Source organism: Fundulus heteroclitus, chromosome 11 (assembly GCF_011125445.2).
Source record: "Fundulus heteroclitus isolate FHET01 chromosome 11, MU-UCD_Fhet_4.1, whole genome shotgun sequence".
Taxonomy (NCBI): domain Eukaryota; kingdom Metazoa; phylum Chordata; class Actinopteri; order Cyprinodontiformes; family Fundulidae; genus Fundulus; species Fundulus heteroclitus.
This window is the reverse complement of record NC_046371.1, coordinates 12,090,069-12,162,157: the sequence shown is the minus strand read 5'-3', so window position 1 is coordinate 12,162,157 and position 72,089 is coordinate 12,090,069. Positions and strand designations below refer to the sequence as shown.

Below are 72,089 nucleotides of genomic sequence, written 5' to 3'. Positions count from 1 at the left end.
TTAAGGTATAATTTAATATGAGTTTTAATGTTTTTGCTTAGATGTCTGCCAGCTGTAGACACAATAATTCTCTTGATAACACCATTCGCCAAGGTTCAGTGATTCATAAGTCAGTGTTAAGACACATTGATTACAAAACAAAATGAGTACTGCAGTGCAAAAAGAAAATGTTTCAAACATATTAACAAAGCCCAAATAGTTACTACAGTAAATATATAGATTTATAGCTGTGCAAAATAAAAATGCACTAAAAAACGGTATTAAAGAAAAGATATGCTACTCAACGCTGGAGCATTCTTCCTCAATGACAGAGCCAGATATCACCCCCACTGTGTGTGATGCATAACAACTACTTTTCCAGAGGAGTTTGTATTTCTATTTTTATCCAGTAAAACTGCTGACCTACATGCCCAAAGCCGGTGACGTAGATGTTGTGAGTAGCTGGTCTCTGCCAAGAGGTCAGACACACACAGAACTAAGTGTGTGGAAGCAGAAACATAGACACATGATTACATGAAGCTTATATTGTGATTCAACACATTTCCCAACCTATTAGATAAGTTAAACCTCAAGGCTCTTACTTTCTTTCAAAATAGCCATGTAACAGTTTTTTTTCTCTTCACCAGAGGACAACTACTTGACTAATGTGTGACTCATTTTGGACACATAAAAAGGCAGGATTGATACTATTTACATCGCTGTTGATATTAACGCTGTTGCTGTTGTATGCCTATTACAGGGGATAGTTCTCAAAGTTTAAAAAGTTTAAAAATAAAAAAATAACAATAACCAAATGCTCATATCTGCAGGTAAATCTTCTGCTTATATAGTCTTCGTAGTTAGTTGCGGAAATAAGCTGAACTACAAGCAACTCATCATTTAAACACAGTTGGAGCAGTGCAGTGAATTAGTAAAATCTTCAATTCAGTTTTATTTATATAGCGCCAATTCACAACACGTCATCTCAAGGCACTTTACAAAGTCAAAATTAATCGAATACAGACAACTAATACAAATAGATTGGTCAAAGAGTTTCCTATCTAAGGTAACCCAGCAGATTGGATTGAGTCTTGACAAGCAGTATTCACTCCTCCTGAAAGTGGACAGTCCCTCATACTGAGCATCCATGAAGCAACAGTGGACAGGAAAACTCCCCTTTAACACGGAGGAAAGCCTCCAGCAGAACCTGGCTTAATGTGAGCGGTCATCTGTCACGACCAACTGGGGGTTAGAGAAGACAGAGCAGAGATACCAAAGGCACAGAAGCACATGTTGATCCTGGAATCTTGTCTGTTAGAGAAGGTAATGGCGGATGCTCTGCCCCCTCTAGGATGGTGTCACAGCTAACAGTACCCCAGGTCAGATGTACTTACTCTGAAGAGAAAACAAGACAGAGAGAACATAACGTTACATTTTGAAATAACAACAAATAATGCAAAATTGGAGAACAGTAGGAAAACTCAGGAGAGTGAGAGAAATAGAGCTTGATTCCTCCAGCAGTCTAAGCAGCAGCATAACTACAGCGATAAGCTAAGCCACTCCAACTATAAACTTTACAAAAAATTAGAGTTTTAAGCCTAGTCTTAGAAGTAGACAGGGTGTCTGCCTTACAGACTTATCTGGGAGTTAGTTCCACGGGAGAGGAGCCTGATAATTAAAGGGTCTGCCTCCCAATCTACTTTTAAAGACTTTAAGAACCACCAATAGACCTGCTGTCTGACAAGAAAGTGCTATGTTTGGAACATATGGAGCAATCAGATCTCTGTCATGATTTGGGCTTTTATTTTGTGTTTTTTTTTTTTAACTAATTGCTCATCCCAGCTCCCAGTTACCACTCACTCACCATAATCAGCTCAACCAGCCTCTGACTAAATATCCTCAAGTCATTCCACCTGGCTCACTGCCTACATATACCTGCCTCACTCAACCACTCCCTACCAGAACGTCTCTTCTTGTCTTGCTTCTTGCATGTTCTTTCCCAAAGTGTCCGTGCTCACCCTGCCAACCCTGTTCTCAGCCTGCCCTCGCTGGTTTGCCTTACTAGTACCTGTGTGCATTGTCTGCTTCATGAATTCCTGTGTGGATTCATGCTCACTTTGTCCTCCTTGGGAAACTCATCGGAAGACATCTGGTCAGTCTATCATCTCCTGGTCAGCCTGATTCAGCCACTGTTACCTGATCACTCAGTGTCATCTGTTCATCCTCAAAATAGGAAAATTGTGATCTCTCTTTTGAATTTTCACCAGAACTCTTGCTGCAGTGTTTTGGATCAGCATGGACTAGTTTCTCAGTGTCATTCCTTGACAGAATATTTGTAATTAAAGCAATAACCTGAAGGTGAAAAAAGGAAACCCTAAAAACCTGTTTAATATTGGATTTAAATGACATGTCCAGATCAAAAATAACAGCAAAGTTTTTTTGTTTTGTTTTATTTTATCACCAGAGGCCAATTTAGTGCCACCCAGATTTAAGTGATTAAGAATGGTAAATGTGCCTGTGCTTACCTGTGCTTAATCAAGTTAGACGACACCTAAGCGCTATACATTACATTCAGCCAAATAAACTTCAATAAGTTTTTTTTTTTTAAGTACTGTGGTATAAAGATGATACTTTCTGATGATAAATGCACATACAATCAGTTTGATGAAACATGACAAATTGCACTTTACAAATTGCACTTCACAATTAGAATTTAAATTTCTAGTAGGTCTGACTGGTTCAACTGGTTGACATAGTTGGAATAGAATGCAGTATTATCACATTCCATCTAAAAGACTTTAGTTCTTACACCTTTAGCTCATCACGTCACTATTTTTAGTTTTTTCTTTTTAAAATATGAATTATTGTTTATTACTCCTTTTAAGCTAGGTTTAGGGAGGCCCCAGACACCCAAAGCCGTAGCATTGACTTACAGCCCACGACTCCTAGAGTGACCTCCAGTCAGACAGAACAGAACCTGACCATTTTCAAGCCTAGAGAGATGAAGGCAGGGGAACTACATGAGCAGACGTGCATGTTCGTTTCAAACAAGTTGAAAAGCTATCCGGCTTTTTGCTGGTGGTTCTGAACCATTGTTTCTTCTCCTTTGTTCCTTTTGCTTTTTAAATTAAGGTTCAATCCCCTCTCACAAAGCACCCTTATGATGTAATATTTGATTTAAAGGACCCGAATGAACAACCAGACAGGGAATGTGGTTTAAATGTTTTACTGAAAATCAACAGCTGGGGGAAGTATGGAACGCTGACACGCTAACTCAGGAACCGCCAAAAAGGAGAGTGGAAGGTTAGTGATATAATTACAAAGTGATGGCTTTAATATAGATAAGGAGGGAATCCCTCACGTACTGAATGATGGCATGATCTCCATTCCTCAGTGTGTGGGAGGCTACAACAAGAGGGAAAAAATGTATAAGCCCTGAGGAACATCACAGTGAGCGAGCGGACTCATCCTAGTCAGTCCAGGTTCAGTACTCAGAAAATCTACAAGGCACAGAAGGGCAGGTAGAAGGTGAGAGTCAATATTCAGGTGCAGAATCAAAGACCTGGGAGTAAGATCTTGCGTGGGATCTAAAAGGAGCAAGATGACAGAGAACAAGGCAGGAAAAAAATAGGTCATGAACAGGAAATCATGATGAGAAATTGAAAGAGCTGGAGTGTGGAGGAACAATGTAGCACCCTTTTAAGGACTATGGCAATATTTGATACAGTTTAGTGGAACAAGAGGATGATAAAACACAGATAAAATGCTGCAAGTTCCAATTTCTGTACCATCCGTGTTTAATCTCAAGCGGGATTGGATGTTTCATCCCACTCGAGTTGTGGCGCTCATGCCTTGAGTATTTAAACATTCACATCTTTCAAAAGTGAAATACCACCACATCCCAGCACAAGCATGGGCCGCTCAAACTAGCTGACATTGCAGGGGACACATGCACAATCAAAGTAGATTCTGGATGTAGAAGTTATAGTAGTTACCTTGCCTTGATTGTGGTCAAGACAATTTACCAGGAACGAAAAAACGGTGGACATCTACATCCAAAAAAGCTTTCAATAATCTGCCGCTGTCTGGCTGTCTGAAACAAGAACAAAAGTGCTGAAACCCTGAGTTCCTTTAAATCAAGGTTAAAAAATTTTTTTTTAGATTTGCCTTTGAATGTTAATGAAGTTTGTAGTCCAACGTGTCTTATATCTTAACCTGCTGCTACTATTCCACTGCAATGTGCTTTCCTCTGTATGTTTTCTTTTCTCATCTTCTGTTCATTTACAGCACTTTCAATTGTCTTGTTAGTGAATGTGCTATACAAATAAACTTGCCTTAACTTAAGAGGGCAGCACTAAGACAGTTTTAAGACAAAAGCAGAACTAAATCAGTTCACATAAAAATAAAAATAAAAATACACAGTAACATCACCCTTAGGCCCATTTCATACAGTTTGTTCTGTTAAAAAAGGTTCATTTTGGAATGATTTACGCTTAAAGGCTACACAGCACCTTTTTTACATTTGTTAAAATTTGACACCAATTTTCAGCAGATGGTCTATTTTAGGAGCAAATCTTGCTTATGTAGGTGATTTGAGAATTAGATTGACACAGAAACCACTGTAGCATCTACATGCAGAACTGGTTTTGTGAATTTTGCTTTGGAGTCTCTCTGATACTGCTGCTAAAAAAGTTAGATTGGGGTAGAGGGAAAAAATAGTTATTACAAACTAAGTGGCTTTGATTTAGAATTAAAAACATTAATACAACAGTGTTATTTCCAAATGCGCCTCTATTTTGTAATATGGTTCATAAACAATACACTGTTCTGGCAAATTGTTACTGCTCGACAGAGTACTTAATGTTTGTAGGTGATCATTTTCAGTAAGAGGTAATCAGATCATGTTGGACCATTAACTCTGTTTGTTTTACTAAGTGCTGTAAAGTCTGTTATGTCAGATCAGTCACACTGAAATAAACCATCAGGACTCATGTGTTCACTGTACCACCCACTCATCAGACTACACACCAATAAGCGTGCAGTTATACATCAGTGTCTCTAGCTAGTCTCAGTAGTAATAATGCAGAGTGAGTCTGTTGTGCATGTAGCTTTCTGAACTCTCCCCTCTCCTCTACATCCTCTTTTCATCTATATTCTTCTGATTATATATGTGACCTTATCTTTTGCAATGTCCATGTTGTTTCCTATTCCCGCAATTCAACAAGCTCTAATTTTAGTAAATAAGTCTATTTCTGCTCATACATCCAGATCAGTATTAAATGCATGTTTTATTCATACATTCTAGGTTACATTTTCTCTTCTCTTGATTTCTAAATTGGAGATCCTTGCTCCCACAGAATAGCTTCTTCAACTCTTAACTACTATAAAAGCTCTAATTGCCTGTAATTGTTTTTATCTGGCAATATTTCTAATCTCATGGGCCTTTTCCATTTTACTCCTGCGTATATATTTTCCATAACATCCATTTTATTGCATAACCTCACTAAAGGATTTTTGTACCCACTTCATTTCCATTATGTAAACACTAGGGGAGAGGGCAACCTTTCTTCTGGAGCTCAAATCACGTCCGAATTTAAGAGCTGCTTCTACCCAATTCCTATGTGGCGCTTGTCTGATTGATGCCATTCACTTTGTAGGTGGAGAGGGAGGTGTTTTCAGTAACCTAAAAATAGGATGCTAGAGTACGATCAGTTTGGTCACACCTAATTTCTCAATGGTGCAAAAATCTGAGGTTAAAAAATCCTATAAATTCATATACAAAACAGAAATATACATTGTCATATCTTGAAATAAACCAAATCAGGCATGTCAAACATATGGCCCACAGGTCTGAACCAGCCTGCCAAGGGGTTCAATCAGGCCCGCTGGATAAGTCTGAAAGTGAAAAATTGCAATGAGACATGAACTATTAAGTTACTAAATAATCTTATTGATGTTATTTCCACAACACTAAGTCATTTCCGCGCCTACATGGACATGCCTCATGGAGGAATTCCACCCTGATGCTCAGGAAAAAAAGACACTTGGGGTTAGCCCCCTGCAGCCACTAAGTTGACCAAAACACTGGCAACATGGCAACCACATCCAGAGAAGAAACACACATGACCCTTTTTCTGCGTTAAGGCAAAGACAAAGCTCTGTACTCTTTTTTATACTAAAATGTTTTAATCTGTCATTTGTTTATCATATTAACATTGTTACAAAGTTTACATTTCAGCACTAACACTTTTTCACCAAGTTCTTGAAGACTCTTCTATAACTGAAACATGGCAACCTAAAACAACCTAACTACTTTTCAATACTCAACAACTCCAGTCCTCTAGGGTTTGTTTACATCTACCAACCCTGTGGCTCTGGTTGCTGAGGAAGCTTTATCCCCTTGGATTGACCTCATCTGTCAATCCAAGTCCTACACCTGTCCTCTTAATCCCCTCCCTACAATGTTGGTCAAACCCTGCCATTCCTCTCTCTGTCCCTTCTCATCCATGCCATCCTTTGCTGTTCAGTGGCTTCCTGAGTTGATCTTTTCTATTTCAAAATTATAGCCCCTACCCCAATTTGGAAAAATCTGGGTTTGGATTCCAACAGCTGCAATAGCCTTTGCTCCATTTCTATACCTTTGATTTCCAAAATTCAAACAGAAACAAAAAAGCAGTTACCACTCAACTTCACATCCATCTGACCTTAAACTCTGCTGGTGTTTGGCCCCCATCACAGCCCATAAACGGCCCTCCTAATAATCACGGGTGACCTCCTCGTGACAGCTGATTCTGCTTTACTCAGCATCCTCATCTATCTCAATATGTCCGCTGCCTTTCATACAGTGTCTCACACATTTCTTCTCAAAAGACGGTTTTCTTCCATTTGTATTATCCACACCCCACTTGAGTGGCACTGTTCTTATACCTTAGGCCGCACTCTGTTCATCCAACCTAAGACCCAGATTTCACCCCTCTCCAGTTACATCAGCTGTAGCCCAGTGGTTAGTCGCAGGGCTGCTTCTCTTTATCATTTATCTCCTTCCTGTTGGCAATAGTTTTTGCAAATTCAAGATCCATTTCCATTGTTATGCAGATAACACCCAGCTCTACTTTCCCACCAAACCTAATTCTGCACTTCTTTATTCTTCCTTTTTCACATGCCCATATGAAATAAAATATCGATTTGAATTTAACTACCTTCAATTAAACAGTAACAAACTCAAAACCTTCTCATTGGTACAAATGCTACACTTTTTTTCGTTTCTATTAATGGTTCCCTTATTTCTCCTTCCCCTCAGGTTAACAGTTTGGGTATCATGCTTGACGGCTCATTATAATTTCAGGCTCACATCAGTAATATCACTTATTCTGCATATTTTCACTTCACCAACATAAACCACCTCTGCCACTCCTCAAGCCCTTTCATGACTTCTCTCCTTGTTTACAGCCTCGTCACCTCTCTCATTGACTACGCTCTGCCCTCACAAATCCCTTCATAAGCTTCAGATGATTCAGAATTCAGCAGCCCGCATTATCATGTCCTCCGCCAGCTGCGTGAGCTTCCTCTTAAATCAAGAGTAGAATTCAGAATGATTCCGTAAACATTCAAATCCACTCACAACCTCGCCCCTCCTTGTCTCCCAGATCTTCTGCACATTGCAACCCCCTCCCATTCCCTTAGGTCACCCTCCTCCATACACCTCACCATGCCTTCCAGCCATCTGAGCACCATAGGGACTAGAGCATTTTGTAGTTCCTCTCCCATCAGACATCCGTGATTTTGATACTCTCCCTCTGTTTAAAACGAGACGTAAAACTCAATTGTTTGGGAAATCATATTCTCTGTGATTTTGACTGCATATTAACTGTTTTATACTGTCTTTTATTGTCAGGTGTCCTTGAGTGACCTGAAAGGTGCTTTTAAATTAAAATTATTTTTATTATTATTAGGCTTGTTTCAGAATGGCTAATCTGTTACACTATTATTATCTAAGCTCTTCAAACCTTTGCGTTTGTTCTGTTCAAGTCGGATGACTTTTGGCATTTTCGTCTGTCTATTCATGTCCCCTCTTTCTTTCAAAATGCACAGTGCAGCATCAGCAGGAGATGAAAACCAGGACACGGCTCTCAGGGACCAGATGGAAGCTAAGGCGACAAGGGGCATTATGGATAGCTACTGTTTTAGATTCTGCAGAGTTATTGACCAGCAAGAGTACCGCAACAAATACCGGTGGGTCAATTTTCAAACCACGTTTAGCGTTGCTTAGTGTATCCGCAGCTTAGTTTACTGCATCTCCCTTCCAGATGAATTTGCATACAGTGGCTTAAAAAGTATCTCAAAGTTTTTCTTAGTTTAAAAATGTTATGATGGACCTTTAGAATAAAATTCACACAGCATTGGAAACATACTTTGTGAAAAAGCCTCCTTTGGTAATGGTAACTTCAAGATATCTCATGTAAGGATAACTAGTCACAAGCATTGCTCAGGTGTGATTTTGACCCCTTTTCCCACAAAAAACATCTTTAAGTCTTGAAGGTTTGATTGGAGCAGTTGGTAACACTGTTACCTTGCAGCAATAAGGTCCTGGGTTGAGATCCAGCTCTTTCTGCTTGTTCTACCTGTCCATGTGTGGGGTCACTGTGGCTTCCTCCCACAGTCCAGAAACGTGGCTGTTGTTTCTCTTTTTAAATTGCCCTTAGGGTTGTGTTGATTGTTGTTTGTCAAACGTGTGTCTGAGTTGCACTGTGATGGACTGGCAGCCTGTCCTAGATGCAACTTGCTATTTGCTCAATAACTGCTGGAGATGGACACCAGCAACCTTGCACAGATAAGTGTATGGATACTTACATGGTTTTTGGTAAAAGTGAATTTTGTTAACATTTTTCTTAAAATACTGTAAACAGATCCCCTCACTTTAACTGTTGTTTTATATGTGTTAAAAAAAGAAAAAAAAGAAAAACACATGTCATTTTCCTTCCACTTCATAATTGTTTGCATAATTGTGTTGGTCTGTTACATATACACCCATTAAAATACACCAAAGATTGTGACTGTGATGTAACAGAATGTGGAAATGTTCAAGGGGTATGAACAGTTTTAAAGAGCACTGTCTACTCTGGACATGTTATATACTATAGGTCTTATTGAATCTCACATTTCTTGAGCTAAGGGATTGCATTACAGAAACACTGACAATGACATGAATGGTGAATCAAAAAAGGATTGAACAAGTCAAACTAACAAGTTAAAAGGATAAACAATCAAAATGTAAGCAAATTCCTGACCATTCCATTGCAGATGACTTAAGATGCTGCGATAGACTGGCGACCTGTCCAGGGTGTACCTCCTGCCCATTGACAGCTGGAGATAGGCACCAGCATCACTTGCGACACCACAAGAGATAGGCGTGATAGAAGATGGATGGATGACTTAAGATGTATGAGATTCTCTTTTAATTATAGGAAAAAACTTACAATCTCATTTTTATAACAAGCTTTTCATCAATTTCTCTGAATTACTCATACCATTTCATCTATGTGTTGATGTGATATTGATTTGTTTATACTTTACATACAATGTGGCCTTGCAGCCAACAAATATTTGTGGCATAAGGTTCATCAATATATTAATAGATAGCTTAAATGTAGGGTTTTAGATTGCAGAAAAAAATAAATAAACGAAAAGCAGTGCTTTGGTCAGGCATTTTAGCTGCGGTTAGTTGTATTTTGGAGGTTCATGTGGGGAGTAGATAAGTAGGCTCGAGGCACAAAGCCGTGTTAGTATTTATCAGAGACCAGCACTCCCCCCTGCTGGCTACTCTGGTGATCTGCAAAAATTTAAATGTGACCTTTTAAGAGCCTCGGACATCAAAGCAGGGAGAAACACATATTTAAAATAGAAGTAGTGGTTTATCTCAGCATTCAATTGCCACTGTTAAGGAGTCTGAATTGCTGACCCAAATGCAAACTGGTTTAAATACCTTAGTAATATCCAGTTTTACCTACTTTATTTTTTTTCTTTACCTTAATTTTAATAGCATGTGCATCTTCCTTTATAGAACAATATGAAAAAAGCAAAAAAGGCACCAAGACCATTAGTATTCCTCATGAGATACTCCTCAATTCCTGGTTTAAGTCTTATATAGAGCAACATTAACACGGCACAGCTGCAGCATTTTTTCCCCCCATTCACCAACCATTACTTCATATCTGCTTTGATTTTTCTTTTTTTCCCCCCTTTCACTTCACCACCTTCTCTTTTGCTGTCCCTCCCTGCCTGCGCAATGTCGTCATTAGTATGCTAAGAAACCAGCAGCAGCTTTACCTGGACATCGGTCTCTCACAATCAGTCAGCTGTCTCCCTGTCAGTCAGCTGGCGGATCAGAGCCTCACCTCGTATTCTTCTTTGAATAACTCAGTCAGCTGAGTGGTTGATCACTCAACCACTTGCTGCCTTGGTAACTGATCTTTTTTTCTGACGTCCCTTGTGTTTACGTTCATGCTCCATCCAAGCTTCCACCTATTAACGAGTGTTTTTTTGCTATGTGTCAATCAGAATTTGGATGATTTCTTTCAATAGTTCCAAATTTGTGCATTGCTTATTAAAATAAATAAATAAATAAACCTAATGCCATAACCTAAGACCATGCAACACATTATTAATCAATGAAGAGAGAAAAAAAACGTGTTTGTACTAAATATGAACTGTTAAACCGCAGTACCTTTTTGAAGCCCAGATATTTTCCACCTCTATATTCTTTCCACTGCAGTAATGCTAGCCGCTGCCATTAAAGAAAAAAAAAAAAACTGAAATCATACAGGTTATGTTGTCACATATTTGCATACTTTTTTCAGCACTTTCAAAGGAACAATAGATGCAGCTCCACGACCGATCCAGAAAAAAAAAAGGTTGCGAATAAAAGCACGTGGGGTGGCGGAGAAAAAGGACTGATCTCCTGTTTCTGCTGTGATTACATTCTGTTCAGGCCCTCTTGCAGAGAAAAGGAGGAAGATCAAGCTTCGGCCACAGAATATGAATTTTATATCTGCAATGCAGCCGGGAGGCGCTTTCATGTATCAACCTGCCTAACACTGGACGCGTCCAAGCGGTTGCCTGTGTGTGGCAGTTGATTTGTATGTTATGTTGTCATATCATATTTTATCTCAACAGTATGTCTGGCTGCAGCCTTATGCTTTTTATGTTTTATCGTACAATGTGACTGTTCGTGTAGGCTGCTGCCACCAGGTGCCTGAATACATCTTGCTCAAACAACATTGACACATAATCCCAGACAGCAGACAGCTAGCAAAAACACAAAACAATGAACCAAGCATGAGGCATGCTTTTGTAGTGCATGTTTGAGTTCCAGTCCTGAAAAGAAAGGTCATTAGAGGCTAACTAATGGCAATGTGATGGATGAGTAAGTAAATGCTGACAGGTGTTTTTATTGCCAAATCATCAATAAAGGTTTAGTAATATGATGTCAGCACTTTTCGAGGATTAATCAATCCAGGGGAGGTACTCTTAATTTTTTTTCTTCCACTAGCAAAACAGAAACTCTAATGAGTCTAGAAAAGGAAGAAGTGATGACCTATGGCTTCTCTTACAACTAATTGAAATTCAGGAGACACATTTCTGATGTTTTTACATTTAAAGATTACTATAATGCTTTGTTACAAGACCCTGCAGAAACTGTATCCTCTGTTCTTAAAGTTTTAAAAAATGTTTGGGATAGGTATTGTTGCTCAGTACTTATGTTGGAGCAGAAAAAAGCCATAGTTGGTGAACAGAGTTTAGAGAAACAAGGAAAAAAATATCTTATAGAAGTATTTCTGCTCAGCAATCAGGGGCTACAAGCAATCTCAGCTGCTTTTGAAGACAAAATCAGCAATCTCTGCATATATGATTTTACGTGTAAAAATTGTCATGATTGGGGTTAAAGGAAGACCCAAGCGTAGAACGTGGCGGTGGCAAAAGGTTTAATGAAACAAAGAACACATAATACACGAGGGACAGGGTATGTTGATGAAGATTCTCAGTCATCCAGGTCATGATCAATCCAAAAAAAGGTTAAAAATAAAACAAGTGGACATCTATTCTGAATCTGAAGACATTTCGCTTCCCATCCAGGAAGCTTTCTCAATGCGGTACCGCGCACGTGACGTCACCGTCTCAAGAGCAACGCCCCTTTTGCCGCTTAGGTAGGGCATACTGGAGAGAAAGCACGGATAACCCAGCTATTACAAGCGCAACAGAACCAGCGATATGACCGACTTTAGAGCCGTTAAACTTTCCCAAGACGATGTCCCAGGCACACGGTTTACTGGTCGCACTGTCGAAGAACACACCAACCTTCAGCTCAAACGATGGCTTGAGTGTCGAGGGCTTAAAAAAACTGGAAAACTGGCCGAGTTGATCGAACGGTAAGCTTTGTTTTTTTTTTCCTGCGCGGCGATCATGGTAGCGTCGGCCGTTTTTTTTTGTTGTTGTTGTTTGCAATCACCGTCCAGGAATGGGTATATGTTTAATGTTTGTCTCATTTGAAATGTTTTTGAGTAAGCCTGGTAGCAGGCTATCATGTTAGCGCCTGCTACCATGATAGCCTATATGCTATCATGGTAGCACGCGCTACTTTATTAACATGTCGGCCACCAAAATACTCTTACCTTGACTTGATGTCGCTGGAATTGGGTCAGGATGTTCTTCGGTTGGGCCCTTTCCTCCGACAAAATGCTTGCTACATATGTACTTGAATTTGGTAACTTTTTCCGGGTTGAACTGTTGTGTAGGCCGACCGCCCCGGTCCCAGCGCACACATTTCTCCTTGGCAGTCTTGAAGAAAAACATCCTTCATATGCGGCCGATCAGCGTACCTCGAGTCGCTGTTGCACGTTCCATAGCAACAATGTTTAAAAACCATGGTCTTAGATTTGGAAAAGGCAGTCGTTTACCGAGTAAAACCTAGGCTAACGCACGTCTCTTTTACAGCAAAACAACGGCGGCTTTCCGGAGTTTGCCCCACCGCGTACCACGTGATGTGACGTCATCGTGACGTTGTGTTTCTAAAAATAGCTCGCGCGCGGTACCCCATTCAAAATGTCTGGAGTAGTGTGGAGTTCCAAGCTTTATTTCTCGCCAGCAGGTCTATAAAGCTTATAACTCCACACTACTCCAGACATTTTGAGTTGAGAAAGATTTCTGGATGGGAAGCCAAACGTCTTCAGATTCAGAATAGAAATCCACTTGATTTATTTTTTAGACTTTTTTTTGGGGGGGGGGACAGGGTAAGGAAACAAACAAACATGAAGTCGACAGAAGAAAACAGCCATGAGTAATGCAACCAGGGAGCTTAAATACAGAAGAAAGTGTGGAGAAAAGGGAGGCAGAAGACAGGTGAAAGTGATTAGAACGAAATGAGGAACAGTTGGGACCAATTAACAGAAGTTAAGGGGAGGAATCTAACAAGGAATACACAAAACTGTACAAAGAACAAAATGGAACTAAAATGACTACAACTAGAGAACGTGAAAGAAACAAGAGACAATTAGGTTATTTTACCTGGAGGAGTTGAGTGCAAACAAAGTCAGTGATCAAAATATAAAAAAACAAAACAAGAAAATCTTAAAATTATGACTGAGATATTCCAGGGCAGCCTGACCAGAAATGGGGTGTTAATAGGTACAGGGAACATAAAATCTCATATGCAATGCATGGGTAGCTGTAGACAGCCTGTTGTGAGCTCTGTTTTGTACAGGCAAAATATGCTACTGAATGCTTTGGGGGAGTGTGTTTCTGCATGTATTAAAATGTTCTTGTCACCAGTTATGTATTACTATCTTTACAGGTAATAACATTTCATTTTTTCTGTTGTAATTGGTGTTGGCTTAAACCACTCCCCTACGCCTTTAGGCAAGACACTGTCACTTTTTACTGTGCTCTAAACGCTCTAATGAAATATTTAACAATAGAAAACATTCTACCCTGTTTTTAGTATATATCAAATATTTTTTTTAAATTGCTGATTTGTGTTTTTGCATATAGCTACAATGTGATCAGTCAACCTCAAAGAGCCACATTGTGAAAATCATTTTTCCAAATAGATTTTTTATCTCTATGTCACTGATCAGATACTTTTTTCTTCTCAGTTCATGGTAGCTTAAAAAAGGAACAATACCAACTTTTTAAAATGTCATGTTTGTCATTGTTACGGCACCACTGACAGAGTCAGAGCAACTTCCTTTGCTGGTTCAAGGGGGATTTGGAATCTTTGCAGTTCTAGTGTCACATGCATCATCATTAATATGATCCCTGGCCAGAACTACAATTTATCTCTCACACATGAAAGCAACTATGATCGACTGCTTTTTGTCCATTAATTCTAGCTAATCAACTTCAGTATTTTGAAAATTGAATTAAGGTGAGAAATGGAACAATAAAATACTATATTGTCCAGCATCATCTTATAGTTTTAAAGAAATTAGGGAATAGAAAAGCTTTGAGTGTGACTATACCGTACAACCTACTTGGCATCACTGCACTGAAAAAAAATCTTACTGATAAGTCTGTCAGGGAAATATAGACAATTCAAGGTTAAATAATACGGACAAATTACATGCTAAAAAAAAAAATCACATACAGTCTCACAGCACAATGTGATACCAGCTGTAATGCACATGTATATCTATGTAGACACAAACAAATGGATTGCCGAAAACTAACACACTTGTATTAATCCATTTTTATTGGGTTTGCCATCCAATCTACTCATTCTGATACAAAATATAACATTTCATTATCACAAAGATGAAATCAAGTTGGTATCAACAGTGCAAATCCAATTCCAGCACTGACAAGCTTTGAGAAAATCTAGCTGCCATGGCTTGACGACAGAATACATAATCATCGGGGGAGAAGAAAATAATCATTGTGTTGCGTTTATACGTATTCTGTTTAAAGACTTACCCGTGCATGTTCAGCGTCAGCTACGACCACCCGAACACAACTGCCTGGATCGTATACCAGAGGCCAATATTCAGATAATTTCAATATGCTGTTTACATGCTTCCTGAAAAGCGACACAGAGTAAAAGGAGGGAGAGATGAAAGGCGTCTGAGAGAGGTGGAGTGCTTGGTTCATCATGCACTGATGTACTGACACCATAAAGCTCATACAATATCCGTAATCTGCATAACAATGTAATTTTGATCTGCCCGATTCCCCTCCTCTACAGTTCCAATTTTGGATAACATTTGCAGCGCCACCATATCTTCCGGTGATTATTTAGCCAAAGCAATGTCTGGTTAATCAGGTGAAGTGACTGACACCCTTACTGAAGAACCATCCCCACTTAAGGCATTAATCACAAGACAATTAGATTGAAAATTAGAAACAATGTCTTTGTATTCCATTAATCTGGAGGGGAAGTCCCTTCACTCACCCCCGAACATCTTCCTACATTTGGATTCTCTGGGGTTGTCATTCAGAGAATGCCTTTTTAAGCAATGCAGGTGAAGTTCAAAACAAAGGAGAAAAGAATTAAAAAGTAGAAGGGGGTGAACGAATGCTGTGAAGAGGATTAGTTAGGTAACTCTGATTCACTTAAGAGGTCTGGTATCCTTAAAGGGTAAATTGATCCAGTCACTGTGATGAATAGGTTTAATTAATTCACACAGTGTGGGACAAGGGTGAGTACATGTATTGTGAGATGCCTTTTTGACTGGATATGTTTTAGACATAATCTACGTGTTTTCAGTTTGGGATGGTTTTGTTTTGTTTCATTTTGAAATGTGTCTTTTATTTTCAGTTTCCATGTTGTGTTTATACATCTGTACTTTGAACAGGCTAGGAAGGCTTTTAGTATTGTACTTTTGTTCACTGCTTAGTTAGCTCTTTCTGTTATGAATGTGTGTTAACTCACTTTGCTTTCTGATTTATTCTTCAATCTAAGGTCTTATTCTGTGCCTTGTTCTTACCTAATGCACTGTTTTGATCTGCATGTTCGACAGAAAAAAAACAAATATTGTCAAACATGATCAAAGACCTTGGAGGTTCTCTATGTATTTGGCTCTTTTATCAAAAATACCATTCATTAGCCTATTCATAACTTCAGCCTTTTCATATCTTTTCTCTGCTGTGCATAAGCCCAAGCGCGTTATCACTGTGTCTATTTATTAAACATGTGTGGAAGGAAATTCGTACTCTGAGTGCACCTGTTCTTATTTGCACCTTTCTCTCTTTGGATTTTAGTGTACTTCAGGTTTAGCTCATGTGTGCATGATAACAGGATCTATGCTCAGTTCGTGGCATAAAGGACTTGGAGCTACTTTCCAGTCAGCTGTAAGGAATCCTACCTAAATATGGAACAGAAAACTTGTGTTCAGTGTGGGGCTGACTCACTCAGGGGTAAAGCCAGAAAGAATGCATTATTTAGGGTTTTTTTCTGCTCGTAAATGATGGAATAGTGTCAGGATCCAGGCACTCTGGGGAATGTGTCCCTTCTTTATTTTTTATCTTTTTTTTTTCTTAAATTTTTCTGAAGTTGGCTAGGATACCTACTAGATATGCACAAAATAAACTCTTAGATTTAAATTTGTTGTATAGTCTTTAGACTTCCCCATGACTCGGCGTGTAACAATACAACCAGCTCATGAGCCAGTATATCAGTTTAAAAATAACACTGCAAGATTTCCACAGGGATTTGGAGAGAACTGAACATCCCTGTTTTTTTTTTTTTTTTTGGTTTCACGAAGATTAAAGACATCACAAATTGTGTTTTATAAGACTAACTGATGTATTGTGGTATTTGTGCTAGTCACATTCTGAGGTGTTCACGATGCCAAAACAGCACTGGCTTTGGTGTCTTTCCAAACACAATAAAAAGCTAAATAACGACGTGACCCTGGTGTTGGTGTGGTTTGGTGTTTGTGTGAGTCCTCTTCCCGAACAGAGAATCTTGGGGAAATAAGGAGCTGTAGGACGATGATCCCGTCTCACCTGATGATTCGCCTGTGTTGATAGAGTCAAGCCCTCTGTTTTTGCATGTCTTACCACCGCTCACCTTACCATCTCTGTGACAGATCTCTGTTTTGGAATTTGTCTACTGCAGCTTCCACACCTCCAGCCTTCAACATCCTGCCTGCTCTCCACAGCACTGTGTGAACTCACTCTGACGACCTTGGGCTCATCAAGGGCCTTATATCCCGCTTCGCCGGGCTCTACACGCCTGCCCCCACTCATCAAATTTTTCAACTGCAGTTCTTTTCCACACCGGGCTGGCTGTTGTGGAGCCCTCTTTGCTCCACACCGCAATGGCACCCTTCAGAAGGCACCCACTGCTGTTTGGAGCCAAGCTGCAGCTGCAGCTTCACTCCAAGCTGCAGCTGCGGTCAAGGGAGAAGGCTGCTGCTGTCCGTACTCTGGAGCCCGTTGGAGCTTTGTGCCGCCACAGCAAGTGGATCTTACCTAAAGAACACTCTGCCGAATCAACATGGTGCAGCGCAAATATCCAATATTATAAATTTTAAATAAATTTTAACTCTGTAAGGCAAACTTTGGAACAGATCAGACAGTCTTGCCTCTCCTGTCAGAGAGAAGCTTGGCCTTATTTATTAGTTCAGCCTGATCTTTGAATCAGATATTTATCCTGGTGGATTATTTTATCCCTAAAAATATTCTTGGATATAAAAGACATTCTTGCATGTGCAACAATAAAAACCTTATTTGTATTTTTATGTTTTATTTCTGTTTTTATTAAGGACATTAAGGTTTCTATGCTACCGTCTCACAGATTTCTTTTAAAGTGTTAATGACACACAACAATGATTAATAGCAGTAGGGTGCAATACACTGATGGCTGGAGGTAGAGCTTAAAACTTAATGCTTAGAACTAACTTTAGATTAGCTTGTTTTGTTCATAACTAATAATTGTGTGTAAGTCTGTCTCTGTGTTTCCAATCTGTCTGACCAATCAGTTTTGCTTGGCCTAAACTGATACAAAATGTATAGATCTAAATCATTGCAATTTAAGTCTAATAGACCTAATTTAATTTCATATCTAAATTAAGTCTATAGGTAGCTTCAACATTTAAATCAGTGCTATTGGTCAGTGGGAATGAATTGAATGCATCAGATACATTAAACTGTGTTGTTGTTGCACAACTTATGCACATTCTGTCAAAAAAGGATAGACCACCTAATGTTACTCCTGATCTATTTTGTCCGGAAAGCTTGATCAATTGCAAATAAAAAGCTAGACATTATCTCAAAGACCCTTTATAAGCTACTCGATGATGTATTTCAACTTAAAAAAGGAGTAGGAAGACTTGCTTTTCCCATGAGACATGACAAAGCATTGTGATGATACAAATCTTGTTTTGTTTAATTTACGTCATAGCAAAGTCATCAATTGAAACCTAGTGTTCACAGATTCCAGTTGTTCCAAAACCTCATATGTCTCGCTGTGCTTAAGTGTCCAGAACAGAATTTATATGCTTGAGCCTACCTTCACAACATGTCTTTTTTTAATATATAAGGCAGTTTAACCAAGGCCTGTGGAAAAACTGTGCCTGAATGGGTCATGATGTCCTGACAAGCCTGCCAAGATCTTTTTCTTGCAATGACAACCATGCTTACACATCACTAAACCCTCCATGTTGGCCTTTTCTGAAGTGAAATCTATGTCCCATTTATGTGGATTTTTTAAAATATGCTTTGAGGAGTCTTTTTTTGTCTCTGATTGAAAATGGAATATGTGTTATGGATCTGAAGAATATCCTTTCTCATACCCTGTGCATTGATTCTAAACCAGAGCATGAAATGCAACTGTATATTTGATTCACACTTTATTAGTATTTTCAGATTAGTTGCATACAGTATAAAGAAACACATTTTTAGGATTACAAAGCATGTACAAGATGATTAATTTATCTTCCAACTGTGTATATTTAGCTGGTCACGTTAAAACTAAGCCACAGAGCTTTTGGAAGAAGGGAGAAAATATAGAGAGAGAAAATATAGAGAGGACTGTATACATATGTATATATGTATGTATGTGTGTGTATGTATGTATATATATATATATATATATATATATATATATATATATATATATATATATATATATATATATATATATATATATATATATATATATATATGTGTATGTATATATATATACTGTGTATATATACTGTATATATATATATATATATATATACTGTGTATATATACTGTATATATATTGACTTATACAGATCTTTATATTAATTTGTGTGGAATGTTGTAAATATTAACAAATGTAATTTCCCTCTGGGATTATTAAAGTATGTCTGATTCTGATTCAACCCAGACACCCTCTACCAGAAGCTCAACAAGCTCACAGTGCTGGTCTCCACCTTTTAGTGGATCACTAGCTTCTCAACTAAACAGCTGCGGCAAGTGAGACTGGTGAACATCTTCTCCTGCAGAAGAACCATTTGCACCAGTACCCCAAAGGGGTGTGTTCTTTCCCCACTTCTCTTCTCTGTGGACAAATGACTGCCCCTCAGTACAACCATTTGCAAAACTCCTGAAGTTTGCAGTCTGTCAATGGTCTGAGCCAGGACAGTGATGAGTCTATCTGAAAATATTAAGTGGATCGGCTGGTCCATTGGTGTGGTAAGAACCACCAGGGGCTTAACCCTAACAAGACCCAATTAAGACTTACTGAGAATGCCTGCCACACTGCCTCCCTTCACCACCCTCAACTCCAACATGCCTGCTGTGGGTCATTTCCAGTTCTTAGGAAAAACTCTTTCTTTAGATCTGAAATGGTCCTCACACATTGAGACGGTTCGGAAGCAGGCCCAGCAGAGATCGTACTTCCTATTTCAGCTCAAGACATGCAGCTTTTCAAAGACACTGCAGGTCATCTTCTACAGTGCAGTTATTCGGTCTGCCCCATTTTCTTCCATCACTGTGTCGTTTGGCTCATCCACCAAACAGGGCAGGTCCACACAAATAGGCCTCCAGAGAGGATCAATGGGAATGACCTTCACTCCAATCAAGACTTGTAAAGATCTACTGTCAGGAAAAGGGTAGCTAACATCTCTGCAGACACTACACATTTTGCACAAAAACTTTTTCAACTTTTACCTTCAGATCGGTGCTAAGGAGCGCTTTTTGTCTGAAACAGCCCAGATATCCTGCAAAATAAAAGTGCTCTTAACTTTTCAACATGAAACAGAAAAGGAATAAACAATTTAGTGTACGTATTTGATTGAAAAAAAATGTATACCCTTTATAGTTTCAAAAGATTCATATGGCATTGCTCTATGTAATCAGTGTTTTCCCTTCAACATGTCTTCCAAAACTGCAAAAAAATATTTCTGCATATTCCTATCTTCTTCAATTTCCAGAAGAGAACTTGGCGATCACTAATTGTACTGCCTGGGCAGAAACTGGAGACCCGATGATTCAGCCGACACAAGTAATGAATGTTTAAAAGAGTTTATTAAGAATAAACTGGTGTTGCTTGTAAAGGAATCAGACGAGAGCAGAATCCAGGCAAGAGAATCAGTAACAGGAGGTACACACACACACATACACACATAGACAGGAGACAGGTCCAAGGTTCAGGCTTGGGTCATTCACAATAGGCAGGAGAATCCAGACAGAGGCAGAGGCAGGCAGCCTTGGTTGAGAGACAATGCAGAAAGTCGATGTCCAGAATACATAAGCCAACAGTAGAATCTGACAGGGACAAGGCAGGCAGGAGAAAACAGTAACAAGACAGGTTGAGATCAGGAGGTCAATTCAAGGAACACTGGATGTTTAACTCACACAATGGCTTTCAAGGACCTGGTGGTTACCCACTGGGAAAGGCAGGAACATATAGTGCTCCTCCCAAGTGCAGCAAATGCCAGTAATTGGAGCTGCAGCAGGAGTAATCGCTCAGACCTTGATTGTTTGTGCAGCACAGGGAGTAGAGAATAACGTCATGGGACTGCACATGGCAGTTTTTCAGGCACGAATAGACAAATGTAAAACACAAAGCACAAACACTGACTGATTGACCAGTTTACATTGATCGATGGATGTGTGCATGCTCAATACGAATGCATCATACATCTGTATTAGCACCTTTAAACATCTTTGATTTAGTGGGGAAATTTTAATTCAGTCAGATTTTATGTCATTGTAATGATTACATTTGACGTTATTGTTTTAATACAAAAAACATGTAACAATGTATAACCCACATAGCATTTTATAACTTCTTGTCAACTGCAAAGCAGTGTGGGAGGCATAGCTGACCAGTTGTCGGACCAAGCAGAGCAGATACAATCACCACCACACTGTAGATCTAATGTTTGGGAACACTTTGGGATTCATAAGAGAAACAAACAGCCTAACAAAGCAAATGTGATTAGCAAAATGTGCCACACTGCTGTCAAATACAGTAGAAGCATGATTAACCTTATAATTCACTTGAAACAGCGACATGGAATCCGTGTGGAGACCGATTGTTTTTCTAACTCCAGCTCCACGCATGTTGAGGCAAGCATTTAATAATTCTTCAGAGGACAAGTGGCTATTAACTGCACTCATGCCAAAGTCATAACGGATACAGTAGCCTATAATATCTGTAAAGACATCCAGCCTTCCATCATGACTGAGAACGAGGGTTTTCTCTACATGCTTTGCTTCTTGGAGCCTCGGTACAAAATTCCCAGTAGACAGTTATTGGTGGACAAATACCTGCGCTGTATGACAAAGTTAAAACGGTAATTTCCGAGTCAATAATTAGTGCTTAAAGAGGATTTGTGGACGTCCTGCATCACAGATGCTTACATTACTGTGTCGGTTCACTACGTGGATGAGGAGTGGGTTTTAAGAGCCATGTTCTACAGACCCAGGTGCTTCACGATTAGTCCCACACAGTAAGCTTGGATGGTAGAGCTGCCTGTAAGCTTCAAAGCTTAAATTGTGGATAATTGGATAATGTAATTTGTACTTCAGTGTTTGGGTTCAATTCTAACTAACCATAGAACCTACAGTTTTTTTTCTGTAAATTTTCAACTCATGGAGATGCCAGAGATGTTGGGAGGTAGCATTAAATGTGAAAGACACGTATGATGTATACAGAAAAAGCAGCAAATCCGAAAATGGATACCTACCAGAAATGAAAAAAGAAAACTGTCGAAATGTTAAGAAATGAAGAAGTGCGTCAAAGCCAGGACACAACCCAAATGACTATGTCAAAAAAAAAAGCAGATGGAATCTTTTTTAGAAAAATCAATTACATGTAAACACAAATTATGCTAGAATTAGAGTTTTGACAAGCAGACTGACTAACAGCAAGAGACACACAGTTCTATCTGCTTAGTGATGCAGCTAAAATGAATCATGCCTCACAGAACAGCAATTAGGTCAACGATAATGCTGAAATCACAGTGATGGTTGGTACATGGGGCAAATATGGGAGTTTTTAATTGTATTCAAAAATGAGGAAACATCTACTAACAGTACTGTAGCGTATAGTGTTCTTACCGAATTGTTCCCCCCAAAAAAATTGTTTTTAGGATTTGTTAACTCAAATCACCCTAAATGGAAGTGCAGAGGTTATATAAAAATATGTGAACCATAGACACAATTTAAACCCTATTAAATTTAAAACACAATTAACAGTACAGTGTCCTCCACACTTCCTTCTTCCCCTTATAAAGATGTGTAAAAGGTGCTAACAGGAAATCACGTTTCATTAGAGTGGCATTATTAAAAGGAGGTGTGAAAAATCACTCAAACCATAATTGTTGAAAGTCCTGCAGTCCACATTGTGCAATCTTCTTTCAATAGCTTAGCACCAACTCTCCTCTATAACATTTGACAAGGTTGTAGCCTATACACAAAGGCATGTCTGACCTTGTCCCCTGTCCTCTCATGTGCCATCTGTTGCTGACCAGTTGCCGACCAGTTTTCTGCAGGATTTAGGAACTTCTGGGAGTTGAAATAGCCATTGAAAAGGGTTGGTGTTCTGCCTGGTAAACCACTCGTGTATTAATTTGATCATATTCTTCATCATTATCCTGCTAAAGGACCCAACCACCACTCATTTTTCGAGTAATGGGCAACATCATCCCAGATCCTACGACATACAGTACATACAAATGGCCATGAGATGCCTCTGCACTTGTTCGTTCTTTCTTTGGTGCTAGACCAAACTTTAATGGGTGCTGTTGAAAATCTTCATCTCAGTCTACTCTAAAGTAAACCCCTTCAGTTGATGTCCTACTCACCTTTACCAAACCCTACACATTTATGTTTGTTACGTTTTGACACCAAAACATTTCCCTGGCATGTCTCTCAAACAACAGGTTGGTAAGTAAATATGAATGAAGACTTAGAGACTCTGACAGGCCACTCTTTCCTGATGTCATCTAAGGGAACTATAGAGTACTGATAACAAACCTAAGCAAAACTCTGGGAGGCTGACATTCAACATTCAGTGGCACATTCAAGTAACTGAACTTGCAGAAAGTAGCTAAAATAAAGACGAAGAACCTACAAGGCAGGGGAATGACTGGGGCCACTTTATACTTGGTCTCATTTTTGATATACAGAGATGGATCATCACTTACTCTAATCTCAGACCGCCCACAGTAAGTCCCGATCAATCCTCTAAAATGTCAGCAGTTTCACTCTGGAAACAATGGACTACGGGAAGAGAAGAAGGGTGGACGTATGCACTGATGGAGATTAATGTTTAGGTGGACTAATGGACTTCATGTCTTTGCAATAACCATGGACTAACTCTGTTTTCTTTAGTCTCATACAAACCGCTTGGGCTTGCAGGATGAAAGCAGGCTGCAGTGAGGTTGTACATAGAATTTCTTAGTGTGTCTTGGCAAAACACCACATCTCCCAAAGCATTGCTATTCTGTGATATGCATTTTAATTTTTTTCTGCATTCATATTAAGCTTTGCTGCACAGTTCTCTGAGACGTTGTGTCCTTGATGATGCTTGTTTACGCCTTATGTCTGAGCTCCCATCTTGTGCTGTGACTCTCAGCAACAGTTTACCTCAAATTGATATTCATTTTCTGCTGATTGTTTCTGAGTTGTTGTTGTTTTTTTGTTTTTATTACTAAGAACAAGTTCAATTGCTAATGACATTTTAATCTTGTTTTATTCCTCATCTCTTTTATGAACAATGCATAGGGGCATAGGACATGGACACGATTGCTGACATTTCTGTTTGCATAAGAGAGGTATATGACATACTTACTGGGGAGTTGTATCCTTACCTGATATTTTTTGATTTTTTTAGAGAAAGAGCAAATTTTGGTTTAAACCGATGCCATTAAGTTTTGAAATATACACTCATATACAGTCACCAGTATTAGGTCCAGCTGTCCAATTTCTTGTTAACACAAGCAGCATGTCAGCCAGTCACATGGATGCAACTCTTTGTTTTATTTGAAAAATGAATATATATATATACACAATACACTGCAAAAAGGGAACTAAAGGTACGTCAATTCTTCTTGAAATTAGAGCAGTTTTCCTTCATTTGAGCAAGTAAATAAGACTATTTGCCAATGGAATCAGTATTGTTACCCATAAAATAAGATATTTAGATATCTTGCACTTGAAATAAGATGAGGGGGCATGAATGGTTCCTAATTAAAGTGCATAAATCTTATTTAATTGGCTGATAATCTTATTTACCTGTTCTAATCAAGGACAGATAAACTCATTAAAAAATTACGTACTTTTAGTTCACTTTTTGCAGTGTAGACATGCCACTACATGGTTTGTGGTACACCATTTTAGCAACAAAAAGTAGAAGGACATTCTCCGACATTGTCACTCTCCGACATTGCATTCTTTAGCTGAGGTTCTCATGCATGCAAGTCTCAGGTTCTTCACCTTTTCAAAAAAATGTTTTAAAGTGCAACACTGTGTCTGGCTCGAATATCAGCTTCTCTGTCTGTCTGGTGCATTCCACACATATTCACATTAAGCAGTCTAAGGGGACATGTTTTATATTTAATTGACGTAAAGCTATCTCTGACATTAAAATGCATTGATTTTATGTTATCTGATATTTAGATTTTATAAACAGGGTTTGCTACTTCTAAAACTCTGTGACACCAATAGCAAAATGCTTGTGTAAACTAAGACACCTAGGATGAAAAAGTAAATATTTTCAGTGAGTATTTCACATCATCATCTCGTCATGTGTCACAGTCTCTCAGGAATCACGGCCAGGCTCCCCCGGGTCCGCTGGCAGGTAATGGAACCGTCTTGGCAGAAACATGGAGTGTGTGTTCTGAATGCAAAGCCTCCTGCTTCACTTTCAGCATATCAAGTCATCTCTTAAACAGTGGTTGGCAAGCATCCATCAGCTGACAGGGTAAGTATTAATGCACCTTCTAAAGTTGAAGAGACAGCATTATGGTGACATTCGGATCAGATGCATTGCTAGATCAGACTCGATGTGTGACATGAGATCAAAGTCTTCTAATAATTAAACCAGAAGGCAAGCTCTCTTTTTGTCATTTAGCTTTCAATGTCTTATATAATCAACCAGATATAGTTCAAAGCTCGAATGCTGCATTGACTTTATAACCTTTTTTTCCCATCACATTTCATTAGGACTTTACCAAATGACTACATCAAAAAAACCACAAATTTGGCACATAGTCCATGTCAGAAGCATCATATTTCCTTGTTTCTTTAAATTTAAAAGAAGAGGACAGCTGTCATTTGTGCTATTTGATCTTGATGTACAGCACATCAAATCTAGCTATCTGTGGATTTTTAGAAGTTTTATCAGATTTTTGTATATACTCTCAAGGAAAAAGGCAGGTGGATCAAGCCATCCCCCCCCCCCCCCCCCCCCCCCCCCCCCCCGTATGGTTAGTGGGTGTGATCTGTCTCTCAGTAAAGAGACAAATAGGTCAAGCTACAACTTCTGACACTGCTCACTTTTTGTCAGACTGAAAAACATTAGGTTGCTGCAATGACGCAGACATAATGAATATTGACACAAATTCCAGGTTATTGGGTTTTGATTTTGTGTGTCTGTTTGCAGTATTTACTTAAATTTAAAAGCTTTTCCTTTCTCAATTTTGTGTTTGTTGTTATGTTTTGTTGTGTTTTGTTTTTTGTTTTTTTTCCAGACGTAGAAAATGTTAAAGTAGAATTTCACAAAAGTGCAAAAGATTTTTTCGTTAGGGGTAGGGTTAGGGTCAATAATGTGAAGACTAAAAAATGTATTACCAGAACTTAATAACCTTTGAAAAGTTTGCTTCACTTGCAATAAGTGTATCAGTTGATAAGTACTCAGTCAAAATGTCCATCAGCTCCAAAAAAATATTCTGCATTACATATTAAACTTCCTTAAACACAGAGGTTTATAAAACATAAAGTTAAGAAAAATTGTAAATTCACATTTTGTAAATATGTTACTTGAAAATAAATTGCTCATCTGCATATTTATTGATTTGTCTAAACTCCAATAAAACCCTAAAGAATTTTTTTGTTTTTTTTTGTTAACATTTTTTTTTTCTCATTTAATCGACCAAATTTGATATGCTGGGAAAATAATATTTACCACACGACACATTATTATTAATTTCAGTTTCCATACATAAATTGTGGGCAAAAACATTGAAACATGGGAGACTCTGGAGTGTCACACATTACTTTGAACAAGGTGGATTACAGAAAAAAAGGCTGGGAGTGATAGCCAAAGAGAGCCACGTGAAAGTTCTTTGGGTCCGAATGAAAAAAAACAAGCCGCTGGTAAGAGCTCCCGAGATTGCGGTAAGGCGTATTACCTCACTTCCTGTGTTCTGTTGCTGTATTGTGTGGTGTGCAATGTGGTTTGGTGTTCCAGACTCTCTTAATTTTATCTTAATTGTCTTTAAGGTGACATCTCTGTTTCTAACACATAAGCATATTTAAAACATTCTCTGTTGCTGCATGTTTGGGAAGTCCTGTTTCACACGGTTTACTTTTTCTCTTTATGGCTTCCTCACCTATCCATCTGTTAGCTTCTCCATCTCTGTGTAAGTCTCCCCCTCTTTCCTGCTCTCTGTCTCTGATGTTTAGTTATTCCTCTGCCTCCTTTAGTGATAACGGTGCATGTAATAAATGTAGTGCTTTTCTAGCTTTGGAGGCGAGGCTGTCAGAATTGGAGGCCCGGCTCCGCGCCAGAGGTTTTCCTTCCTATTAAAGGGAAGTTTGCCTCTCCACTGTCACTTCATGCATGCTCAGTATAAGGGAATTGAGCAAAGCCATCAACAATGCAGACAACTGTCCCTTTGTCTCTACGCTCTTTCATGAGGAGTGAACGCTACTTGTTAAAACTTGATGCAATCTGCTAGGTTTCCATAGATAGGAAACTTCTTGACCAATCTGTCTGGAGGATTTGATTGAATTTGACTTTATAAAGGGCCTTGAGATGGCATGTGTTGTGCATTGGTGCCATATAAATTAAATTGAATTGAATTAAGAGGCAAAATGAGCTGTAGAAAAAATGATTTCCATAAATCTGCTTCTTCCTGTGACAGCACATCTCATTCATGACCAATGATGGTGTTTACCTTCTTGGCTCCCGAGATAAACAATGTGGCAATTTGAGTTGTCAACAAGCAGTTCTTATGGTGATGAGCAATGATAGGGACACAGACACAGCAAGAGAAGATAAACAAGAGTAAGATTAAACTGTGACACTCCTCCCAACATATAGAACTCCTGGTGATTTTTCATTATTAGTAATTGTCTTCTTTCAAGCTGGAGCAGCATGCACATGAAAGTATTGAGCATCCAAAGTGGAGAGAGACAAATTAATTAAAGGCTGGGAAAGAAAACATTTCACACAGAGATTAAAGGCCAAGGGATTGTACAAAACATGCACACACTTCAGAGTAAATAAGTGGTTACAGGGGTCAAAAAGACGCCTGAGTAGTGACATTCATTCTTACAAAGTGCCCACTAAAAAATGTTTCTGCCAGCCAGTCTCATGTCTACCTGACTTTTACCCCAGTACAGCCATTATTTATGAATGCCAGAGTTGTTTATGGACTGCAAAATGACATCCTGACTGGATCAGTATAAACCCTTAGCTGTGGTCTGTGATGGGTGCCATATTGTTTTTTATTACATCTGCTAAATCTTGCAATGCCTAGCAAATAAATAAAGTAATACGAAGTAGGACAAACTTTGGCAGCAAATTATATTTAACAGATGCAACATCATGTTCTGTGAATCAAGTCTTGTTGGTTTTAAAACTGTGGACCAGTGGCTAGAATTTAGATATTTACAAAACACATGACACATTACAACAAAGAAGAACCCGTCCAGTAGACCCACTCAGCTCCTTTTTTGTTTTCATTGTGTCTTCTCCAAGAGACTTCTTCAGCCCTGGGAGTTAACTGTAAATTTAGCCTTATAAGCAGTACCTTCACATAGTGGATCAACAAGTTTAATGTTGACAATCAAAACGGGTTGCTCACATGCAAAAGAGGCCGACTGATCATAAGAGCAGATGAGTGTAAACCGTAGAATCTGGTCCTGGGCCATCCTTTTCACCAGTGGCTGCTTTGTTTGCCCAAGGTATAGCTGGTCACAGTCATCCTGGCACTTAACAGCATACACAACTTTAGTCTGACTGTACCAGGGGACCGGATATTTGGGGTGAAAGCCCACTGCAGTGGTGGATCCCTTTTGGTAAATACAACAAATACCAAAAATCACAAATAAACCATATTTATGCCATAAATGTTGGAGAAGATTTGAAACAGTAGCTACAAAGGCCAAATTTCTACCATTGATGGTGTTGGAATTACCCTCATACTCTTTATAATAAGGTTAGTGGTAATACTTGTACACTCGAATGCACAACAGGCAGTTACTAATACGTACCAGTTTAACATAACATTAACAGTGTAATTAGTCACTCACAGACATTTATGTTTCTGAGAGAAGGAATGGCTCTTTTTTCATTGTAGCTGCTGTGTTGTAACTTAAACACTGTAATTTAGCTTCTAGGGCAACACAATTAGGTTAAAATTGGTTCACAGCCACCAACTATTCGTAGTCTGAGCAGTCTGTGAATTCACGGGGAAACAAACATTGCGAAGGCATTCTAATGCAAAATGTGCTGTTACATAGTGCTAAAAAGTTATGCTGGAAATATATGTGCACCTGTTGCAGAGGTGTGTTTGGCCCACCTGCATTTTTTTTAAATCAGTGTTTGTTTGTCATGTTATTTACTATCTACCAGAGAGAAAAAGAGTGTTTAACAAGCCAGTGTGTGGAGGTTCTTGCAGGTAAAAATGTAAAAAATCACTTTGTCCAGAGGAACTAATTGGTTATAGTTCATTGGTTACTTGTGGTTGAATGAAACCTCTCATTTCCATCAAATTTTGGTTTGCCATCGGAGTTTTTCAAAATGCATTACACTGTCAATCAGCCTTGACTTTTTTTTTTTGTGCAAAACCTTTATTTGGTAGTTTAGTTGAATGCTGCTGGCATTTTGTGACTGATGAGATTTTTTTTGTATTTGAGAAAAGTTGTTTGTGTTAACTCTGTGCCTGTGTGCCGTGTGGTGCTCTGACTTGTTAAACTGAAATAAAACATTCTACCTTTAATAATAATTTTGTTTATTAGTTTATTTAATAGTTGCTGAAATACAAACATTTTGCCAATCACTGTTGCACTTCAAGAACATCAAAATAGCAAGAAATGTAATATTTGCCAATGATACGAGGTCTTAAAGGTACCCAAGTCTGAAAATAATGTATCTAATGCTTCTCATATAGGCATATGATGAATGCCCATTTGTACACACAGACTGTTGCCAGTGCAGCAAAGCTCCTATTACTGCTGAAGCGGGCTTCCTGTTTTTTCAGTCTATTACAGCGGCACAATTTGGTGCCATTATACAGGCTTCTTCATCATCATCCAGTATTCTGCTGGCAGTTTCACTGGCCTGGTTGTCAGCGCAGATATTATTGTGGTCCCTTGCTGTTCAGAATGACAACGAGGTCTGCCCTTCTCTTGTGTTTTTCCTCCTCCTTTTTGATAAATGGGCTGATGTGATACAGATCACAGAGAAGGGGTTGACCATATCTGTCAACCTCTGATGTTATTTATTCAGTAAATGGTCACTTTTGGAATGAAATTTCATATTTTACTAAAAAGAATCTTACAGATGAATTATTATAGAAGCTGCCCTACGACAGACAAGCGACCTGTCCAGGGTGTACCCCGCCTCTCACCCATTGAATGCTGGAGATAAGCACCAGCACCCCCCGCGACGCCAACAGGGATAAGCGTGACGGAAAATGGATGGATGGATGGATGGATGGATGGATGGATGGATGGATGGATGGATGGATGGATGGAATTATTATACAAGTTAGTAAAATTTGACGATTCAGCACTCTTTCAATGTATGTGGTTATTGAACAATGTTCTGCATTTCATTTGCACATTTTAGAATATTAATATATCCACTTGAGCCTGTTTGTAATGACTCCCAAATTTCCTGTCAGAGATTGTCGGTCTGCCAGCAATCATAGAACCAGTGCAACTGTAGTTTCCAAATCTTCCCAAATCCACATTAAGTTTGAATTTGTTACAACTCGAAATATGAATTTCCTGAGGTTTAAATAACCAACACGATCAAAAGCATAAAGTTTTTAACACTCGCTTTTGCTCACTTGTCACATTTAATTGTAACTCTGTCAACACATTATTCCAAGGCAAAATGCTGTATAATAAATGGATAGTTATTATCTCTTTCAAATTTTAACAAGACAATTTCCTTGTTCAGGCTTTATCAGCATTCTTCTTCCAAGAAAGAAAAAAAATACACCATGACACATTTTTTGAAGGCTTCAAACCATCTTGTGTTAATTAGCTCTATCTCGGCTAGGAAAATATTTCTATCTATATTTTGCATACTCCTGTATAATGTCAAGGCTATTAAGTTATCTGTAACAACATTATTTCACAAACATTTATCTTGGTTATTTTACTATATGTAGTCCACTTATTTAAAAAGTAAATTCTTGCATAATAAGGAACAAAAAGTCTAGAATCTATTTCAAAACCCACAATATGCAGCTGCATATGGTCTGGCCATGTGGCCCTTGCAATAATGACCACAGGGAAAGAGATCTGCGGCTCACCCCCCTCCAAGTTCAGGCAAATGGCCTCTCTAGCTCCACTGAGCACACCAGTGCTACCAGGTAACACATCAGCAATATAAATGCTTGTTTGATTTTACAGTTTTTTTTGTTTTTTTTTCCAGCAATTTTGAATCATGATTTTTCTGTCAGGTTTTCAACTATGCGCCTCTAACATCAGCCTCTTAGCTGGCTGATCAACTGATGAAAGTGCTGTATGGCAGGTTCGTCATGTTTGAAACACCACATGACAAAAAAGAAATAAGAATAATTTTTCATATTTAATTGTTAACATTTTTGAGAAGAGTCCCTGAAGAGCCAGTGAACTTGTGCAAATTATTTGCAACCACAAACTTCAATGTACACTTCCCACTGTTTTCAAAGGTAACACATGTACACACTGCAGAAATTAGAGCATGTACATCATTTAAAGTCATTTTCTGTGGACCTTTGTGATCACTGAGGGAGTTCTTCTCGTTTGTTTTGGTTGGTGTTCTCCCCACAAGCCTTCACACCAAAGGCTGATAGCTTGCTGAGCTGATAATGGAGGTGAAGAAAAAACACCTAGTTTCTCTCATCATTGTTTTGGGCATTTTGACAGCATTTTAAAACCTCTCCAATGGCATTCCAAAGTACAGACAGCATATGAAGTATCCCGCTGAGGATAAAAACACACTCGATCACTGTTACACAGCTTTAAAAGATGCATAACACACTCTTTCCTGTGCTGCTATAGGACTCTTAGATCTCTGTCTGTTACATCTTATCCCACCTTACCGGCAAAAACTGAAAACCTCTAAGCACATGCTCTAAATGGCCTCTTTGAAACTGTCACATCAGTTTTTGTGAGTTGGTAAGGGACAAACTAGCCAAGAGAACAACACAGCCAAGAAAAGCTATAGAGAGAAGCTAAAAACTGCTTTTCAGTTAACAACCTTGCTACAGTTGGGAATGCTTCGAGATGCATCATTACTGACAGGAACCCTTCCCTGTACCCACCTTGAGCAAAATCCTTAACAGCTTCTACTGCAGGTTTGAAAGACCCCCTGGCTGCATTTAAGATAGATGAGGAAGATGATGTTAAGCTCTTTCAGTGTCAGAAGACAAGGAAAGCTGTAGGGCTTGCCAATGGCACCCCCCTCATGTCTGAGAGCTTGCACTGACCCCATCTTCACTCAGATCTTTAAGGTGTTTCTGGAGCTGGGTGAGGTTCCCTCGTGCTACAAGTACAGGCCATCATAATGCTGGTCCTATAAAGTGCACCATCATGTGGTTAAATAGCAATAGACCTGTAGCCCTGGCGCCTGTGGTAATGAAATCCTTTGAGCGACTTGTGTTGAAGCATTGGAAGAGATCCCATGCCCTCTGCTGGACCCCTTGCAGTTTGCTTACTGGGAAAACAGGTCAGCGGATGATGCAGTCAGCCTGGAACTAGACTTCATCCTGCACCATGTCGATCACCCAGATATGCCAGCATCCTTTTTTTTTGTGAATTTCAGCACTGCCTTTCACACCATCAAGCCAGATATTCTTTACCAGAAGCTCACCCAGTTCACCTGCTTCCCAAGTATATGGCAGCAGCATGTGATCCTGTGAAGTATCTTGTCCCGCACAATAACCATTGGCACCAGCACCGCAAAGGGGTGTGTTCTCTCCCCACTCCTCTAGGAAGGCAAATGACTGCCACTCAGGGCAACCATTTGCAAAACTCACGAAATTTGCAGAAGGCACCACTGTCAGTGGTCTGATACAGGACAGTGATGAATCTGTATAAAGACATTAAGTGGATTGGATGGTCCATTGGTGTAGTAAGAACCACCTGTAGGAAGACTAGAGATGACCGTGGACTTCTGGAGAACATCTGCCAGACAGCCTCTTGCAAAAATCCTTAACATCACTGTCGCTGCGGATAACTTCCCGTTCCCAATAACCACCTTTGATGATCCTCACACAGACACTGCTTTGTTCCCCAGTCCTTCCCTCACCATCCCCAGACCCCTACGCTCAACATGCTCCATCACAGTGCCACACATGTAGGACTTTGGTGGGTACCTGCCCCCCATCTTTAAATGTTACGTTTCATATGGTCATTGAGGGTTCTGGGTGGTCGTGTGTGTGTGTGTGTGTGTGTGTGTGTGTGTGTGTGTGTGTGTGTGTGTGTGTGTGTGTGTGTGTGTGTGTGTGTGTGTGTGTGTGTGTGTGCGCGCGCAGGCCTGCGGGCGGGCAGGAGCAGGCTTGTGGTTCTTCCACAGCCCTACTTTGGCACAGTGTTACTCGGTTGTACATGGAACTTCTCTCCCAAGTGAGAGGGTATTTTTCACAGCAGGTGACATTGTCACAGAAACCAGGTCTATGCACTCTGCAGAAAATGTAGATATCCTAATCTATCTGAAGAAAAACAGTAAACATGTGTAAACTGACTGTTGATTGGTTTAAAAATGCACGTCTTATTTAAGTTTTTGTTCTATACGCAGTTAAGTGGTAGAATTCCAGAAGATGAGTGTGAGGTGTAGCTCCGTCAGGGCATGGCTTATTTTACACTGCTTGTAAAATAGGCCATGTCTGTGTTTTTGTTTAATATGCTGCTGAGAATATACCCCAGAAGATGTGTATGGTATTGCCTTTAATTTCTGATCCTATTCCACAGAAGATTGGTGAGCTCTCCATCAGATACTATTATACTCAAATTTTTACATGGTTCTGGTTTTGTTTTACATGGTGCTAAGTATGCGCAACAGAAAATGCGTCAGGTATAGATTTAGCAGGTTTTATTTTTCTTGGGATGCTTTATTGTACACCACAGAACAATGGTTCCTGAATTTTTGTCGTGTTAGGGATTAGATGCGTTTGTTTCATATTCTGTCAAGAATAGAACATACACTATCATGGACCCTCACATGATACGTTTCCGTATACGGCTGATACCTTGTTGTTAGGACATTTTAAGTGTTTCAGAATCTGTATAATCCTGTTTCAAAATTATAACTCTTTTTCATTCATATTTTATTCAAGCAGCTTTTGCTGTGTTTGCAGCTAAGTGCTAGATGAGAGTGAGGTTTAGATCCATCACAGAGTGATTCATTTTTATGAGGACCTGTGTTGTTGTTTACTATGCTGATGAGAACATAACACAGAAGATGGAAATGGTATTGCTTTTATTTTGGAAAGAACTATTTATTTCTAACATACTCTGTTGTCCACAGAAGATGGAAGATTTCCCCAACAGATATATTTATTTATATTTTTATTTTTATTTTGCTATTTCAAAAACATTTAATTTAAGAACTGCACTCTTAATTTAAACAAATGTTTGTTATTCATTTTAACAAATTGTAAGTTGAAAAGGGCAAAACAAATCTCTCGGTTTTTTTTGTAAGGAAAAAATATCGAACCATGAGACAAAATTACCGAACCGTGATATTTTTGTATCAACGCACCCCTAATAAATACACATTTCACTTTTTATATATTCATACTTATAATGTCTTAATTGAGAGCAAAGTGGAAATGGAACCCAAGTCCAACATCTTGTTTGTGTGCACAAACTTGGCAATCAAAGTTGATTCTGATAATGACCTAATAGCAAAGGAAATGACTAACAGGTCAATACAGAAAGGAGCATAAGCTGTTATATGTGCTTGTGTCAGTAAACAATGTATATATGCAGCATGGACACAAATGGTAGAATACCTAACAATCAAATGAAGGCAAACAAAATGAGGCTTCACATTATATTCCTTGCATCACTGCATCTAATTAGTGAAAATTTAAAGCATACCCAGGCATACTTTGAATGAGCCCACACTGGGTCTTTTGATATCAGACCCGCTAATTGTGATCGTAAAAAAGGCTTGACCGCTCAGTAATCAGCTGAGCGTCACTCTGTAGCACACGCCTAGTCAGACTTTGTATGGATGTTGGTTGAGAAAATTAGATGTTTGCGCTTAAGGCAATTAGAGAATCCATATTACCAAGCAAAGCCTGGACCTCTGCAAAGAGATTTAATACTTCTAACAAAGTCAATTAAGTATCCAATTAACTCCTTATCAGGACAAACTGCACCAATGAGATTTCACTATGATCAACGTATACACTTTCAGTTCAAGGGTCGGAAGGCTTATGGAAGAATCCCTGTCACATCAAGAGCAAAACAGAGATTTCCTGAAGTATTACTCTAACCCTAAGCCACAGTCATCCTCTTTTTTGAGGTCAATGAACTGAATTAAATTGAACAAAAAAGATGAACTCTGCTTATCAACACAGAGCCTCGGCAATTAAAATTTTTTGAAAGGGCATGCCCCAATAATTTCATGCACAGCAAACCACATGAACACTACCCCTTTTTATGGTAACTTTTCCAGTTCCATATTGCTTTATATTATCTATGTCACTATTAAACCTCAGACATTTGCCGTTTAAAATTAATGAGAGAGAAAAAAAAATAGATTTTGGCAAAAATCCAGAACTTTTTCTAGTGCAGCTCTGGTGCTCTTTCCTTTTTATTTTAATGTGTTGTTAATGTAGATATTGTCACCTAGTGGCATGACATCAGTATTTTATATTTTTCAGTTTTATCTAAGTAAAATCTAGAAAGCAGAGCTAACCAGAGATTTCTGTATGATTTTAAATTTGCTGTTGGTGAAATTTGACTTGCCACTACAGTTTAATTGGTTGTGCATCTTTATCGTTCAAAGGCAGAATGATCAACAATTACTGGTAATAATCTCATGCTCCCGCCTAGATGTTTGGCTTTCCTGCTTCTCTTTCTGCTCTTTTACTAATTCACAGCACTGTTGAAAGACAGCAATGCCTATGATTTTTTTTTTTTTTTTTTTTTTTTGAGAAAGTTTGAAAGCTCAGAAATATAAAACTTTACTGTAATACGCTCAGTTCTACTGAGATCTACTGAATTTGGCTCAGGGTGGATTTGCTCCTTTGCCAATTCACAAAACTTCCCTGAGGCTGAAACAATAATTATTGTCCAGCAACTATCAAGGTCTGGCTCTTTGTTGGAGCTGCTCTATTGAAAAGCCTACATAATACTGTAAAAACGACAGTTTTCTTTTAAATACAACGGATTCCTAAAGTTTTCTTTGCTTTGTTTGGCTTTACTTTCAAATACCTTGTTGATACTGAGAATATCTAAGATTGAGCCTTGCCCCTTAGAAACAATTTTATTTTTTGTAGAATTGTAAGGAGCCTAACCTGCTGGTGTTTGATATGTTCATTTATTAGAAAAATAAATGATTGTTGAATTTCCCTTCAGGGACCGGAAGATATAAATGCTTTTTCACTACATCACTATGAATTATACATTAATTCCGAAACCTCAGTTTTATAGCAAACGTTGTGGTCTAAAGCACTTAAAGAAGTAACTTGATACATTGCAGATTTTTTTACATATATGCAAAACAATTGTCACGAGGGTCTCTATCCAATTTACCGTGCCTTGAGCAGCTTAAATTGTGGTTTCTGATGGCACCTGCTGCTTTTGACATTTTCATTTGATACCATGATAGGTTAAAACAGCCTTTGGTAGGCGGGCACTAGATGTCACTTCAAATCAGCTTGGAAAGTTCTGCTGAATGTCCTCAATTCCCCAAACGGATTTGATGGGACCAGACCCAGACTGCTTTGTTGATTGGAATTACACAAATAAATCCAGATCTGGACCTGAACATCAGAATATTTTACTATTTAGTTCTACATTTTTTATAGTTTAGCATCATGCTCTATATACCAGTAAAGATGAGTCAATAGAGCCTAATATAACTATTACCACAGTCCACTACCAACCCCTCAATATCTGCAAATAGCTACACTGTTAAAGGTTTTTGAAAAGCCTCCAGTGTTGGTGAGTATATCCTTGTTTTCTGGTACCATTGCGTTTCTCTGCTCTCAGGGACAACAGAAGAGAATAGCTGCATAATATTTCTGGAATTAATAATGGTGTTCCCAATTAGTATCGTGTTTCACTATTTTCTTTGCATTTGTGACACCCGGGTCACCTGTTACATAACCGGAAACCAACAGATGGAGCAGATATGTTTGCTCAACTTTATAGAAATAAATTGTACTGCGCTTGGAGAGCCAAGACTATAAAAAATAGTGTTGGTTTCTTTGTGAGTCTGTCCACCAATCTTCAGTTCAATGGTTATGGAACTTAAGTTTTACCATTGAGTCTGTGATCCACACATATGCTTGCACACATATAAAAACCATGTACATCGATCAGCACTTGTTTGTGTGACATATACAGGTTCATAGATGGGTCACATTGTGAAGTTGCTGTAATTGTAGAAGCTGTTACCAGCTTTGCTTGCTGTGCTTGTTTCACTCTGTGTTCCACCTGTTCCTTCGCACCAAGAGCACATTACTTTCTTTTTTTTTTGTTAATAAGATGCATACAAACAAACTCACTGGAACAGATGTAATCGCACACGCCAACATATGCCAACGTGTTTTTTTTATTTGCTATCAAACTTGCCCATTCCAGCCGTCCAACAACTGCGACAGGATGTCAGAAAGTAAAACGTATTAACAACATCTGCTGGCTGCAGATTAACGGGGAAAATCAGCTGTAAATTAGGCACAGAGCTTACTTTGCTCTTTTCTCTGTCTTGTCTTGTCTTGGTGCATGAGTGAGAAAATAGGAGAAAGATATGCAAAGGCACAGTTTGTCAACAGGAAACCAGCTCATCACCTCACATTCTTAATATTTACTGGGTTAGTTGTTTCTGTGCATTATTATCACTTTGTCTGCCACTACAATCAAATTTTCCCTCGCGGATTAAGTTACTTTTATAATTGATTATTCGTACATTATAAATAGATATACAAGGCTAATAAGATACTGCAAACAGGAGAGGTGTTCAGGCCTATGAAGCGTGAGTGTGACCCAATAAACTTGAGGATAGTCTAATGTTAATAGATTTGGACATCCCTTTCTAACCCCTAATTCACACGTTCACCTGCATCCATGCGTTCTCTGCTACGTCAAAAATAAAAGCCATTTTAGTCAATAGGGCATTTCCCAGCAGCACGGTGGCACCAAGGCATGACAGAGAACCCTCCTCCATTGTCCGTCAGAAATACGAGTTGAGTCTAATTCTGAAAACCAGATGAACCAGACAGGAAGTCAGACGCAAGAAGTGCACCTCAAAAACACAAAATCTTAGATGAGAGAAAAATCTAAGTGTTTTTCTCTCATCTCAAGTTAAAACCTCTCATCACACTTACTACAAGTCAAAACCATCAAGGGAGATACATTTAAGATATACCAACTTGTTTCAAGGCGATGCAACTTGAAAATCTTGATAACTGAAATAGTCTTGAAGAAATATCTTGTTTTGAATCATTACTTAATTAAAACAAGCCTTTTTGACATTTCACAAGTTTTTGTGGGGGTTGGAAAATGTGAAAAATCTTGTTCCAAGAAAAGGAGTACACTTGAATTAAGACAAACCTGCTTCATTTTTAACTGCCTATAAACAACATGCTCAATTTGCAGCTCATAAAACCTTACACTGTTTTTCAAGCATTTCTATCAAACCAAACATCCAAGTAATTTAGAAAAACACATTAACAAATACTAAAATATCTTAAATTCTGTTCTGTCATTATTTCAAGGATAATTAGTACAAAAGCTGTCTAACAGTAATTGACAAAGCATTAAAACATCGGTTGGTCAAAATACATCACAGTTGATTCAAAAAAGATTTTTGATAATATCTGTGAGGTCATACTTTACTGGAATGCACTAGCTATTAATGAAATTTACATATAAGTATGCTGTATAATCACTAAGCTTGTCAGCATGCCAGAAGGTGCAGTTTTTTGGTGTTTTGAAAAAAAAAATGTTAAAACCACCAATGTCAGTTTGGAGTGGATGTGTAAGCAAGCTAACTATAAAGTAGAATACATTAAGGCTTGTCCTTATCATTACATTATTTCCTTTATCTATGAAGATTAGGAATGTCAGCAGGCCTTACAGATGTCAAAAGATTAAAATTGATAAAAGGAAATTTGACAATATTGCAGGCATCAAAGCATAATTTCTATGTAATTTACAAACAAGAGCCATTTATCTTTGCTGTTATCAAGTGGTTTTCTTGTGATCACATGAATAATTGACTCCTCCCATTCAAAGGAACAGTAGCAGATATGGTGTTTGGACTTTTTGCTGCTCTTATGCTTCCCATCTCGGTCTCTGCCCTCCTATTTTACTGCAGTCAATTAAGATAAATAGGTCTTTGAAAAATAAGATATTTTCAAATGTATTTTGGATATAATTATTGTTAAAAAGGTAAAGAAATATTGGTTCAATCTATTTATTGGAAAACCAAATATTAGCTGATATATTCAAAAACAAAAAAAAATGTCCAACCTGAAAATGATTAAATTGCAAGGATTAATTTTTTTTAAATATCTCCATGTTTCATCTTGAAAATCAAATGTTTGTCTGATATTGTGAGCTAATCCAGTTCTTTGTTGGAAACCTTTGACCAGGTTTGACCTTGTGTATATTGTACAGCTGTTTCAACTAACTAATATTTTCTATTAAAGCTTAACAGGCTCTTGAGATCATTTGTGTCCTGCCATCACTGTTTCGATCCATGTCTGCTCTTCCAAAAACGGTACATGAGGCAAGTGAGGCTCTGGTGCGCATCCTCGAAGTGAGCTGTGTGAGTGTTGTTCCTGAAATGTTTTGGAGTGTTAGAGTATTAGAAAGCTTAAAACTAAAGAAGCCCCTGGCTCACTCTATATTTCCTAACCACACTTTTGTTTTATTCCTAAAGACAGCCCAAAAAGTTGTTTTTTAAAAGCATTTTCCTTCAATTCCTGGTTTGTGGCCCTGTATTATTTTGTTGCATATAGTGTCCCATTAAAAAAAAAAAAAAAAAAAAAAAGTAGTGAGGCTGAGCAATACCGACAAAAATAATGTCTTGACATTCTTAGGCTGATTGTCAGTATAAGATATTTATCTCTATATGTTTTTCTATTCATAAAGTAATTATAAAAAGGCGTCTCTAAATCAAGGCTTTATTCCAAATGTCTCACGGGTAAAAAAAATAATTAACAAACAGCTGTAAATAAATATGAGAGACAGTTTAAAAATAACCTTTGGATTTATTAAAACACTTTGGGACAGATAAAAGTGTGTGGTCTGCTGATCTAAGAACAGAATAGGGCTGGAGCAGTTCAGAACAATAGGATAAATAGGCCATCCAATTTTTACACTTAAAAGCAAATAAAAGAATTTTAAGATCGATTCGAAACTCAACAGGGTGCCAGTGGGGGGACGCTATGTGCGTCCCCCCACTGGCACCACTTTATGTGCTCACGTTATGTGCTCACATTTATTTTTTCCAGTTAAAAAAATCTATTACAGCATTCTATACCAGCTATAGCCAAGAACGAGTGGCATGGCTGACACCAATTAAAAGACAATTGCAAAAGTCCAGGCGTGAGGCAAATAAAAGCATGGGCCACGATTTCATGATGCCGTCTAGACAAGAGGGGCTTAATCTTTGAATGACTGTGGAAACTTCACTCTGGATTTCAAGCAATCTTTTTCTTTGCCTCTCCACTCTTCCTCTTGACTCTGTAAACTTGATTTCCAAATTAAATGCAGACTTTACTTTAATCTGAAAACAGGACTTTGGACCATTGAGTAACCGTCCAGTTCCTTTTCTCCTTAGCCCATGTAAGAGGCCTGTAGCCCATGTAGGATTTGTCTGTGCATAGTCGCTCTTGAGGCACTGACTCCAGCCAAAGTCCACTCCTTGTGAAGCTCTTCCAAATTCTTGAATGCGGTTGCCTGAAGTAAGACAATGGCTGCTCTTAGTTTTTCTAGCTGATCAATGATTTTATTATTATCGATATTTAAATTTACATTTCATGTGACAAATTGTATTTGTGTGCGTGTATGCGTGTGTGTGTGTGTGTGCTTGTTAACCGATCTTCTGAAGGCAGCTGCTTAAACTGGATTTACTAATATCAAAGAAAAAAAGAGGCTGAATACAAAAGCATGCAGCTCTTTTTAAATTGTGATTCAGATATTTCCTTCCACTTTATAATGAGGGATTATTGTTTTTCAATGAATTAAAATTAGAATTTAAAAAAAATCCTAGTGATTTGGTATTCTGAAAAGTAGGAGGCATAAAAATATCATTAAAAATGAGATGATACATTGAAACCTGATTCCTTCCAGCTTCAAATTTTGAAATTTCAGTGTTTACTCTGGTGAAACTTGCTAACCAGAAACTGGGAGAGAGTAATCATTCTGCCACCATTTACACCTTCAGTATGAAGGATTGAGGTATGATGTGCAAATTTGACATCATTAAAACCAATGAATATGACTGTTATGCCTATTGCAGGAAACTCAGCGTTATATGTGTGCAAATCCATCTGTATAGCCTAGTTGTTAAATTTGATTGAGGTCAGACTGCTCTAATGCATATTCAGATACAGTCATTTGTCCAGTTTTATTGATTCTGCTTCAGACTCTTTATTGGTTGGCATATCATTTCCCTCTGCCGCCTTGGCCTGTAAAAATGAGCTACAAGCTTATCAATGGCCCATGGCCAGGAAATGCCTTTATGAGGAATAGGTGAGTAGCAAGGGTGCAGACATTACCATGGCAAAAACTGACATTTCTTGACAAGATCATTTTGAATAGACCACTGCAAGATACTAATTGTTCTGTAAAAATTTAGATGGGGTTAAAAGGGAATACTTAATGATCAGGCAAATGTGCTCTATACCAAGAATTCATAGTTATACACAAATAATAGATTGTGTAGCAATTCTTTCTTCTTTAAGTGGATCAACTCATAAGTTCAATGGCGGGCCAATTATATACAGCATATATGGGCTATTTTGGAATTATACATTGAGCAGCAGAGGTAAACACTATTAGGGAAGTTCAATCAATTCATCAATACATTCTGGTTTGACTATGAGTTTTAATTAGACATTTTGCTGCCATCCTTAATTATACTTCAAAGTCTCTTTTGAAGATGTCCCGAAAGACACCCTCACTGGCATTATTTCACTTAAAAACCTAGATGAAGCAGGTATAACAACCTGATTGAGTTTTAGCATACCGATCCAATGGGATCAGTTATTTTTATTATGTCTATTTTAAGTTAGTGTAGTCACTGAAGTCAATCTTTAAAGTGCTTGTCAGTAAATATGTAATATTTTGCCATGAGAAGCTGCACTACCAGTGAAAAGTTTGAACAAACCTTTGCCATTCAAAAGCTGTTCCTTATTTCTATTAGTTTCCACAATGTAGATGCCTACTGAAAGCATCAAAACTTTGAAGCAAAATATGTGGAATTATTTTGCAAGCCCTGCTATAGACTGGCGACCTGTACAAGGTGCACCCCGCCTCTCACCCATTGAAAGCTGGAGATAGGCACCAGCACCCCTCGCGACCCCAATAGGGACAAGCGTGATGGAAAATGGATAGATGGATGGATGTTGCAAGCCAAAAATTGTGAAATGGCTTAAAACATTGTTTATCTTTTAGATTCTTCTAAATCCCCCCCCCCCCTCTCTCTCTTTTTGATTACTGCTTTGCACGCTCTTGTTATCACAGGGGGGTTGCTGGGAGATTGCACCTTTAGAAGCTCTATCTTGTTCTCCTTTTAAACCCTTGGAAGTTGAACTTACATTAATATCCATCAAAAAAAGCTTACTGCTTGGTCTGGTTTCAGCTAAGCTAGTTGGTGGAATTCATGACCTCTCTGGCAAAGCCAAAGCTTTTTAGCCCATCATTAGGCACGGTTAGCTAAGATGCTGTTTCATAGCTGTTTAAGTATTCACCATTTTGATGTAGTCAAAATGTTGATATTGCTGTACTGCCCATAAACACACTATTCTGTGTAATTTATGAGTGATGTAATTCTGTGAAAAACACTGGTGAGGTGACCACTATTTAACTGAGACAAGTTACATAATTTAATACTGAAATTGTTTTTCACCATAAAAAAGATTATCAAGTCAGTGACATGACAAGATGAACAACATGTAAAGTTGGCTGTTTCCTGACACCTGAAACTGCCCTTCATTTTGTTTAAAAGAAATACACTATGTGAACTATGGTATGCAATTAATCCAGTGGACATGCATACTGTAATATGTACCTTTATTTTCCTTAACTCCATCCTTTGGAACTAATAGTTCTTCTTTCCATGCAGCCTGTAGCTGTCTGCTGGATGTGTGATTTCTGTTTGACTGCTCGCATACATGATCATACGAACCCTCGCACAATTTTGACTGCAACGTGTGAGACAAATGATATGCAGATGTCCATGTCTAAATAGACTCTGCCCCGGTTTGAGCACATCTAGGCTGCTTGTAATCTTGCTTCAGTGAATAGTAGCAGCTGTCTTGCTGAGACATCTCAAGTGACAGGGTGGCTCTTCATATGATATCATTGTTATGCGTGAGGGCTCAGACACCAGTTTTCTGGCTGAGATGCACACACCAAGACCTGGATAATCATCCCCAAAGGAAGGAAGGCGTTTCTCGGATAATAAACAAGAACACTTACGCCAGACCTGGAATGTGTTTAATGCGTGTCTATCCATGGGCCGAGTTGTGTGTGTGTGTGTGTGTGTGTGTGTGTGTGTGTGTGTGTGTGTGTGTGTGTGTGTGTGTGTGTGTGTGTGTGTGTGTTTGCATGCCTGAATGTTGGAACGCTCACGCTGGGATGATCCAGAGAAGAAAGGCATGGACGCACACTTCTATATTATCTTCTCCAAGGGCATACCGTTATAATGAATACATCATCCTGCTATCTGAAGTCAGCAGTAGCTGCTGATATTCGTTTTCCTGAGTAGACTTAAATAGCTCAGTATCAAAAAATTACACAAAACACACACACACTCTCTTACTTTTACAGCATTTTAATCGTGCATTTTTTAATTTTTATTTTTTTGCAGTAATGGACTAACAGAACACACAAGATTTTATCCACCCCCAATAACTACTCTCCTTCAAGGCCATTTAAAGTATCTTTACCTGACCTGACTTTTTTTTTTTGAATCACCTTTTTTCTCATGCCAACAGCATTTGGATGTCATCAAAAATAAATGTTATTTTTTTATTTGTTGGTAAAATAATTCAAGATTAAGTTAACGTTAAACAGTAATTAATGTTTAAACCTGTGTTTTCATTTAATACAATGCATGTTGGGAAGTTTGGAAGTGAAACAGCTATAGCTCCGAGAAGGGGTCTCAAATTTAATTCCTCAAGAGTCGACGTCCTGCAGCTTTTAGACGTCTCTGCCTCAACACACCTGAGTCAAATAATTTGCTCATTAGCAACACTGTTTGTAGAGCTTGATTCCCACCGAGGAGACAAGCTACTTTATTTAGGCGTGTTAAAATAGGGACCCACAAGGATTAGGATATAGATTATAAAACTGATTGAAATATAATTGGAATATAATTTAAAGTAGTTTATATTCAATACAGTGAATACATAAATATTCCCTTTCCATTGCTGGTTTATTCTAGAATGTATATTGTTTTCTCTACCTTTTTAAACTTTTCAGCAAAACACAGATTTTTTCTTTGAGGACAAAATGTATTTTCCCATGTAAATGAAGGTTTGTGGAAGGCATTGAAGAACAAGAATGGTTATTGGGAGTGGAAACATAGAGAAAAGGGGCCTAAACTTTTAAAACCCTGCCCTGGGGGAGACGGAAGACTCCAGACAGGGACATCAGGCATTTCATTTGTAGCAGAAAACGCTGTGATCCGAAGCAGCTGTGAGCATGCTAATGTTCTTCCCCTGACTGGACATGTCACTCTTTTTCTTGATGCCAGTGTAGGAGGCAACCAGAGAGGTCTAATTAAACAGATGTCTGGAAAGGACTTTTGACTTTCCTGTGGCTGTGATGAGTAATTTATTCAGACATTCTGCAGAGGGGTTTTAGTTTTTATTTATCCAGTTACGGTGTGCTGAGGCCACACACTCTCTTATGCTGTCTGCCATACTTCCTATTGTACATTCACTGTATTTCTGGGAAGTGACAACAATATGTCACTTAAAGTCAAATTAAATCAGTAATTTAATTTATTAAACAGTATTATATTTTTTTCCATAAAATTATGCTTTTATATTTCAATGTAATAGTTTTCTTTATTGTTGAAATAAGGGCTGGGCGATAATTCAATAACAAAATATGTTGATGGATAGACGTATATCGATGATAGAAAATAAAGGTCAGTAAAAAATTCATTAGAATAACAGTTTTCCTTCCTTTTCCATTCTATCCATGTAGATTAATATTAGTCATTACATCCTCTCAAACAATCACAAACGCAGATCCAGGAACGCTCTGTCACCAAGCTCCACCCCCTTCAAAGAGTTCAGAGAGCACGCATTATTTTTTAAAAACTTGCAGTTTTGGTAGAAATTTGGTTGAATCAAGGGTTGAGTTTGAGTGTTCTGTATCTAAAAATAGGTCGCTAAGCAACAGCATAAAATGGCCAGGACTGCACTTAAAATATATGTTTTGAAATTGTTGATAATTATCAATTTCGGTCAATACGTTTTCTATTTTATCAATATGTTTTTTGTTCCACATCGTCCAGCCCTAGTCGAAATACAACTCAGTGTTTGGTTTCTGTGTAACAGGTTCTTAGTGGGTGGAGCCGAGCAGCTTAAAGGCATACTATGCAACATTTTTCAGTTAATTAATGTGTTCCATACCGTTTTGGACGATTAAATGAGTCATTTCAGGTCGAACAAAGGTTTTCTCGGCCGCCCTGGTGGTCTGTGGGGGAGATACCGTACTTGCAATTGCAGGAGGCTTCGGCGCGCACCCACAGGCTCAGAAGTCTCATGCAAGACCGCGAGAGTCGGTCTTGCTTTACGGCGAGAACTCCATGTGTTTTTGCCCTGCCATTAACTATATGCACGCGCAAAAGCAACAACAAAGAACCGCGTGTTAACGTCAAATAAACATGCAAGCATATCGAGTTGTTTTTTTTTTTTTTTTTTGGTATTATTATTATTATTTTTTTATTTTATTTATTTATTTTATTTTTTTGAATGTTGGCGAGGCGGCAGCGTGAGTTTGGCGAGGCGGCCGCCTCGCCAAGATAGCGCTGCGGGAAACCCTGATGTTCATACTTTCACTGTGTTAGTCATTGTTTGTACTGCCGTTTTTTTGACTTTTCGTTGTGTTCGCCTGTCTGCTAAGCTCAAAACAACCGCGCCTGGCTTGACGGAGAAACCAGAACAGCTGAGCATCTTTACGACAGTGCACTTTTACTTTCGCCCTCTGGGGAGAGCCTCGCTGGAAAATAAACCCCGGTTGCATAGTATACCTTTAATGCAACACAGCTACATTCTATCTGAGCTCATCAGTGGGAGTATAAAGGAAGGTGCTGAGCAGTCAAGGCATAAAGCTGGCTTCATACTGACTATTTTCCTTGTGCCCTCAGTCTTTCCATAGCAAAATATGCTGCACATCAATCCAAAGTGCATTGCTAAACTCAAACCCTCCCTCTCCCAACTGGACGCTGAAAGACTGGTCCACGCCTTCATCACATCTTGCCTTGACTACTGTAACTCCCTACTGGCAGGTCTCCCCACAAAATCCATCCAGAAGCTACAGTATGTCCAGAACAGTGCTTCCCGCATCCTCACTAAAACCCAGAAATCTGTCCACATCACCCCAGTCCTCTATTTCCACCACTAGTTTCCCGTCAACCAGTGGATAACTTTAAGTTACTCCTGCAGGTGTGCAAGATTGTCAACCACACTGGAAAACCTACCTCCACAGCCTTATTTTTCCTCAGTCTGCATCTTGGCCACTCAGATCTGGCACCCAGATTCTCCTCACTGTCCCCCTGTACTAGGCTATCAACCATGGGTGAACATGCCTTCTCCTCCCTGGGACCTCGACTGTAGAATCAGCTGCCTGAAACAGTCAGGTGGGCAGACTCCCACTTTCAAAAACAGCCAGACGACTCATTTGTTTCATGCTGCCTTCAATATATAAGACATCCCCTTGTTCTTAATTGCAATTGTTGGCCATATTTTAATACTATTATTTTAGATTTGTTATGTTTTTAATCTTGATTATTTTAGGATTTTTTTTTTATTCTAGATTGTTTTAGACCTTGTTTATTCTAGACCTGTGAAGCACCTTGAGAAGTCTCAAGATTTTAAATTGTGCTACACAAATAAAATGTATTATTATTACTATTATTATTTACCCTCCACCCTGGAAAGTGAGAAGTGCTGCAGCCATCAAGAGCGAGGAGGTGGCATCACACAAGCAAATTTCCTGATGACGATTTAGACTACTGACGTTATCATGCAAAATCATAAATTTTCACCTCTTTTATACATATTCTTTGTAAATCTCTCCCCTTTTTATTCCTGATTATTCAACATTTTTCCTATTTATTTTTCCTCAATAAAAGGATGTTATGTAGGACTGCCTTTAACTATCCAGGCTGCTGAAACTAATTTGCCTCTTTGTGTCAATAGGTAATTTCTCACCAGAGCGGACACAATTCACATGTGGGATACCCCAAGGTTCAACCTGGGACCCCTTCTATTCAATATCTATATGCTCCCACCAGCTGAGGTTATAACTAGAAACAAGACGAGTTACCATGACTACGCAGATGATACACACCTCTACTTACAATGTCACCAGGTGACTCTGAACCCATCCATGCACTGAACAGATGCTTCGAACACATTAATGCATGGGTGTGCCAAAACTTTTTCCAGCTGAACAAAAACAAAACTGAAGTTATTATCTTTGGATGTAAAGAGGAATGAACTAGTGTCAGCACGCAGCTTCAGTTATTCAGGCCCGAATCTGTGTGTAGTGACAGACCATTAAGGGCAAATTAAGATAGCCACAAAGTCAACATTATACCACCTGACGAACATTTCCAGGATAAAGGACTGATGTCCCAACGACATCTAGAGAAACTCATGCGTTTATCTCTAGTCGTATTGATTACTTCAACAGTATCTTCGTATTACTGCCCAAAAAATCAATCAGACAACTGCAGCTGATCCAGAAAAACCAGGACAGTAGAGCACATCACTCCAGTTCTAAAGTCCTTACACTGGTTCCCTGCAGCTCAGAGAATAGCTCTTAAATTACTTCTGGTAGTTTATAAATCACTGAACAGCTTAGCACCAAATATATTAAAGACATGTTATTGCTGTATCAACCCTCTTGACCACTCAGATTTTCATGTTCTGATCTACTCTGCATACCTAGAACCAGAACTAAACATGGAGAAGCAGCACTTAGTGCCTATGCTCAACAAATCTGAAGAAAAAAAAACCTCCAGAAAACTGCAAATCAGCCAAAACACTGAGTTAAATCAAGACTGAAAACCCACCTGTTTAGAGTTACTTTCAGCCCATAATACCAGGAACACTGGCAAACGTATTTGATGTGTATTGATGTTTTCACCTTATACAATTTAATTTGTGTTACTGGTCTCACAACCAGTGACTGTTTCAATGTTTTTATGATGTTTTTATGTTTTCATGAAGTAAAGCAGTTTGAACTGTCTTTGAACAGTAGTGTATGTTTTAGAGACAGTGGCACTTAGACAGAATGCAACCACCACAGGTAGCAGAGATGAAGATGTTTAGGTTCTCTCTGGGAGTGATGAGGATGGATAGAATCAGGAATAAGTATGTCATAGGGACAGCTTATGTTAGCTGTTTTGGAGATAAAGCCAAAGAAGCCAGACTGAGATGTTTGAACATGTACAGATGAGGGTAAGTGAGTACACCGGTAGAAAAATGTTAAGGCTGGAACTGCCACACAGGAGGCCTAGAGCAAGATAAAGAGGAGATTTATGCATTGAATAAATGGACATGAAGGTAGTTTGTGTGAGAGAAGAGGATGAAGATAGGGTTTGATGGAGACAGATGACTTGGTGTGGCGACCCCTGAAAGGGAAAACCTGAAAGTAGTCTCTATGTATGAGGTTGAAGTGGGCTTTGCTTCAAAACCTAAATCTAAATTTCTGCTGCTTAAAAAGCTGGCACAAAATGACAGAAAGAAGGGAAAAGAAAATGTTTCCTCAAAGCCTTCTCCCGGTCTTTCAGGCTCTTTTGGGGACATTAAGTGAAACCTTTTGACTCAGGGATAGTTGCAATTTAGATTTTTTATTTATTTATTTTTTTTTTTTTGTCAAAAGCTGATAAATATACTGTTGATCCAGCACAACATGTAATGGCTTGGGGTTTAGCACCATCACTTCTCACAACCAGGAAAAAAACATTTCCTTGATCAAAATCCTGTCCAGGATATTTCTGTGTGGAGTTTAAATTTTTTCAATGAATATTCTGGCTTTCTTCAGCGTTCAAAAATGCATGCATTGTCATTGGAGGAAAAGAACTCAACTGCACCAGAGGACAGAAGAAAGGTGGAAACTGAATCCTAGAATGCACAATATTAACCAATTTTTAACCCATTGTACTGTCCACTTTATGTCGTGCCGATCAAAATTTCCCACTTGTGGACTAATAAAGGATTGTCTTATCATATGATAAATTGTGTCCAGCCTTAAGTTATATATACTGAAAGACATCCATTTTAGAAATACGAAAACAGTTGAATCACAACTCAATGCATATATTTATGCTTTATCAAGCATTTACTTTTCATGCACAAATTTAAACAAATTAAATAACCTTCGTTTGCTCCATTCAGTGGTATAGATCTTGGATAAATGAGAAGAAATCAGATGTTTCAACCTTTCCTATTAAATGATAAGGAAACCCATCAGCTCACAAGCCTGTATGGACATAGATGAATACAATATAGTCAATTTCTCCTTTCTGCACTGCTCTCTGTCAAAGAATGTCAATAGATGAAGGTTATATAGATGGGATTCTAATGAACTGGGGACCAAATTGATCTGTTTTGCATCTGTGGTGGGTCATTTCTTTTTCAAAAAGATAAAAGCACACTAAGTAGATGGCACTTTCATTTCCGGCCGGTGACACTTTGGGAATAATGCATCAAGAAGCTTTGAAATCCTTTATAATTTCCCATTGGGGATTTACTGAGTTTTTAAAAACAAACAAAAGTTGCATTCATGTTGCATTAAACATATTAGAACTTCAGAAATTCAAGGGGTTTGGAATGTTAGAGCAATATGTTTTATACTTATGTTAAATATAATTATAATTAAATATTAAATATAATATAATAACATAATTATGTGATGAGAAACCTAGTGGTCATTTCCTGTAGCAACTGCATAAATTATATCCAGATTGGTTCGCCCCTACAGATCCGGTTAAAATAATTTGTGTGTGAACATTTTCTCCATTATTCAGACTGCACTGAGAGAACCATACAGCAAAAAAGAGGTACACAATGCAATTAAGTTAAAACCAATATATGTATTCAATAAAACATTTATTTCTCTATGAATATGCAAAGAAACAAACTAAAATCATATTTGATGGACTGTTAAGTATTTTGATAAGCAGTTGGGAACTGTGGCTTGAATGTAGACCCAAGGACGCATACTTAGTTTTGAGGTCAACAGCCCTGTTACTCTGTCCGCCTTAATCACTTTTCACATTAGCATGTTGGCACTGCTGGGGATCGATTGCCTGCCCACGCTCGGCATGTGTTCTGGCCTTGCTTCAATTACACTTGATTTGAATCAAAGATAATTTATTTGTTCTACAAGTGGAGGAGAAGCATACCAACCCAGTTTAATCAACGCTGGGAGAAAGAAAAGTTGGTAACCTATCAATCTCTTATTCTGTCCATTGAAGGTTTGTTTATGAGTGTGAAGTCAAATGAGAAAAAAAAAAAAGAAAAAAAATTAAATTAAAAAAAAAAAAAAAAAAAAAAAAAATGCACTGTGTTTCACACGGACTTAAAAGAGGGACGGACAACAAGGAAGAGAGAGCAGAGAAGAAAGCAAGCCAGTCAAAGAGGACGGAAGTTTGGGGGATCAGAGATCCTGGACACTTTGTGCAGAGGAGGACAAATCTGTAAGACGAGCAGAGAGGCAGCCGGTAAGACAAGCTGTAATGTCTATTAAATCAGACTGCAAGGTACCTCCAACAGGGCCTCCAACAGGGCCTCCAGATTTGCCAGCTCATTAACACCCATTGACAGCAACACCTGAACTGAAGAGGTGGATTGTGGTGAAAGAAGTTTGGCATTGATTAATTGATTGATTGATTTTATAATTGCACTGATTCTTGTGTTGTTGAATAGTGGATTTGGATGTTAAGTTTACCTATTAATTAACTTAGCATTATTTAAGAAAGATTTGCAACTGGAAGCTATTTATATTTATAAAATAAATATTTATGACTAATATTGAAAAGTAGATATTTGTATATTTAAATAAATGTAATTGTAAATATTTATTCGAAATGTATTTTAAAGTTAAAGAACTTAAGTTTAGTTACTTGTTCATTTAACTTTGATTACTTTGTGGGTTTGATTCACAGTGGTTTGCTTTGTATTGTTTATATAGATTACCATTTCCTTTGTAGTTTAAGTGAAATTAATTTAAGTAAATTAACTTATGGTTTAGTAATTGTTTGTTTATTTTTCTTCTTTTTGGGCTTGTTTAAAGGTTTTTACCTGCTTCTGGACCAATTTGCACATGTCCTGTCATTCACCAAATAAATGGAGGATAAAAGAAGGAAAACTGCGTGGTCCTTTGAGTAAATACCCTGTTTATAAAAGTCTGCATGACTTTGTCCATCCCTTTTTCAAGTGGGGAAGCTGCACAGATTAAAAAAGAACTTGACAGTAAAAACCGGCATAAACTGCTGAAGAAAAAATAAATAAGCTAATTGAAGGATCTTGCTAAAGAGAAGACAGTGCTGACATCATTTGTTTCCCTGATCTGTGAACAACTGAGACTGATTCAAAAGATGGCAGAACCAGCTGATGGAAAGTCTGTTGAAGAACTAAAGATGGAGAGAACGACAGCAAAGAGGTCGTTGACTCGATTGATCAATAACATAACTCGGATGCATGAAGATATGACTGAAGAGGAATTGAAGGACAGTTTCCACAAGCTCAACATAGAGGCTGGAAAAGTAATGGCAGCAAATGATGATCTGGAAGCAAGTCTCATCGCAGAAGTGGAATCCAGATTGGGTGAAGATGACAAAGCCGCAGTGACTGAACAGCAGAAATCTGATCTGGAAAAGACTGCAAAGGAATGTGAAGCAAAAGTAAGAGAAGTCAAATGCTTAATCCAGGAAACCCTGTGGAGAACCTTTGGAAGGACTGAACTGTTAATTGCACTTCAAGCAGCAGAATCAGAATGTGAACATGCCGCCACTATCAGACCAGGAGTGGAAAAGGAGGCATACGACTTCACGCTCAACCACCTGAAGGAACTCTTAAAGGTTGCAAAAGAAGCTCATTCTCACTGGAAAAGATGGATCCCTCATGGCAGACGGGATGAAATCCAAGATCGGCTGGGAGGATTGGAACTTAGGGTCCCCAAGCTGGTTTCCAGGACAGCAGAGTTCATTCATGCAAAGCTAAAAGAAGATGAAGGAAAAGAGGAGCAAATTGCAATGTCCCGAAATTATTCCTTACCAACCATCAAGCTAAAACCAACATCGCTCCCAAAGTTTCTTGGGAACAAACGTGACTTTTACAGATGGAATAGGGACTGGGAAGCACTTCAAAAACAAGGAGAACCAACCGGTTCAAAGGAGGTGAAAAAAGCACAGCTATTGGACAGTCTAGATGAGAAAATCACAAAAGACCTCCGCTTAATCTCCTATGGCACTCCAGAAGATATTTTTCAAATCCTTGAAAACCGCTATGGAAATCAGACAGCTATTGCAATTGAAATTGTGGAAGAGCTACAGAAGATTCCTGCAGTTAGAGGTCACCAGCCAAGAAGAATCGTGGAGTTGATTCAAGCTGTTGAAAAAGCTCTTAAGGATTTAAGTGACCTTGGAAACACCGGCGCCATTAAAAACCCTCTGGTGACAAAGTCAATTGAAATGAAGCTTCCTGAAGTTTTAAAGAAGGAGTGGCTCGTTTATGCAGCTGATAAAAGGAATGCTGTGGTACCAGAGAATCGGTTTGATCACCTCCTTGCATTTCTGAAAGATCAAGAAAATATTTATGAGCAACTAGAGCAACTGAGAGAGGAGGATTCAAGTAGACGAGAGACCCGAATGGAGCAAAGACACGCCAGAACCAAGTCAGTCAAAGCAGTTGATGACTTTGCAAGTTGTGTTGTCTGTGGCGATGGAAAACACAGGAAAAGACTCTACTTTTGCAAACAGTTCAGAACATTAACATTAAATGAGAAAAGAGCTGCGGTTAAGAAGGTAGGAGCATGCAGTAAGTGTTTGGAAATACATGAGGACAAATCATACTGCAAACCTGGGTTTTGTGCAAGAATCAAAGCTGCAGGAGTGGAGATGATCCACATCACTACTATTTATGCCCAAGTGCTGAAGCCAAGAAAAGCAGCACAGCCCAGAGGAGGAACCGAATGGGGCCAGAAGAAGACAAAAGTAGCAGAAAGTATACTGAGGATCAAGAAGATTTTCTTAAGAAATTGTCTCCCGAGTTGGCCAAACATTGCAGAGATGTATTTTCAAATACTGCCTCTAGGGTTTTTAATACAACTAAGAATCAGTTAAATCTCCTGATGGATAGTGGAGTGCAGGAACTACCAGTGTTGATGATGCTTCTTGAAGTTACTGCAAATGCTGGACAAAAGATCGGCACATTAATTGATTTAGCGTCTGATACAAATTACATAACTCACAAGGCTGCAAGCAGATTAAATCTCAAAAGTGAGGAGATCACGCTCATTGTCCATGGAGTTGGAGGGATGAAAGTTTGTGTGGAGACAAAACGTTACCTCTTAAAGATTCGTGTGAAAACCTCCAAAGGCACCCTTAAACCTTACCAGCTTGTTTGTTATGGACTTGACAGCATTGCAGACATTCATAAGCATGTGAAGGCAAAGCAGCTGCAAAGATTTTTTCCAGATGTACCGCTGGATGAACTTGTAAGACCCAGAGAAATAAGCTTACTTATAAGCCACAGAGAAGGTCAGTTGGCACCACAGAGAATTAGAGTTGTGGGGAACCTTGTACTGTGGGATGGGCCCTTAGGAAAGGTGGTTGGAGGAACTCACCCCGAACTGTTTGAGGAACTTGCCATGAAAGCTCATGCAACCAAAACACATTTTGCAAGGTCAATGAGGACAGCTGCTGTGAGATATGAAGAAGTCATTCATGAAATCCCACAGCATCCGCCATTAGATCATCAGGTCTCCATCCAAGTTAAGGCATCAAAGACTGCAACTACAAGCCAAGATTTCTTGGAGTGGTGGAAATGGGACAGTATTGGCACAGCTTGTGAACCCAAGTGTGGAGGTTGTCGGTGTGGCAACTGTCAGCCAGGAGGAAAGGCGATGACGCTCGCTGAAGAAAGGGAGCTTGAGGTAGTGAAGGAAGGCCTCACCTACAGTGGAGGAGACAGCCACACAGACAAACCTCACTGGCACGCTAGATACCCATGGTTAGAAGATCCAGCATCCCTGCCAGACAACAGAAATGCAGTCGAAGCTACATTCTTTAGAACAGAGAAACAACTGGCTAAAGAACCTGACTGGAAAGCTGCTTATACTGAACAAGTGCATGACATGCTTCAGCGTGGAGCTGCGATTAAATTGTCTGAAGAAGCAATCAAGAAATGGAATGGCCCAGTGTGGTATGTAAGCCATCTAATTGCTCCAAATCCGCACTCGGTGACAACTCCTGTAAGACTTGTGTGGAACAGCAGTCAGAAATTTAAAGGAGTAAGTATGAATGACTTGCTGATGAAAGGCCCAGATGTCCTAAACCCGATCCGTGCTGTCCTATTAAGGTTCCGAGAGGGAGCTTATGCTGCATTAGGAGATATAAAGAAAATGTATAACTCTGTTTGGCTGGAAGAAAGAGAAGTTCACCTGCACAGATTTATTTGGCGTGATTCTGAGGATGAGAAAGTTGGAGATTATGCAGTTACAAGAGTGAACATTGGAGATAAACCTGCAGGATGCATTGCACAGGTGGCGATGCGAGAAACTGCAAGTTTACCCTCATTTATTCATCTTAAAGAAGAGAGGGAAGTCCTTCAGAATAATAGCTACGTTGATGACATTCTAACGTCCCACAATGACCCAGTCAGGTTAAAGGAAATCACAGAAAATGTGGAGCGCATTCTCAAAGCTGGAGGTTTCAAACTCAAACCATGGGTGTTTTCTGGGCAAAGTGGGAGGAACAACAAGCAGGATGAAGTGAAGGTAAAGACCATGGTTCTACCAAACCAAATGCAGGATGAGGACAATAAAGCACTCGGCCTGGGGTACATTGTGGAGGAGGACAAACTTCATGTCATGGTCAGCATAAATTTTTCAAAGAGGAAAAAGAAGATGCGACTTGGGCAAGACCTTCAGTTGGACCAAATCAGAAGTCAAACACCAAACCCTTTGACAAGGCGAGAGCTTCTCAGTCAGGTGTCTGGTCTATACGATCCAGTTGGCTTGGTAACTCCTGCAAAACAGAAAGGGGCAATCCTAGTGCGGAAAGCTTTCCAAGAGGCAAAGAACGTGAGTAACCAGGTCAAAGACACCTGGGATTTAGCACTCTCCAGTGACCTTAGAGAAGATGCAATCAAGCTCTTTGAAGAGTACACTCAGCTTAGTAAGATCCAGTTTGGCAGAGCATTAACTCCCTTGCATAACAGCAGTGACCCTTTAGCAATTACGTTTTCAGATGGAAGTGAATATTCTTATGGAGCCGTGTTGTATCTGAGGTGGGGTTCAGCTCAAGATCCAATCATTAGACTGGTGGAATCCAAAGCTAAGCTTACTCCATTGGAACAAAAAGGTGAGGCTGTTAAAGCAGACATATGTGGAGCTGTGTTTGCATCACGTTTAAAAAAGTACTTTGAAATGCACAGCCAAATCAAAGTTGAGAAGTGGTATCACCTTATTGATAGCCAAACAGTTCTTGGAGCAATTCAAAGAGAAAGCTATGGTTTTCAATCATTCTTTGCAAATAGGATTGGAGAGATCCAGAGCAACACAAGAATCCAAGATTGGTGGTGGATTCCTGGGAATCAAAACATTGCTGACATCATTACCCGAGGAGCCAGCCCTCAAGATCTTGGTATTGATTCTAAGTGGCAACAAGGCCCAGCATTTCTAAAATCTCCAGTTGAAAAGTGGCCAATTAAATCATCTAAACAACTTGCTATCGATGCAAAAGGAAGCATCACCAAGTTGCAAAAGAAGGCATTCATTGCTGTAACCACAAGGACTAGGATAAAGGAATCAGAGCTCAAACAAGAATTACCTCAAAATCAAACGGAGGCCTTGGCAAAGAAGCAGCGGCCATCTGTGTCCATACAGAACCTGGTGGATGTTTGTCGCTTTAGTAGTTTAACACGACTGGTCAAGACAGTTGCCTGGGTTTGGAGAGCGGCAAAGAGATTCATTAGAAAAAATCAAGCTGCAGTTAAACCAAAGTGGGAGGCAGTCTGCTCAACAGGGGTAATTTCTGTGAGAGAACGAGAAGATGCTCTCAGGGACATTTTTCTTGCTGCTCAGATGAGTGCCAACTTTCCCAGAACAACCATAGATAGGTTGGTGGTTTATCAAGAGGAAAGGTCTGGATTATTAGTCTGTGGCGGCAGAGTACAGATCTTTAGAGAGGACAGAGCTGCAGTTCCCATCATACCCCATGATGCCTGGGTGTCAACACTGTTGGGCCGAGAAGCTCATAATGCTGCACATGATGGCGTTGCTGGAACCCTACTGAGGATGAGGAAAAAAGCCTGGGTTGTCAAAGGAAGGAGGATAGCCCAAAAGATTGTTGACAGCTGTATGGTCTGCAGGAGAGCTCGGGCTCTGAAGTGTCAGCAGGTGATGGGCGATTTGCCACCTGAGAGGGCTGAGCCTGCTCCTCCTTTTAAGTTCACCTCAGTCGATCTCTTCGGGCCTTATCATGTCAGAGATGACGTGAAAAAAAGGGTGACAATTAAGGTCTGGGGAGTCGTCTTCTGTTGTATGGCCAGTAGAGCAATTCACACCGAATTGGCAAGCTCGCTTTCCACCGAAAGTTTCCTGATGGCTTATCAGAGATTTACTGCAATCCGAGGTCATCCACAGAAAATCTGGTCTGATGCAGGCACCAATTTTATTGGAGCAAAACCAGTTTTGGACGAGATGTACAAGTATCTGGGTACCCAAAATATATCAAGTTTGGAAGAAACTGCTGCAAAGAACGGGACTGAGTGGGTGTGGAAGATCCTTCCCGCAGACTCGCCTCATAGAAACGGAGCTGCTGAAGCTGCTGTTGGAATTGTGAAAAGAGCTTTCCAGAGTCTTGGTCAAGAATTTGCACTAACGTTCAGTGAATTTCACACAACTCTATATAACGCTGCCAATCTTGCAAATGAGCGCCCAATCGATGCCAGAATACAGAGTCGAGAGGATTGTATTCAGTACATCACACCTAACAGTCTTTTGCTCGGACGGGCATCTCAGAGTAGTGATGTGAAAATGTTTGATTTTTCCAGCTATTCATTCAAACGACTTGGAGCTATGCAAAATGAGGTTACTAAGTTCTGGAACAGTTGGAGGCAGCTGACTGGTCCCAACCTTTTTGTGAGGAGTAAATGGCACACTTCCCACAGGAATGTTGCTGTTGGGGACATTGTCTGGTTGTGTGACCAAAATGCACTTAGAGGACAGTTTATGCTGGGCAAAGTTGTAAGTGCTAATCCCGACAAGAAGGGTGTTGTGAGGGACGTAAATGTCCAGGTTGTCCCAAGTTGTTGCACTCCTATAACAAAACATGTCAAGCAAAGATCAGTGCATCCACCAAAGAAGGATAAAATTAACACCACCATTCTTCACAGGGATGTTAGGAGGCTCATCGTCTTAATACCTGTGGAGGAACAAACAGAAAGTCAAACCACAGAGGAATAAGACTCCAGATGTACCCAAAGGCACCAGAACTGCGATCTTCCCAGTGTTTCATGGAAAGATCGAGTGGGAGGTGTGAAGTCAAATGAGAAAAAAAAAAGAAAAAAAATTAAATAAAAAAAAAAAAAAAAAAAAAAAAAAAAAAAAATGCACTGTGTTTCACACGGACTTAAAAGAGGGACGGACAACAAGGAAGAGAGAGCAGAGAAGAAAGCAAGCCAGTCAAAGAGGACGGAAGTTTGGGGGATCAGAGATCCTGGACACTTTGTGCAGAGGAGGACAAATCTGTAAGACGAGCAGAGAGGCAGCCGGTAAGACAAGCTGTAATGTCTATTAAATCAGACTGCAAGGTACCTCCAACAGGGCCTCCAACAGGGCCTCCAGATTTGCCAGCTCATTAACACCCATTGACAGCAACACCTGAACTGAAGAGGTGGATTGTGGTGAAAGAAGTTTGGCATTGATTAATTGATTGATTGATTTTATAATTGCACTGATTCTTGTGTTGTTGAATAGTGGATTTGGATGTTAAGTTTACCTATTAATTAACTTAGCATTATTTAAGAAAGATTTGCAACTGGAAGCTATTTATATTTATAAAATAAATATTTATGACTAATATTGAAAAGTAGATATTTGTATATTTAAATAAATGTAATTGTAAATATTTATTCGAAATGTATTTTAAAGTTAAAGAACTTAAGTTTAGTTACTTGTTCATTTAACTTTGATTACTTTGTGGGTTTGATTCACAGTGGTTTGCTTTGTATTGTTTATATAGATTACCATTTCCTTTGTAGTTTAAGTGAAATTAATTTAAGTAAATTAACTTATGGTTTAGTAATTGTTTGTTTATTTTTCTTCTTTTTGGGCTTGTTTAAAGGTTTTTACCTGCTTCTGGACCAATTTGCACATGTCCTGTCATTCACCAAATAAATGGAGGATAAAAGAAGGAAAACTGCGTGGTCCTTTGAGTAAATACCCTGTTTATAAAAGTCTGCATGACTTTGTCCATCCCTTTTTCAAGTGGGGAAGCTGCACAGATTAAAAAAGAACTTGACAATGAGTTTCATAGCACACCAGTCACAGAAAACCCTCTGTCATATGTTTTTTTTTTCATAAACATGTCTACTGATTCCCTAAAGCTTCTTAAATCTGATTTATACTTTATAACACTGTAGTCTGTCTTCCAAACGTGGTCACAAAGTAATCATGTCCCTTTAAACATTTGCAAACGAACATATGAATTACATGATACTATATTTATTTCAACATTATTATTATCTTTTTGGCTTGTTTGTATGTTTAAAACAGAGTCAGTAAAAAAATTGAAATGCAAAAAAAAAAATTGTTTCACTTCTTTCACTTGATCATGAGTTTTGGGTTTAGTCCAGCTTTTGTGTATTTTCATATTTTTTTAATTTGTCTCTCTTTTAGCCTTCTTTATTTTGTATATTTTGTGCATACTTTTATGTCTTATCTGTGACAGTGTGCAAGTATGATGTCAGATCGAGTGTTGCACCTCTCCGTGTCGATAAAGGTGAGAGTAGCTTGGACCTCACAGACAAGCACACACCTTCGTTCTATTTTTGTCAGTGGAGCCACAGCTTTTAACTAAATTTTAATGATCGTCTTTTAGGGGGCATTAATGTGATAGTTTGACATTGTCTACTCAGAAGGGAAGTAGATGAAAAGAAAGAATAAAATCATCTATGGAAAACAAATGTCCCCACACTGTATCTCTTGCAAACAAGTATTGTTTTTGTTCTTCTTCTACTTGTGATCTGATTCAGTTTTTTTTTTTTTTTTTTTCTGCTGTGCACTGGTACCGCTCTTTGCTTGAAAGTATCGTCACATCTGTGGGGATTCATGGTCACAAAATTCTGTTAGGGGACCGAGTGGGCAAGGAAAGATGATGAAATCTACTTCACACAGGCTTTGTGGTGAAGTAGATGATGAAGGGGACTGAAAGATGGTTATGTATCTTGTCTCTTCTACCATACCGTATGATATCGGTTTACATAGCACTCTAAAAAGCACACATGGTTGGCTAAAGTGCTGCACATCAAGTAAGACAATACACAGAGATAAAACAATTGAAAAAAAAAACACACCAAAAACACTGAGACCGCACAATAAAAACAAATAATAAATGTGTGTTTTTAAGACAGATTTAAAAAAAAAAACATGCGCTGAGGGAACTTGTCTTATGTTCAGTCAGACCGTTCCAGAGCTTTGAGGACAAAACAGCAACCACTTGATCATCTCTCAATCTCCTCTGTGATTTAGGACCCAGCATAAGCATCTGCTCTGTTGATGGGAGGGAACAAGATGGGGCACAGGAGTGCAGCAGGCTGGACAAATATGCTGGCAGAAGGCCATTAAGAGACTTGAGGGGGAAAATAACTTTAAAATTAATCCTAGCATAAATGGGCAGCCAGGGCAAGAGGCTAACACCAGACTGATATGTTCTGATTTCTTTGTACCTGCTAAAAATTCATACTGCCACATTTTGGAGAAAGACGTGCCAGTCCCTTGTCTAATTCCTGCTAAAAGAGATTTATAATGGCTTGCTGGCTGATTCCTGAGCTTTAATCTTAGAGATATCTAAGATCAAAGGTGTTGATTTTACCAGGGTTAACGTGTTTATGAAATCTAAGAGCGGAATCTGTTTTAAAACCTACTAGCACAAATAGCGCCCTACGACAGAAATGCTGGTGCACACACTGGCAGCAGCGATTATGTCCTGTCATTTTGGTTGGCTACGCTCATTCGCAGTTTTGTAGCTTTCAGTTTGTGGCAGGATAGGTATTCCCCAAGCAGGCAGAGCAGCAGGACGGATTCTAAAATCAAGTTTCTTTTTACAGGCAAATGCATGGCTGAATGTAAACACAGAGAAAATACAGTTTTAATAGCCAAAAATTACCTATATATTCAAAATATGCCTAAAAGTAACTTATCAGTGAAACTTTAAAGGAGCATTAACTAAAATGTCATTATTTTAGATAGAAAGAACTAAAAAAATGTTTTGTGAAGAACTAAAGCTATCTTTTTAGATGGGCTATAGTTGAACATCACACACCATGTTCTCCATTTCCTTGTTTACATTGCAGGGCCGGCCATGCGTGCACATACGTGCACATATGCACGTGAACAGCTGCCACTCAGGGCTTACCCGCTCCCTGCCCATAAAATGCCATTGCCAGGCACAAAATGGCGGCGAGCACGCCCATCGGATCAAACTTTTTATGAGGTACATACTTCTTCACTAGACGTGTCCTCTAAAAGGTCATGTTGTTTTGCTGTGTATTTATCATTTGCAAATGAGCCGATGGGTGACAAAGGGAAATGGGTGCCAAGTGCTAGAGCGAGTTAGAGAAAGGCGTGGCTTGATACACGTCTTGTTAAATGAGCTTATTTCTCATTTAAATTAGTGTGGTGTATTGGGAAAGGACATCCTCAATGCCTTCTGCTTCTGCTGCTAACTTGATATACATGGCCAACTGTATAAAAAAACTAGAACTGAATCAAGAAAAAAAAAAGTTGAAAAGAGACTTTTTCTATTTTTTAACATCACAATTAAAATGTTAATGTATTTTATTGTGTTCTTATTTTATAGATCAACATATCTAGCACAGACTTGTGAACTGGAAGGGGGGGTCTAAATAGTGTGGCAGGCATGTGTACTCATTCCATGTATGTCAATCAGGCATGGAACCAAATTCTGCTGGAATTAGTCTTTTAGAGTATGTCTCTAGCTTAGTGTCTGGGAATATCTGTGTTTAAGGCTTGCCACAGGTTCCCAATTGGATTTTGGTTAGTAATTTGATTGGCCATTCTAGCTCATGAATATGCTTTGATCAAAACGAATTGTAGCTGAATATATAATGTCTTTCTGTTGGAAGGTGAAGAATCTCTGCCCAATCTCTTCTGTCGTCATTAACTACTTCCAGCATGCTCTCTATTTTGTACATATCTTTGATATTCCCTATGGCTTGAGCTTAACTTCAAACTAGACTTATGGCTTTCTTCTTGCAGCTCTTCCATAAAAGCTAGATGTGTCGACTGCATGGCTAATAGTTGCCATGCCAAAGGATTCTCCAACCTGAACTTAGGATCCTCCAGAGTTACCTTGAACCTTTAGGCTTCTTGACTGGTTATTGCTCCTCTTTTCCAAACAGTCAGTTTAAGTGAAAGATACATTTGTACTTGTTCCATACCCTTTTTTTCCAATAATGGACTGTACAGAGCTCTCTGAGAAGTTTAATGCAAATGATGTTGTCTTATTACATAGACCTATGTGAGACTTCTGCATTACTTTAACCCTGAACTTATGTGTTTATTGGTCCTTTGAAATGTTGTTTGCAAATCAATGTTCCCTAACAAACCTCTAAAGCTGTCACAGAACCCACATACTCATATTGCAATACAAACAGTTGGTCTCATTTACTAAAGAGGTGAATTCTGTTGGTAATTAGTTGCAGTGTCTGGTTTTAATCAGGTTTTGTCAGAACAAAGGGGAATGAAAACAAATACATGGCACTATTTTCATATTTGTATCGTAAAATATCTTGTAACCCATGTATCCTAGTCCTTTAAATTCACTGTTATATATGTTGTAATATTTTGTATTGACATGCTACATAATAACTCGATTAGGTGCATTAATCTGTGTGCTTGTAAGAAGGTACAATGCAAAATACATTTTTTACAAGCTTTGAAGTGGTGACATTTCGCTCAAACCCAACAGTAATAACTGAGAAACCACAGGAATGTTGTACATGGGAAATATTTCAAAGAAAGGAATAACACAAACTTGGTCAGACTGGATGGGCACTCTGTCAATTGTTTCTTTCAAGAAGTCTTATAGCATGGCAATACTCAAGTCTTGCAAGTCAGAGCCACATGACCCAGCCACTAGAAGAACACAAATGCCTCATTAAAGAAGTCATTGTTTGCTGGGTTTACTGATTTTTTAAAATTTCTCATTACCTTATAGTGAGACGATGAGAAGCATCTGTCCATCTCACCTATCACTGTGTCTATAGTAAGTTTTTGGGTTTTGTGCTGTTTTAGCATTTCAGTATCTTTAAATTAGGTTTTATTCCTTGTTTTATATCTCAGTCTTTTCTTAGTTGTCCTAGTTATTTTTCCTTACATCGAGTTTTCCCCTGGTCATCCTGTGTTTCTTATATTTATTAGATCAGCCTTGTTTCAGGTCCCTTCTGTACAGTCTTCAGTTTATTCCCTGTGTCTCATTATCTTCAGTTACATTTAGATTATCTTCCTTGTTCCCCTGTTGCTCAATCTCTCGCCCCCTGCTGCCACTCTCTCTCTCTCTCCTCAGTTTTTCCTCCAGCTCTTTCTCCACACCTGCCACCAATTAGTCAATCAACCCCTGCCATTGTTCCAGCTTTCATCCTCCCAGTATTTAAGCTCCTCTTATTTTCCCCCTTGCTGCCGGTTTCTACTGTTTGCGTCCTGTTGCTTTGCACGAGCGTTTCCTCAGGTTGCTTCCAGGCTCTACGGTTTATTTTTGCTCTGGCTCCTGCATCCTCCAGTGTTTCAGTGAGTTTTGATTTCTATAAAATCCACCAATAACCACTCTCTGCCACTCTGTATCTGGGTCCTACACCAACCACTACAAACCATGATATTTCTAAAGGCATCTTTGCTGTTACAAGATTATTGTCCAAGTTTAAATGTTAACTGTTTACTCATCTCTGGGTGGTTCGGGGGTTGTTGGGGCTGTAATCGGGGTGGGTGGTTGGAGTATAGGAATGCCCAGATTGGGGTGGTGCTTGGCCCTGATCTGAGTTGGTGACTTGGGCGGTCAGCGCTCCTGGAGATGGGGATTAGCTCCTGGGTCTAGGGACTAGAAGCCCCTGTGGGTGTATTGGTACATGGTCCCAGGAAGTGTGTGGTGATTGTGTGTCTGTAAAGCTATTGTCGTCTATGGTTATGAGTGTTTGCATGTGAGTGGGCATTAGGGTGGGAACATGTGACTGTGACTACGTGCCTGTGATTATGTGATTGTCTGTTTGTCAGGTTGGGTTTTCGGCTGCCCTCTCTCCTGGAACATCTCAGGTCTCAAGTAGAAACTCAATTCCCCCCTGCAGACTCCCTGCTGGTGGTTGGCACCTTGACCCCCTGGTGCATTGGTGGTTCTTGGTGTCCGAGGCTGGGTACTTGGTGTGTGCTGGCTCACTCATGGTGACTGCGTCACGGGGCCTGAGCTCCCTGGCTCTGTCAGGGCCCTGCTGGGGGTCGGTGTGCCCTTGGGGGCTGGGTCTATGGGCCCATGGCTGTATCTGCTCTGGCATAGCTGACTGCTGGTGGAGCAATAGGCTTTTTGCAGCAGCCCCTTGGAGCTTCTGCAATGTGGCTGCTGGGAGGTTTCCTAGGGCCCTCCTCTGCTCTGCTCTTCTCTGGGATTGTGGATGCAGGTATCCCTGTGTTGGTCTTTCTTGAGCTGCTGTGCTCTGGGGGCCTTTTCAGACACCTGGCGCTCTGGTCTATCTGGTGTCTGCTTCTGCAACCGGGTGGCAGGTCTATGGCATTTCACAACCACTATTGAGCATTTTTCTTATAAACAAATCATACATACACAAGTGTTCTCTAACAAAAACCCACGGGTGCTGGGATCCAGGTGCTTACAAATACGGTTCCATACAGATACACCCCACAGTTAGCTTTGGCTGCCACTAAATACATCTTGAATTAAATAATTAAAACATTTTCAGTGATGTTATCATAGGTATTGGTTAATTGTACCTGTAATACTTTTTGTGTTATTTCTATCACACTTTCTGCAGGTGAGGAAGCAGACTCTGAGGATGTTATATTGAACTCTTGTTTTCCTCTGTTCTATTTGTGTCACCTTTTCTTTCTTTTAAACACTTTGCCTCATCTTCTCTTCCTTTCTTACTCTTTTACCTTTCTGTTTCAGTGTCTATTGAATTTGACATTATCCCAAAATAATATCCAATAAAGATTTTTGCATACATACAAAGTGGAGCATTACAGCAAAAGCAGTTATGCTCCACTGGTGAAAGTATATCAGTTAGGCTCTCTTTGGCACTAAGAAAGCAATTCTTAGTACTACATTGCCAGACAGAACATGTTTAAAAAAAAAAAAACGTATTGCTCACAATAAAATGATTAAATTTGTCCACTTATTTTTAATCCGAGCTTGACATGAATGTATAGTCTCCCCGTCCCCCTTGTCCCTTTGAAAATTCCTACCTGTCCCACCTTCAATGACACAAATAAATGGCTGCACATCACAGCTCAGTCCTTTTTGTGGACTTTGGATGTTGCAGCTCACAACCCTGAATGCGAAACAGTTTACCTCACTTTCCTATGTGTGCGCCAGCCTGCAGGCACTAAGGGAGATAACACTAACTCACATTGATCCTCCATTCCAGCTCTTTTGTTTGCTGATTACAGAGGGGGCTTGTGACCACGGGCTGTTACATTGCAGAGGCCCAATGTCAGGTTTAACTTGGGGCAAGGCATCCTGAATATATTATGTTGAGGGGTTCTGATAAATCACTGAGTGTGGCTAATCCATGATGTTGCTCTCGACTTGAAGGACGCAGAAGGCAAATTGCCTCGAAGGTGACATGAATCATCATTTTACACAGAACTTTGCATGGGTGTTGTCAGATGCCATGGTCTGTTGTCTTGAAGTTACACTGATAAAAAGTGATTGTGCACTTAAAATGTAGCAGAACACAGAACACACAGTCATATGCAAAGCAATATGTGTCATAATCTTTGAGCTCTAGTGAAAGACAGTGTGATATTGCTGGTCTGTGAGACTAGAATATTTTTTGAAACTACACAATTCTTTTGCTGAAAGATGTTATTGCAAAAAAAGTTAGCTTTTTTTGTGAAATCATGTGAGATTTGTGCTGCCTCCCTTAATAAAAATAACACACTTACTCCCTTAAGTGGCCACAACTGCTGCTGCCTGAAGAGAGAAAAACATTTATAATTATGTATTCCAAAATGGTTGACAATTTTGGTTTCCAACACAAAAGCATTGGGGTGGAAATGTCAAACCAAAATAAAGAATAAGGTTTGTTGTAGATGCTTGTGAGAATAGGGGCCAGTTGGTTAACGTAAGGTCTCAGGCACGAGGTGAAGACACTGTCAGATCCTTGAGTTATTCTGGCCTTTTGATGCTGAAAGAGCCTACTCACATCTTCCTCAGAGATCTTAAGTCCTGGTAGGGGATCAGAGTAGAGTAGTTTGATCATAGAGAGCTTTTGTGTCAGTGAGCTATGGACAAGTAGGTGGGATGTGTGAATGGTAACATTTTAAACCTGCAGAAGAAGCTGTTAAAGTTGTTTGCCAAACCTGGATTCTGTTCATGATGGTGGGATTTGGCTCCTGTAGTTAGTGACATTTTTCGGACCATTCCAAAGTGCTGCGGGGGCCTTGGCTGATAAATAGTTTTCTTAGCTTCTCACTGTAGCTTTCCTTTGCGAACGCTGCCTGCAAGATGAATTCTCGTGATATTTGTGCATTCGAAAACGCATAAAAATCCATCGTGTACCACTTCCGCTTTAACTGTATCCAAACCAAAAACGGTCCGGGCCAATCACGTTACAGTATTGAGATTTAAGGCGGGACATACTGGTGCAACGAAAGCAAGAGCAGCTGAGCCCACAGCTGACCCAACACAAACATGGCAGCGCAGGTGGACGCACGCATAGCTGCTATCTCATCTCTTTTTGTAAGAATCCACAATTTCATCTTTGAAAGAAGAACTGCAAGGAGCGCCTAAATGACTGGCTAAAACCAACCTTTGGTAGGTGGGCACTAGGTGTCGCTTTGCCCAATCAACTCAGAGAGTTGAGCTGAAATTCCCTCCTTTCCCCAAACAGATTCAAATGGAGCTGTTCCAGACTGATAATGTGCAGATCTAGAGTGGTCTCCTTCGTCTGTTTGTTCCTGGCCTGCTTGTACGTTGCCTGGTACTTGCTGCTTCTAAGTCTTTTCCTTGGTCCTACACACCCTCCTCAGATTTGTAGTGAATCATGGTTTATTGCTGTGCTTATGTGCGAAAGGTCTCGCTCTGCACACACGTGTCCTCACAAAAAAAAAAAAAAAAATTGTAAGAAGTCACAGCTTCAGTAAGTTTGTTCAGGCCAGTTGCTGAAGGTTCAAAAAGAACTCCAGCCTGTGCAGTCAAAGCAAGCCTGTAACATCTGCTTTGACTGCCCTGTCCACTTGCTAACAGTCCGAAACCGCAGGCTTACATGTTTGTCATTTCTGCCAGTAGGTTGGAATGAGATGAAGCTGACGGTGTTCAGAAAGTCTCAAAGCAGCACCGGTGACAGTGTAATGTGCATCTTTTAAAGCTGTTTAACGGCCATCCGGTGTATCGTGGTGGAACACTTAATATGCTGTCGGCATTTTGGAAGTTCACCGATGAGATTGATGCAGTTAAAGCTCCAAGAACAGCAACGAAAGAGTGTTTTTTTTTTTTGTTTTTTTTTTTCTTCTCCACTTTTCTTGTCAGATTAGCGAGCTGCTTTTCAGCTTCTGAACCCCGGTTAGTGATGGGAGGCAAACATCAGCCAGAATAAAGAATGAGAACTCCCTTGGTGAATAAAACGGTTTACAGTCTTTTAAAAGATAACTACAGATTAAGAGTACCCGTCTTTTGTAAAATAGTGATGCATATACACCGACCTTTGTTTATATAAAAGCTGATTGAATCTTCTTAATTTTTCCCAGAGTGCTCTGCACTGAGGTCCGCTCCAAACAGCTGGAAGGCCGGCATTTGTAGTGTGCAGTCTGGGGTGTGCTCACCATGCCAGGTTTTGGTGAAACAGAGGGCAGTTTGTCCATTTTTTTTTAGCCAGTGTGTAGACGTTAGTTGGGTCGCTCGAGGGCAAAGGTGTGCAGAGTCCATGTTACTGTAGTTTCATGAGTGCACTTCCCCATATCTTTCATCTGCACCGCCAAGCAAGATCTCTGTGAAGTTGGAGTTGATGAAAAATGCTGAAGAAATGCCTAGAGAGAACTCTCTGATGTTTAGACATTCATCTTTAGTGAACGTGAACACAGAATGGCAGAAAGCGGAATAAATACACAAAAACATGCAACGTACAAGAGAGTGAGGCACGGGAGCCATCCACTATGTCATCTTGGGTGTCTGCATTAACAGTGTATGTGCCTTTGTGGTTGTTTAAAGCCCTTATTTTTAACTATGCATCATTTCTTAAAATGGTTCATCAAGCAACTCAGACATTTCAGTATTGTTCTGCATTGCGGTAAGACAGAGAGGTACAGTAAGTGGATGTTTCCCTAATTGAACAAATCTTTTGTAATGGATCAACCAGGTCAAATATTACCGCACCTGCGGGGCGGTAGGCTTGCAGGTGCGGTAAATAATCCTGAAAACAGCGGGCAGACGATTTGTGGTCAAATGCAGACAGGCCAGAATCATAACATCTTTATGTCATCTACATGTGGAAAAGAGTCTGATCTAGATTCATTCTGGCATCACATGCCATTCTATGATCTGACTTAAAGCTTTCTGGTCTTTGCAGAATCGACGCTGCCAGAGCATCTCTATGGATACCAGGTATAATTTTTGCTGATTTCTAGAGAAGGGGTATTTGAGTTCTGATGATGTTGCAGAGTTCCAAGTATTCCACAGTTCCCGTGTGCAACATTGAGCTGTAAAATTCAGTGCAGTCAGTGTTTGTTGTGGATGGACCCTCAATCTGGGCTCAGTGTTTCAATCAATCAGAACCGAAGTAGTTGGGACATCTGGTCTTATATTCAAATAACTTTTGCTCACCACATCTTTTAAGTGACATGGCTGGTCAGTTGAGCTGTAATGTGTCTGTGTGAATCAGCAAATGAGTGAAGAGACGGATTGGTTTTCATTTGTATCCACTGGGCTTTGTACTGCAAATCTTTAAATTATATCATATAGTCCAAACCCTGGCCATTTTTAGTGAGAGGTAGGTACATATGTGCTTTGAAAGCATCAAAGGATTGATGGGGGTCTGGTGACAGTGCATGTTTGATAACTGCTATTTGAGAGATATCCCCCTGGCTGTAGCCATAGCAACCAATAAGTAAAGTCTGTCTATCCTTTCCACTGCTTTTATACAGCCTCACAGAGCTAAACCCTCTTGAATTCGGCTGTGACTGCAAAGCGCTCACCTTTATCTTATCAACAAAGCGTTAATTTAAATAAAATCTCCCATGCAAAATGTTCTTTGGTTTTGAACTGAGTATGCATGATAAATGCACTTCAAATCACTCTTTGTGTCTGTGTGAAGTGTATAAAACAACCTAGGGCCGGTCCCAAATTATCTTCTGTGATCTCCCTATCCCTCGATCACTGCATGCATACACACAAAAGCAACCAGGTTTTTACCCTGTAGCCAAATTCAGTTGTCTTATATTCTCTTCAGGTACATCTATCTAAAGTATCGGAAGAAGAGTAAATTGAAAACTGTCTTCCAAAGTTGTATCTTGACAGTTCTGCACACCCTGCCCAACCCCTCTCTTTTTTTGAATAATTCTTTCCGTGTAAAGTAAAAAATGAAGGAGCTGGCAAGATGCCTAGCTAAAGGAGCAGCGGGAGTCGCAGCAAGACGGCACATACAATGAGGGATTGGGAATTTGTGTTTGAGTCATGAGTCCAGTCTCCTTAGAAAATGTTTGGAAATGTTAAAAGTCAAAAGGAACACATGGGATGAGGCACATAGTGCTTCATGCTGCTACTGTATCAGCACTGTGCATTTAAGCTTATCTACAAAGTACAATACTCACACAGTCAAAGCAAAAGCATTGACAGATTAACGGCCATCAAATCTTGCATGGCTTTACTCCAAAGATGTCCCTGGGGCACAGCTAGAAGTCAGACCTGACACTCACATTTGCATTCTCGCCCGGCCGGCACCACTCCATAACATTGCTGAAAATCTTCTGCAAAGCATTTTCATGACAAAAGAGCTCTTGCACCTTTAAATCATTATGTGATCTCGAAAGGAAATTACAAGTCAGAAAGAAAATACTCAAGTAAAGGTCAAAGCCAAGCACCATGACAGACATTATGGGTGATAAATACAAGCATAAAATTAAATGGCAGCAATAGGGCACACTTAAACGTGGAGCTGAAGGTAGAAAATAAAAATAAAAAAGCCTGAAGGAAAAAATTTAAGATAAAACTTTACAAATCTCATGAGAGATGTGGAGTCATCAACAGAGTAGAAAATAAAAGAACTTTAACTAAAATGTGTAAGAAAAAAAGGAAAAAAAGAGTTGTGAATTGCAAAAGAACAAGTATAAGATCCTTTCATTCACTCTGCAAGGGATAAAAGTAATTTCAGTTTTACAGCTGGGATGACATGTCATCCTGCCTTGTGTTCTTGTTCTTCATAACCACAAACTTCAGTGTATTGTGTTTGATCTTCATCTGATATACCAACAGAAAGTAGTGCATAATTGTGAAGTGAAAGGAAATTACAAAACAAATAAAATCACAAATAAAAATCTACATTCTAATGAAATGTTCTACTGAAATAATGGTTTGCAAAATAGCTTTTTTACTGTAGTTACAGCTGAAATTATTTTGGTGTATGTTTTGTGTAACATTGCACATCCAGATAATGAAAATTTTGACCATTCTTCAAAGAAAAGCTCTCTCCAGCCCCTCCACATGGGAGGGGCTGGAGCTGCTTCTGTGTTTAACAGCCATTTTAGGTTGCTAGTTGGTTTGCAGCCGTGCCATACTGTCTTATTTTGAAGATGATGGACTAACAATGCTCAGGTGAGGCATGCAAGGCTTACGATATTGGTTTATAACCTAACTCAGCATCAAACATCCCCAGAACATTATGCCAGATCTTCGTTGGTGTTCATTGTGCAGTGTGCTCTCTACCGTATTCCAACCAACTGTTGTGGTTTACACAAAACTGTAGTTGCAATTTATTTTATTTAGCGGTAGATTGGTAAAAGGGGTGAATAAAAAAATTATGTTGTATGTCCCTTCCTTTCTTTCCTGCCTTTTTTAACCAATTTCACATAAAATTGCTGCTCTGTGTGGGTCTGACATACTGTACAATAAAATGACTGCTGCCTTTGAGAAATTGTAGAAATGTTCAAGCGGAATACAGAACATTTAAAGGAACAGTAGATATGTACATTTGATTTTGTATTTTCTTCCTGTAAATGAGATTATTAAGCAAACAATTGACTAACATGGAAGAAATCTGACAGGCAAAATTTTTATTTGTATTTACTTATTTACAAAGGGACAATGTATATCAATAAACACAATGAAAATATGCAAGATAATAGTCAGTGCTAATTTCCATCTCTAGTCCCTCAGGAGGCAGAGCCACCCTAAACAAAAAAGTAGATTGCGATAACAAACAACATAATACAGTAAATTACCAATAACAACAAACATTTATCAAGATAAAAATTAATAAATACACCATTACTTCAGACAGTGTAATTAAAAAATATCACTGTCTGTAGTTAAGTTAAAAAAGTAAAATACTTTAATATACAGAATATCCACATGGTGATACCAGTTCATATAATCAGTCAAGTTTTACTTTGTCATTTGAAATCAGTCTTATAAATTGAAACTTAAATCGTTTGAAGTATAGTTTTTTTAATAACCTTTCTTCTTTGTTTCGCTATTATTCACAACAAAATAAAATCCTTGCATACCTGATTAGAAATAGGATTTAGGGTAAAATCTAAATGATACCGAAATGAATAAAGTTCACAAATTTTCAAAGGGGAGATAATCTCAACATGCTTTTGCAGAAAAACCTAAAAAAACAAGTTCAAACATTTTTATTTGCAATACTTCTATGGAAAAAGCACAATGGGCATGCCCTTTTTAACCCCAA

The 72,089-nt window shown here is 39.1% G+C and overlaps 1 protein-coding gene and 2 long non-coding RNA genes across 3 annotated transcripts; all 3 read left to right on the top strand.

The window, feature by feature from the left end:
* Positions 1–20,443: 20,443 nt before the first annotated feature.
* LOC118564617 lies at positions 20,444–25,322 on the top strand. The gene is made up of 3 exons (XR_004931985.1): positions 20,444–20,545; positions 24,178–24,227; positions 25,210–25,322. It is a non-coding gene; the product is annotated as an uncharacterized LOC118564617 (long non-coding RNA).
* Positions 25,323–51,037: 25,715 nt separating this feature from the next.
* LOC118564638 lies at positions 51,038–56,404 on the top strand. The gene is made up of 5 exons (XM_036143523.1): positions 51,038–51,220; positions 51,793–53,713; positions 54,610–54,731; positions 55,080–55,897; positions 56,259–56,404. Exons 2-5 carry the CDS (start codon positions 52,097–52,099, stop codon positions 56,402–56,404), a joined length of 2,703 nt encoding a protein of 900 aa, XP_035999416.1. The 5' UTR covers positions 51,038–51,220; positions 51,793–52,096.
* A 1,442-nt stretch (positions 56,405–57,846) lies between these two features.
* Positions 57,847–59,137, top strand: LOC118564449. Its single transcript, XR_004931856.1, has 2 exons — positions 57,847–58,496; positions 59,069–59,137. It is a non-coding gene; the product is annotated as an uncharacterized LOC118564449 (long non-coding RNA).
* The last annotated feature ends 12,952 nt before the right edge of the window (positions 59,138–72,089 follow it).

Coding starts and splice junctions, on each gene's coding strand:
- LOC118564638 (XM_036143523.1), top strand. CDS start 52,097: ATGGCAGAACCAGCTGATGGAAAGTCTGTTGAAGAACTAAAGATGGAG. Junction 53,714..54,609: donor GGGGCCAGAAGAAGACAAAA/GTAGCAGAAAGT, acceptor GGCAACTGTCAG/CCAGGAGGAAAGGCGATGAC. Junction 55,898..56,258: donor TGAAGAGTACACTCAGCTTA/GTAAGATCCAGT, acceptor CTTTGCAAATAG/GATTGGAGAGATCCAGAGCA.